This window comes from Panicum virgatum, chromosome 5N (genome assembly GCF_016808335.1).
Source record: "Panicum virgatum strain AP13 chromosome 5N, P.virgatum_v5, whole genome shotgun sequence".
Taxonomy (NCBI): Eukaryota; Viridiplantae; Streptophyta; class Magnoliopsida; order Poales; family Poaceae; genus Panicum; species Panicum virgatum.
This window is the reverse complement of record NC_053149.1, coordinates 61,956,149-62,025,290: the sequence shown is the minus strand read 5'-3', so window position 1 is coordinate 62,025,290 and position 69,142 is coordinate 61,956,149. Positions and strand designations below refer to the sequence as shown.

At 48.5% G+C, this 69,142-nt stretch overlaps 7 protein-coding genes and 2 long non-coding RNA genes across 9 annotated transcripts; 3 read left to right on the top strand and 6 right to left on the bottom strand.

Moving 5' to 3' along the window:
• Positions 1-10,874: 10,874 nt before the first annotated feature.
• LOC120675039 (E3 ubiquitin-protein ligase CIP8-like) lies at positions 10,875-11,333 on the bottom strand. Its single transcript, XM_039956129.1, has 2 exons — positions 11,265-11,333; positions 10,875-11,168 (listed from the first exon to the last, which is right to left on the bottom strand). Exons 1-2 carry the CDS (start codon positions 11,331-11,333, stop codon positions 10,875-10,877), a joined length of 363 nt encoding a protein of 120 aa, XP_039812063.1.
• A 1,045-nt stretch (positions 11,334-12,378) lies between these two features.
• On the top strand, positions 12,379-14,723 carry LOC120675933 (protein GRAVITROPIC IN THE LIGHT 1-like). Its single transcript, XM_039957137.1, has one exon. It carries the CDS (start codon positions 13,109-13,111, stop codon positions 14,408-14,410), a length of 1,302 nt encoding a protein of 433 aa, XP_039813071.1. The 5' UTR covers positions 12,379-13,108; the 3' UTR covers positions 14,411-14,723.
• On the bottom strand, positions 14,478-15,517 carry LOC120675934. The gene is made up of 3 exons (XM_039957138.1): positions 15,198-15,517; positions 15,030-15,093; positions 14,478-14,879 (listed from the first exon to the last, which is right to left on the bottom strand). Exons 1-3 carry the CDS (start codon positions 15,465-15,467, stop codon positions 14,710-14,712), a joined length of 504 nt encoding a protein of 167 aa, XP_039813072.1. The 5' UTR covers positions 15,468-15,517; the 3' UTR covers positions 14,478-14,709.
• Positions 15,518-23,099: 7,582 nt separating this feature from the next.
• Positions 23,100-25,261, top strand: LOC120674332 (transcription repressor OFP2-like). Its single transcript, XM_039955502.1, has one exon. The coding sequence runs from the start codon at positions 23,343-23,345 to the stop codon at positions 24,468-24,470; it is 1,128 nt and encodes a 375-aa protein (XP_039811436.1). The 5' UTR covers positions 23,100-23,342; the 3' UTR covers positions 24,471-25,261.
• A 4,427-nt stretch (positions 25,262-29,688) lies between these two features.
• Positions 29,689-30,445, bottom strand: LOC120674330. Its single transcript, XR_005675053.1, has 2 exons — positions 30,346-30,445; positions 29,689-29,913 (listed from the first exon to the last, which is right to left on the bottom strand). It is a non-coding gene; the product is annotated as an uncharacterized LOC120674330 (long non-coding RNA).
• Positions 30,446-34,476: 4,031 nt separating this feature from the next.
• Positions 34,477-37,188, bottom strand: LOC120674329. The gene is made up of 3 exons (XM_039955501.1): positions 36,648-37,188; positions 35,456-35,777; positions 34,477-35,233 (listed from the first exon to the last, which is right to left on the bottom strand). Exons 1-3 carry the CDS (start codon positions 37,160-37,162, stop codon positions 35,003-35,005), a joined length of 1,068 nt encoding a protein of 355 aa, XP_039811435.1. The 5' UTR covers positions 37,163-37,188; the 3' UTR covers positions 34,477-35,002.
• A 1,841-nt stretch (positions 37,189-39,029) lies between these two features.
• LOC120675976 lies at positions 39,030-43,165 on the bottom strand. The gene is made up of 3 exons (XR_005675559.1): positions 42,350-43,165; positions 42,152-42,239; positions 39,030-39,687 (listed from the first exon to the last, which is right to left on the bottom strand). It is a non-coding gene; the product is annotated as an uncharacterized LOC120675976 (long non-coding RNA).
• Positions 43,166-43,403: 238 nt separating this feature from the next.
• LOC120675038 (zinc finger MYM-type protein 1-like) lies at positions 43,404-60,712 on the top strand. Its single transcript, XM_039956127.1, has 4 exons — positions 43,404-43,511; positions 43,600-43,704; positions 59,197-60,055; positions 60,708-60,712. Exons 1-4 carry the CDS (start codon positions 43,404-43,406, stop codon positions 60,710-60,712), a joined length of 1,077 nt encoding a protein of 358 aa, XP_039812061.1.
• A 2,654-nt stretch (positions 60,713-63,366) lies between these two features.
• Positions 63,367-65,238, bottom strand: LOC120674543 (expansin-A2). The gene is made up of 3 exons (XM_039955708.1): positions 64,792-65,238; positions 64,393-64,705; positions 63,367-64,097 (listed from the first exon to the last, which is right to left on the bottom strand). Exons 1-3 carry the CDS (start codon positions 64,928-64,930, stop codon positions 63,794-63,796), a joined length of 756 nt encoding a protein of 251 aa, XP_039811642.1. The 5' UTR covers positions 64,931-65,238; the 3' UTR covers positions 63,367-63,793.
• Positions 65,239-69,142: the final 3,904 nt, after the last annotated feature.

Genomic DNA, 69,142 nt, shown 5'->3' with positions numbered 1-69,142 from the left:
AGTTGTACCTTACCCGCATCGTTTCTCTTCATGGTGTTCCCAAGAAAATTGTCTCTGATCGTGGTCCTCAATTCATTGCTCACTTTTGGAGAAGTCTACATGAAGCCATGGGAACTGAACTCACCTATAGTACTGCTTATCATCCTCAAACCGACGGTCAAGCTGAGAGAGTGAATCAAGTCTTAGAAGACATGCTTCGAGCCTGTGCTCTAATCTATGAGAAGAAATGGGTTACATGCTTACCATTCGCAGAGTTTTCTTATAACAATAGTTATCAAGCAAGTATCAAGATGTCTCCTTTTGAAGCCCTTTATGGAAGACGGTGCAGAACTCCGATCAACTGGTCCGAATCGGGAGAAAGGCCTTTCTATGGTCCAGACTTGGTGAAAGATGCCGAGGATCAGGTCAGGATTATTCGTGAGAATCTTCGCATTGCTCAATCTCGTCAAAAGACTTATGCTGATCGTCGTCGCCGAGAACTCCATCTCAAGATTGGTGATTATGTCTATCTCAAGGTTTCTCCATTTAAGGGCACTCGCCGTTTTCAAGTTAGAGGAAAATTAGCGCCACGCTATGTCGGACCTTTCCGGATCATCAAGAAAGTTGGAGCAGTGGCTTATCAATTGGAACTTCCTCAATCACTCTCCGCAGTTCATAATGTCTTTCATATCTCTCAATTGAAGCAGTGCCATCGTGTTCCAGCTGACGCTGTCGACATTGAGTCACTTGATCTTCAACCGGGCCTTACCTACGAGGAACACCCAATTGCCATTCTTGATCGAGATGAAAGAAAGGTAAAGCGTAACATGGTGAAGTTTATAAAGGTCCAATGGAGCAATCATTCCGAAGATGAAGCCACGTGGGAGCGTGAGGATCGGTTACGTCAAGAATATCCGGAATTCTTTTCCGATGAGTAAGTTTTCTCTCAATCACCCCCACTTTCTTGATAAAGTTTAGTTTCCTAGATACTGTTATATGTGGACACAATCACCATCAAGAAGACCCTAGGAATGTCTCACACCACATCATCCCTGCCTTTGTGCATTATCTCTTAGATGTTTATCTTGTCTAGGTGAATATGGCCTCAACCTAGTCCGAGTTTTATCCTTCCCCTCTTGTCTACCTAAATCTCGGGACGAGATTTTCTTAAGGGGGGGGAGAGTTGTCACAGCCCTGAAAAAAAAAAAGAAAAGAAAAGAAAATGAAAATTCCCCGCCGGGCCCACCTGTCAGCCCCTTCCCTCTCTCCTCTCTGTTTTCCGCTCGGCGCCGCGCCGCACACGTCGCCGCCGCCGTTCATCCTCGCGAGACGCGCCACGTGCCGGCCATCTTCGCGTCCCGTGCCGCGGTCGTCCTCCCCCACGCCCTTATCCGCGCCCGGTCGACCCCCGTTCCCTTCCAACCCAAACCCTAGCCCCCTCCTCCATTGACGCCGCCGCCCCGAGCTCCCTCCCCATCGCCGATTCACCGTCGCCGGTGAGCGCCGCCCCGATTCCTTGCGCTGGGAGCTTCATCTCCCTCCCCGTGATCAATTTCGCCCCTAACCCGGACCCCTCTCCCTCCCTGCTAGGCCGCCGCCGCTCGCCTCCATCCGCCGCCGCCCCTGCTCGTCGCGCCGCCGTCTCGCCGCCACTCCTCGCCCGCATCCCCACCGGTGAGGCTCGCCGCCATCCCGTCCACCTCGTGCGCGCCTCCCCTGCTTCGCTTCGGCTCCACTTCGCCGCGCCGCCTCGCGCCGCCGCCGCTCGCCGTCGCTGCGCGCGACGCGTGCGCGCGCACCGCGCGTCGCCCGCGACGCCGTGGCCGCGCCCACGCCGCGGTCAGGGCGCGTGCCCTGCCTTGACCCGGCTGGGTGGGCCGCTGGCCAACGGGCCCCACCCGTCAGCGCCTGTGGGCGTGGAAGCCGGGTGTTCCTAGCGTTTTTTTTAGGGTTTTATTTTCCTGCAAGCTTGCAAAATCCATAGAAAATCTTGTATAGCTCCAAAAATTGTGAGACTTGTTTTGTTAAGTTCCTCTAGCTGAGATCTACTCAATAAAAATATTGTTTTGCATGTTACTTTGTTGTAGATTTATCTATAGTTTTATCTTGCAAAAGTGAGTTTATTGCTTAGTTATTTGTGTGCTGCTCGAAAAATGTCAAACCAAATTTTGTTAGACTCCTTGTAAGGTTTAGTTTCCATTAGTGCAACTTACTCATGTGTTTCCTTGCTGTTGGTTAGGGTGTTATTTCGATTTCGTGCTTGCTGTCCAACATATGGTTTAGTATAGAACTTTTTGTTGGAAAGTGAGAAAATGGCGAAACCAGTTTTGTTAGCCTTATATTGCTGCCTAGTTTCAAAGATAATTTTCTTAGATTTGTTTAGTTCAGTTTGAATGCCTTTCCCGATTTATCTTGTTTAGAGTGGCTGAAAGCTAAAATATTTATGGTTATGTGTAGGAAAATGCTTTTGCTGCAAAACCAATTTTCATGAGTTCTTTGTTATGTGCTCTGCATGCTCAAATTATTTCATGGTTTATGCTAGTTGTTTGGTTCATTCTTTAATTCGTGCATCGCATTCATGCATTTTAGTGACCGGACCGTCGGAGAACGAACCCGTGGAACCCGCCGAGTCCGTGGAGCCTGAACCTGGAGTCCCGTTCGTGGTCGAGTCGGAAGTGAACCCAGGCAAGCAGCTAAGCATATTCCTTGCACCTTTCTAATCTAATTTAGTTTAGCTATTCCACTGGGTATTGTTGGGCTATAAATGTAGTATGTATGTATTGCATTTTGATACCTATCTTCATGCATAATCCATCCTTGATTTGTTATCCCTATTCTTGGCACTAGTTAGATAGTTAATTACTTAATCTGACTAGATGCTTAGCCCTGCTTAGAATACGTATATTGCTTGCTAGAAATGAACGGTTTGGAGTATCACACTTACCTGTTTATCCTTGATCGCACTTGAGCTGGGGCAAGTAGAAGTTGGTAGTATCGAGATTCGAGCGGAATGGTAGGGCCTAGAGAATGAAGTCACATGGGCATAGTCCGCTTGGATCGATTAAGGACCGAGTGGATGACGTTGGTTTTGAGCACCTTTCCGTGCTACCACATATCCAATATAATGGAACGGATAAGCCAATTACCTTCTTTGACTTGGTCATTGAGGCCCGGTCCCAGATGCGTGGCCATCGGGCTATGCAGGGAGGCTTAGCAGGTCCCCGAGTGGAACTATGTGTAGGAAAATTTAGAGATGTCCTCGGTGGAACTAAGTCTCCACGCGCAAGCTGGGCGTACCCTCAACGGTTGAGCCTGGTTGGGAACGGTTGACGTGAGTACCCCCTTGCCCGGCGTGATCGGTTGGGAGAGTCGCATGGTCCTCGCGTCGTGTGGGTAAAGTAGTACACCCTTGCAAGGTTATAATCAATTCGAATTGCCGCGCTCTCGGTTATGAGCACGCTCGTTAACCCATGAACTCCTCATAGATTATCGTTTATGCTGAGAATGGTTCGTGTTACAGCTATGAACAGTTATAGTTGTATTACTCTCTTAATCAATTAAAATTGTTTGGGTTTGGGCAAGATTAATTAATTCTGCTAGGTGATAGTGTAGAGAGCTAATGCTTATGCAATAATTACTTAACCTTAAAGCTTTTCCTTGAGCCTTTGCATGATCCTTGTTTATTTAATCGCGTAAGTCTTGCGGAGTACCTTTTGTACTCAGGGTGCTTTCTAAACCTAGTTGCAGGTGAGCCAGAAGTGGTGTTCGGCCATTTCTACCCCGCTGATCCTAATGCGGGGGAAGAGTAGGCTGTTGCTGCTGTGGTGATGTCCTTGAGCAAGGCATCATCATCTTAAGTAAGTTTTATCGTAGCTGAGCTTCGGGAGAGCATGTATTTTCAATAAGCTCTAAATCTCTGTTTAATATGACTTTCGTGAGCCCAAGGCTTGTAAGAGAAGCTTGAAACCCACCTATATTGAACTTGTAATATTAAGCTGTGAACTCTGATAATATAAAACTGCTCTTTGTGGATTGTTGGCTATGTATTCGATTGTATACGGTATGTGCATATGCTGATTCTGGGCGTATGTTGGAGCACATACCGGGACTACCGGATTTGGTATTATTTTGAATGAATGACGTGTCGGTTATTCGTGTCTCTAGATGTGGGATAACACATGGCACGCTCTACGGCAAGCACGTGTTAACTCTCATCTGGGTGATAATGACCGGCGGTTCGTTTAAAATAGTATCAAATTGGGCGGTTCTCACACTGCGGCCCTGCGGCCTGCGCGACTGGAACCAGGCTGACGGCCGATGATGATCGGGACCAGGAACCAGCCACCCTTCTCCCTCCGCCCATTGCTGGCGAGGAGGAGGAGATGGTTTCCACGGCACGGTACGGGATGCCCTGGTGCCCAACCGCCCCGCTACGCCAGGAACAGGTGCCGGATTGTTCCTCCGTTCCAGGCTTTCCCCCAACCGAGCCGCCGCCGGCTGCCGACCTGCCCATTGTTTTCTCGGATCGCGCGGCGTGTCTTTTGTGCGCGGGCGCCGGGGGGGGCTCGTCCTCGTCCTCCTGCAGCTCGCCGAGTTTGACCCGGCCATCTCGATCGAGCTCTGGGGCGCTTTCGTGTCCTTTTATAAGATGGTTCAAACTTTAAACCTTGAGTTTAGGCATATCTTTTCTGGCAAGCCCAGGAAAGCAAGCACGCCCCCTTGCTTCCCCGCGGAAAGCAAAGCTGACCTGAGGGATGCTGCTCCCTGTCCTGCTGCACGAAGCATTGCCTTTTCGTTTTCTCCCCATTTCTAACCGGTGTGGCGCTGTTCTGTCCGTTGTTCGCATCTCTTCACCCAGGCGACCGCAAAGGCGACGCGCCGGCTGCCGGCAGCGTTGCGGTTGCGGCAGCTTGTTTATGACTGCAAGCATGAGACCGCGGATCCGGCGTGTATTCCCGTGAAGTGAAGTCCACTATTGGAACCATTCCGAGAAACATGCCAGTTCACGCCGGCATTCCATGTTGACCTGCGCAGGGAAGCGATCGGCATCATGGATGATCTCACCGCAGAAATGTTAAGGGCTGACCTAGCTAAAACATACGCAACTGATTTCTTAAAGAAAGCATCTGTAACTGTAGCCCGGCGTCTAGAACAGAGTGCTAGTTGGCTTTCTATTTTCAAACGGGCGGCAGGACATCGTCCTTTACTCATTTTCCATTGAAAGAGTGCACAACAAGCAGATATAGACCGATTTGTGTCCTTAATGTTATTTTCAAAATTTTCACGGAAGTGGGAACTAACAGACTGAATAAAGTAGCTAAGACAGTCGTGAGTCCAACACAGACGGCTTTTATGCCGGGAAGGAATATCATGGAGGGAGTAGTTATTCTACATGAAACTATCCATGAGTTACATACCAAAAAAAGAAATGGTGTCATTTTCAAAATTGACTTTGAAAAGGCATATGATAAGGTTAAGTGGTCCTTTCTGCAGCAAACTTTACGAATGAAAGGTTTCTCCCCGAAGTGGTGCCGTTGGGTTCAAAATATGGTTACAGGAGGAAGTGTCGGAATCAAAGTCAATGATGACGTTGGTCCATTCTTCCAAACAAAACGTGGACTCAGGCAGGGGGATCCCATGTCGCCTATCTTATTTAACATCGTCGCTGATATGCTAGCTCTTCTTATTGATAGAGCAAAAGCGGATGGACAAATAAGAGGGGTTATCCCCCATCTAGTGGATGATGGTCTATCAATATTACAATTTGCAGATGACACCATTATCTTTCTGGACCATGAACCGGAGCAAGCAAAAAATCTCAAACTTTTGCTTTGCGCTTTTGAGCAATTATCGGGTCTTAAGATAAATTTCCACAAGAGTGAAATATTTTGCTATGGTACAACCAAAGAGATGGAACAATATTATACTACACTCTTTGGATGTAATGCAGGGGTTTATCCATTCAGATATTTAGGGATCCCAATGCACCATAGACAACTCCTGAATTCTGAATGGAGAAAAGTAGAAGAACGCTTTTAACAAAAGCTCTCTTGCTGGAAAGCTAAATACCTATCCTATGGGGGGAGACTTGTTCTGCTCAACTCTGTCTTAAGCAGTCTCCCAATGTTTATGATGTCCTTCTTCGAGATTCCAAAAGGAGTTCTCAAAAATCTCGATCACTTCAGATCAAGGTTTTTCTGGCAAGGGTCTACTGATAAACACAAATATAGACTTGCTAGGTGGGATATCCTTTGTCGCCCTAAGGATCAAGATGGTCTTGGCATCTTAGATTTACATCTACAAAACAAATGTTTATTGGCCAAATAGATAGTTAATCTTATGAATACCGATGGCACCTGGTAATCCTTGCTAAGGAATAAATATTTGAGATCCAAGACCCTAACCCAGGTATCAGCCAAACCCACAGACTCTCATTTTTGGAGAGGCCTCATGCATATTAAAGAGGAAGTACTCGCTAAAGGTTGTTTCATAATTAAAAATGGAACCAACACGAGGTTCTGGGACGATACTTCGGTCGGTGATAAGCCCCTCAAACACAGATACCCGAGCTTATATAATATAGCACGGGATCGTCATGTAACGGTTTCCAAAGTTATGTCCTCTAGACCTCTTAACATTTCCTTTAGGAGGTCTTTAGTGGATAATAACTTAATGGAGTGGCTTAACCTAATAGCTCAGGTCTTCAATGTTGTCTTGGTGGATGGTAAGGACTATTTTAAATGGCTTTTAACAAAATCTGGACTTTTCTCAGTCCGGTCTATGTATTTTGATGCTATAGATACAAATCCACCTTTCCAATATAGGAGGATCTGGAAATGGAAAATACCTCTAAAAATTAAAATCTTTCTCTGGTTTCTGCAAAGGGGTGTCATTCTGACAAAAGACAACCTTGCTAGGAAAAACTAGAAAGGGAGTGAGAAAGGCTTGTGTTGTAACATGAATGAAACAATACAACACCTCTTTTTTACTGTCCTTTTGCGAAAATAATTTGGAGGATTATTTTCTATGCTACTAACCTGAACCAACCTAGATCTATTGACCACATGTTCGGTACTTGGCTTAATAATCAACACAAAAAAATTAAGCCGTTGATTTGGGTTGGTTTGGCTGCCTTATGCTGGGCTATCTGGAGATGCCGGAATGACATAATTTTTAAAAGAATGAAATCTAACTCTATTATGCAGGTTATTTTCAGGGGAGCTTATTGGCTACGATTCTGGGCCCAGTTGCAGCGTGATGAGCAGGCCAAGGACACCCTCGTTGTGATGAGCAAGAAATTAGAGATGATTGCTTTAGAAATTACCAATAGAGGGTGGAAGCATTTTTTACGTTTGCTTTAGATCCCTTGTCTTTGTTAAAGACTATCGGCTTGCTGTTTATTTATTCGAACTTTGTATTAATTGGCTGTGTACATCCTCGAATGTAGAGGCCGGATTTTATTATCCATTATCTAAAAAAACAACAAGCAGAGAAGATGTAGAAATTCGGTTGATATAGTCAAAGCACTGAAATGGTGTTTATTGCCAAATGGTGAGCACTCGGCCGGCCTCTTGAACAGAAGCTGAACAGCAGGAGACGAGGAGACCAGTAGAATCTCAACAACGGAACCATCGTCCTCCCTAGCCTGCAAACTCACCTATCTCGTCGAGTCAAAAAAAGAGAAAGAACGATGTGATTCTGTGAAAGTACATGTCACCAGAGTAGACTGTAAATATCTGGATCTTTTTTCTTCCCGTTCCCCGCAAACGGCCATTTGGTCAGTATCACCATCACGGCATCACTTCAAGTAATGACTGCTCTCCTCTCCTAGTAGCATCTTCTTCTTTGCCCTTTTGGACCTGTCGCAGATTGCAACCTCCGCCGCTCGCGAGGAACCCGGCCGGTCTCGCAGCCGCAAAGCGGGAGGCGGCGTGGCCGGACGCTGCGCGGCCACTCAAACCCGGGCGCGTCCACAGAAAACGGCAACCCCCCGAGTTAAGGCCCGTTGAAATCCGGCTCGATGCGTTCGTTGCCTGCACATTTCAGTCGCTCTCGTGTTCCCCCGATGGCGATCGATCCCGGCGGCGCCGTTCGTCGAGACGATCGAGCCGCTGGTCCGCGGCCACGCCATCGGGCTGCAGGGTTGCTGGACGTGCAAGGAATGGAACTCGCCACACGTGCCCGGACCGGTCTGCTGGCTGCTGCTGCTGCTACTTGTTGCTGACAGCATCGCAACGTGGACTACGGAGAGTTCATGGAATTTTGCTTCTCGGAGGCGCCCAACTGCCCAAGATTTCAAAAGGCAGCTTGCTGGTTACTCCGTGCGATCGAGCCTGGCACGCTGACGACGACGTGTGGCACACTGGCGCAGCACAGGGATGAGTTCCAGTTCAAGACTTGCAGTCTTCTAGATGAACTAGGTTGTCCTCCTGCCCGGTGGTCAGTTACGTGCCTGAAGCTGTTCTGCAGTTGGGGTGGATGATCCAAGATTGAGCGAACGGCAACGAACACATCGGAGGAAATGGCTAACATCCGAGAAGCTGGAAGAACAAGCCTGGCCTGTGAAGACACATCAGATCGGCAGTCGTGTTGCATGTTCTCTTTTACCAGCGCGAGCCTTATCGATTTATCAACTTGTTTGGATTTCTTTTGGTGATTATCCTGACAGTAGCTTTCAGTCTCCGAGAGTGGTCTACATGTCGATTGTTAATTGCCAAAAATCTCGGATTTGTCAACTCGCATCTCTTTCACTGAAAACCCAGTGAACGTCGCCGTCTTATCCACCCCCCAAGCGATCAATACGAGCTTCCAGCTCCATTCAGAAAAGTGCGTCTGCTACTGCACTTGTATTGTACAGTTGCAGGTAAATGATGATGTGCAGTTTGCGGAATGCTACTGCACGTGTATTCTAAGATGCTGAACAGCAAAAATTTGGTTTGACTTCAAGTACATTCGGCATGTGATTCAGCTTAGCACATCACCAGGCCCAGGGTAGTTGATCTTCTTGGTTTTACAAGTGCTGACCAATAGGCAGCAGTGGACCAGCTAGCTTGTTCATTTTTATTTAGCTTACCTTGGAGTTTAAATAAGTTTTTGGGCGACTGAATGATCTAGCAAAGCGAAACTAGAATTCCTGCTTGGGCATGCCATCTGGCTGGCCTTTGATTTTTCAAAAAAGGGTATAGTTATTTTTGGGTTAGTGAGTGGCTTATGTCAAGCAGGTTTGACGTCCAATAGACAACCAACAACAATTGTGTTGCACAGTTTGCAGATGACTGGCGATGTGCAGTCTGTGGAATGCTACTGCACATATTTTCTTAGATGCTAGCACTGAAATTGAGTTTGACTTCAAGGACACTCAGCATGTTATTCAGGATCATGCATCATTAGGGGGCCAGGGGGGTTGATTTTTGCGGGCGTGCGCATGCCATCTGGTTTCCTGGCCTTTGGTTTCGGAAGAAAATAGTCATTTTCTGCGTTTCTGAATTGCTTGTATCATGCAGGTTTGCCGTCCAATATACAGCCAACAGTTGTACTATTAAAATTAAACGTCTCCCTCAAGGGGGAAAAAAATTAAAACCTGACATGTCAACCATCCACATACATCACTTGACCGAGGAGACTGGAGATAAAATAGACGGCAAAGAATTGTAGGTCAATAATGGCCAGTGGTGCAGCGGATTAATACCAAATCATTGTAGATTATGTAAGCAGGGGCAGTATTATATTGGAGTAGATATTTTAAGGACTATATCTCGAGGCAGCCCTCTGGTGTTCTACCGTCTGCTAGTTAATCATATTATACTGTATTATCACGCATTGCTGACAAAACGGATGTGATTTGCTCCGGATGGTTTGTCTAATTAAGGGCTTGTTTGGCAGGGCTCCAACTCCGGTTTCTTCGGTGGCTCCTGCTGGAGCCCTACCAAACACTTTGAAAATGGAGCGAGTCCATACTGTAGCATGTGAGAAGGTGGAGCAGCAGCTTTGCCTGCGAGAAGATGGAGCCACAAAAACCAGCTCCACCAGCTCCAGCTCTGGCTCCTTCCTTTTTGCAAAGAGCCGGAGCCCTCCCAAACAGGCCCTAATTCTACTCCTACCAGGGAGAATATCCAATACAAAGAGAGCCTGTCAAAAACAAAAATACATAATCTTTTAATTTCAATCACATCTTTTAATTTCAATCACAACCACGATTACTCCTACCATGACGTTGATAGAAGAGTGGAGAAAGATAGAACAAGGAAGATCCGGGCGAACTTCAATCCCGCAGGTTCGAACTTCAATCCCGCAATGAACCTGGATGCAATCCCAGTGTCGTTCTTTTAAGTTGTCCCCCCTCGTTTAAAATTCAGATGAGGGAGAAAGAGAAGAATCGATAAGGCTTGAGGCAGAAAAAGGGCCATGTGATTGTATCGGGGGCCCAATTTGGCCTGGCAAGGCGTAGACCCGGCCCGTTCGCTCAGGCGACCAAAAAAAGAAAATTCTAGACCTCATACTGGGTTTGCAACACCAGGAAGCCCAGCAGATAATTTGTATGCATCAGGGCCCAAAAGTGATTGTATTGTTGGACCATTAGGCTTGTGTTAATCGCAACAAAAAAGATTCCTTCGTGAACTGAGCTAAAACCGTACCACGGTTTTGTATATGTTAATTTGTTATTACTGACACATGCCCATGCCAACACATCTTTTGCAGGAGATAGAAAGAACGTGGCTGTACACGTGCCTATATGTACAAACAAACCTAATACGATCAGTTATAGGCTGAATTTGTGTCGCAATCACAAAGAGCCTGCCCCACACACGAGCATGTCAAAACAGCCCGCGTGCACCGCACCGTCCGTGTCGCGCCGCGCCCCGAGCGGACGCGCGCGCCGGGCGGGTCGCACCGACTCACACCATGGCGTCCATGATCTCGGTCGCCGAGATGAGGACGTCGGCCCGGCACACGGGGCAGGTCCACCTGCGCTGGAGCCAGAGGCTGATGCAGTCCGTGTGGTACACGTGCCCGCACGGCCGCAGCCGCCGGCGCCCGCCCCACCCCGCCTCCGCCTCCGCCAGCCGCGCCTTGCAGATGGCGCAGAGCTCCACGTCGCCGTCGCCCCCCGGGCCGGGGCCCGGGCCCCGCTGCTGCTCGCCGCCCCCTCCTCCCCCCGGCTGGGGCCCGACGGCGACGGCGACGTCGTCCTTGCTCTTGTTCAGCAGCCCTTCGTGCTTCCCCGTCGCGGACGCGCCGCCGCCGCCGCCCGGCTCCTTGGCGGCGGCGCAGCAGCAGCGCGCGGCCCAGATGACGGCGCCGAGCGCCCCGATGCACGCGAGGACGCCGAGAGGTATGGCGATGCTCAGTGCCATTGATGGTCGGAAGCTAGCGTCGTCGGCGCACGTCGTGGCATGTATAGGTTGCAATGCCGCGGCGCACGCGTTTGCTGCTGGTGCCTGCGCGGGGTGCGCGCTAATAGATGCGGCAAATTGGGAAGTAGAGGCTGCTGCTCGGCTCCAAATTAGATTCGGATAAGTACTTGGATTCCACTCCAAGTCAAAGGGCTCATCAGCAAATTCGATTCAGTTTTCGTTCCAAAACGAGCAGAAAACAAATTACAAATGCTTGTATTGCTGATGAAACAGGCACCGACGGGAGGTCGTATCCCAAAGCGGAACTTCTGATCTTTTGCCTGACCAGTCAGTATTCAATACGGAGCGCCATGACAGGCGAAGCATGGACCTAATGGCTAGTGGTGGCCTAATAAATGCGCCGTGTTAACCACGAGCGCCCGTTAACAAGAATAGATCACGAGCTTTGCAAGATTTACAGGTGGATGTTGCGTGGATGCCATTGCTTGGCACCTCTCAAGTGATGTGGCGGTTTGCAAAATACAGCAGCAGGGGCTTTTCCGCTTTATAAAGCTCGAAATCCTTTTGCTTTGAGTTTTAAATTTGGAAACAAAAGGAGCAGCTTTGAGCTGCTGCTTTCATATGGGCTACGCATTGTGAAATGCACATTAGTGCATCTTCTCCCAGTTTAGATGGTGAGCTTGTTTATTTATACCACTACTAGTTTACTACCACGACCAACATTGTTTAGGTGGGCAGAGAAAATTCAGTCGTTCATGGTCCACGATTGCTCCCCGGAATAGTTTTGTCTAGAGGGTGCCAGGTTATAATATTAAGTACACTCTAAATGACACTGAATACCTACCATTAGTTTTTGGGAGGGCACTGAAGACTGAACTTATTCGAGCGCCAGAGCCGGCTCAAGATCAGTTTTCACCGGTCATAATCATAAACCCTTTTTCTTAATTGCAACGTGACCACGTCCTCTCAACTTTGAAGGTCTGAATATTCCCCTTCCATCCCATGGTAAAGATCTGGAATAGAAGCTGAGAAGTCAGATCTGCAGTTACAGAGCCTAAAATAAAGAGATCATCAGTCGGTTACTGCCTTTTACTGGAGGCTGTAGAGAGCCGGTCAGAACAGGCGCCGAACACGGCGCCACTCGCCATTGCCCCAGCTGCTGCTAGGGTTTCCGAACCCCGCTTCCTTCGGTCGGCAGCATCCCTTGGCCTCTTGGGATTACAAAAGAAACGCACCGCACCTGGCTCCCACTCCCCTTTCTTTGTTCGAATCCATTGGAGCCCACGAGGTAGTTGCCTCCCAAAACCCTCTAGGCCTCTACCTCTGCTACTAATAAGTGAGTCCCATCACTTCCAGTTCCAGTCTTGGATCCTGGAAGATTCTGCGCGATCTCATCATCTCCTTCTCGATGGGGCCTATTCTTGGCAGGCTTTTCGCTTCCTGGATCCTCGCTGATGTGCAGGAATGGCAGTTCTAGGAGTTCCAGGACCCGCCAGATAAAAGGTAACACTCATTACAGGAATCCCGTCTGTTCTATTCTTGGATCGCCGGTTGTATTTGTTTCTTCGTCTGGATGGCAGCCGGGTAGACGCAAATTCTTTATCCATATATCGTGTTCTTGGCATTGATTTGATCTCAATAAACATCTTCGAAAGCCGCGATCTTTCTTCTTGGAATCTATGCACGTTTGACTTGTTGTCTCACGCAGACTGAAGAGCACGGACACTCGGAGTCGGACGCTGCTCGGCCTCGTCCTGGACGGAGGAATCTTGCAGATGGAGCCGGCAAAGGGGAAGATGAGGAGGACGTCCTCCAACCTGCTTCTGCGAATCACGGACATCTGCAAGGTGCATTCCGTCGGCGTCGCGGAGAACGTCGGCGGGAAGCCCAAGGCCGACAGCACCGGGGGGAGCAGTGAAGACGGTGCACACCTGAAAGTACACCCGCATCAAGTCTCTGACCATGAGAGTTGCTCCGGAAGCTCCACTGCCCGCTATGAGGAAGCGGTTGTCGAGAGGCTTCTTGAGGCAATCTCTTGTCTGAAGCTGGCTTATGTCAAGGTTCAGCAAGCACATGTGCCATATGATCCTGAAAAGATTGCGGTCGCTGGTGAACATTTCGCGTCCGAGCTTGAAGGGACCTCTGGGCTTAAAGATCTGTATGTTAGTGCCAACAAGTGGAGCAATCCAATGTATCAGTCTCATGTCAGCTCAAGAATTCATGAGCAGCAGAAGCTCGCTGTGGAGTTGCAGGCTGACATCTGCAAGAAAGATTCTGAACTTGTTCTGTTGCGAGCAGAGTTGGAAGCGCTGGAAAGGAGTAATATGGAACTGAAGGAGGAGGTTGATCGGAGAGCAATGCACAGGGAGAACAAAATTGGCATTGGCAAGGGGGAATCAATGGATATGTTCATCGAATTGTTTGAGAGTTCATCGAAGCATATTCACGATTTTACAAAACTCGTCGTCAGTTGGATGAGAGTTTCAGGATGGGACCTCGGCATCTCTAACTTTCCAACTGACAAATCTGTCGTATATGAGAAAAGGTCTCATAAGAAGTATGGTGTTGAGGCGTACTTTGCTCGTGCAATGCTTATGGGGACCAAAGAAGAGTATTTCTCCATGGATTCGTATGATCGTGTCATGAGTTTTAAGGATCCATTTGATGCTCTTATGGAGGCTCCAAATTCTGCTTTTGGAAGATTTTGCAGAGAAAAGTATCTGGTGGCTGTACCTAGGAGTATGGAGGATTCCTTCATGGGAAATTTGGATCACAGAGCATTTGTCGAGAGGGGCGGTCATCCAAGGACACAATTTTACCAGACATTTGCAAAAATGGCTCGATATGTTTGGGCATTGCTCACAGTTGCTCGCTACTTGAAACCAAGAGCTGAAATGTTCTTCGTAAAGACTGGTGTTCAGTTTCAAAAGAAGCACATGGAAAGTGTACCAGCCAAATTGACCACGGAGGAAGCAAACTTCAGTGTTGGCTTTACAGTAATGCCTGGCTTTAAGATTGGATGCACTATCATCAGGTGCAAGGTCTATCTGTCGATGCTGGATGCACGGCATTTCTAAACACATAATACTATAATTAAAGCATGAGGTAAGCAGAATGCAATAGTTTTATAGTAGTTCTATTAAATAAGCTTACGGTTGGAAGCTCCTCCTGTATTACGACGAGGAACATTAGCCAATATATATAACTGAAGAGCACTAACTTGCTGTAAAGTCTTATGCTACTATATGAAACATTTTCAGTGTTCTGATCTTCTCTGAGTCATGCCTTTGTTCCTACGGAAAATTGAACATCCCTATAACATTTTCTATATATCTAACCATGAGTGAAACAATGCTTCTGATGGTACAATAGAATTTCATCTGGCAAAAAGTTTGGTGAAGAAGTTTGCCGGTTTTGGGTTCTCCAAGCATGCCACATGCGCATATCTCCCTAGTTTGTCAACCTGCCTTGGCTCCCCCCTTGTGTCCTTCTTGCAGATCTTGCAGGTCTTATCGACCCAACCTTCCTCCACGTACTCCCCGTCGACTGTATTTGAAACCAATTTGGTTGGTCAGTATTCACTATTCAGTAACTTGATAGCCATTCTCTTGTTCAGAAACGAATAGCTAGCAATTCAGTCATGTAGTTTTTATGTGAATATAAGCAGACAGTACTCATGATACTGAGATACGGTACAATCGACATACGACTTGAAGAAATCATTGTAGGTGCCGCCAATCTTCCTCCTAAGTGCTCCGTACTTTATTGCAAACCCAAGCAGAAGTTAATCAGCATACAGGAAAGTTTAGAATTCAGATTGTTAACATCGTTGAGCCGCAGCTGGTTTGATCAGTGATCCCGTACCTGTTCCCTTGTCATCCTCCCTCCACCTTTGGTCTTCTCCCGGGCCTCGTACAGCAGCTCGGCGTCCTTCTCCGACCTGACCTGCGAGAAGTCCAGCGCCTCGGTGATGCTCCCAAACAGGGACTGCTTGTTGCCCTCCTCCTCATTTCCCTTCGCATAAGCTCTAACTGATCTGGGGCTACCACCGCTCGGCCTGAAGGGCGGGATGGTCTGGTGAGCTCCAAACGCGGAGCTCTTGGACGGGGTCAGCGGGAGAGCCCTCATGGCCATGGCTTCAGGAGTTTAGTTGCATCTGGTTTCTGCACAAGTACAGAGTTGCCAAGAGATCGGCGATTATATATGCAGGAGCATTTGGGGCGCGGCCAGGCTGCGGCAGCCGGCAGCACGGCGGCAGTTTTGTGGAGGGCACAGAGCTACGTGGTGAAAGGAAAGTCTGCTGAAACGAGGGGGAGATTGTGGCCCAGAACGACGTGGGTGCGTTCAGGCTTCAGACAACACGAAGGTGTCGAACGCTGCTGTGGCTGCAGCGTCGCGTGTGGCCCACGAAGGAGATTGCTTGTAGTTGCAGGAGCTGGGGACTCTGGCTGCGTGGCTTGTTTATCTGACGTGGCCTACAATAGTTTTAGTTGTGGAGCACAGAAACACTTTGCATGTTTGGATATAAATGGAAACAAAACTATTGTGGAAATGACAACAGTAAAACCAACAAATCTCAGGAATTCAGGTAATACAGCAATTAAGATTTTGTTGGCCTTAACGATTTTCTGGAGAGCACCTGAGGAATTAGCCTTCCTGTCCACGCATCTGATTCTCTGAAATGAGACATTTGTGGCTGGGAGTCTTTGCATTCATGGCATGGATCTCCCCGTTTCAAGTAGCTACTGTTCTAGGCTGAGCTTCACCAGACGACCTCGCATTAGCTTGAAATAAACACTCTGTTCGGCAGCTCCAGCAGCCTCCAGCCCAATAATATTTTCCTCTCACACCGCTCCAGCACCAGCTTCCAGCCACCAGCCAGCCAATAGTATTTTTCTCTCGTACCATTCCAGCCACCAGCTCCAGCTACAGCCCAGCGAACAGAGTGAAAGTGATTAACCATGTGCACCGTGCACGGTATCATCAGGACAGGACAGGACATCATCAATCCTAGACGTGATTGTTTATCTTCCTCGCTTGACTTGGCTCCTGATAAGTACAAGGTACAGCACCGGCATAGAGCCCCGAGCAGGCCTGACTTTAGCTCGGACTTGGATGAGTTGAGTTGGAGAAAGCAAGGTCTATCAGGATTTGGATGCTATTCTAATCCTAGGGTCTCCAATTACTCGTGCATAATGCCTGGATGCTTGGATGAGTTCAGTTGTACTAGAAAGCAAGGTCTACGAGAGTTTCAGATTAGGCAGTTTGACCCTTGAAGGTTAGCAGAAAACAGGGGTCACTTGGAAGAGAAGATTGGGCCAGCCACAGACGCCTTGACTGCTGCATGACCTCCTACCGCCCTTGCAGATCAGAAAACGCTGAGCTGAACGAAGCGCCCAGCTGGGTGGACTGATCGGTCGAGCTCGAGCAGCAAGGCGAGAGGCATGTGGACCTCAGGTGCCGCCATCTCCATGATTCCCCGGCCGTCACACCGTAGCACCATCCGGCAGCATCAATGGCGAATAAGTAAGGGGCTTTGGCATTCTTATCCCTGTTTTAAAGTGAAAAGGTGATTTTGCTCCTACTTTTTGAACTTGGTGAATTTACCCTTGCTTTTTGAAAACGAAGGAAGAGTTTGCCCCTATTCCGTGAAAACGACCTAACGGTGTTAAAATTGCTATGAAAAGACCAATTTGCCCTTGCAGATTTGCCCCTGCTATTATGCAAATTTGGTGATTTTACCCTTGTTTTGAATGGAAGAACTGGACAATATTTTGATAGGTATAAAATGAATTTTCTCAAGCAAATTAAAATCAGATTTTTATAATGTTAACATAATTTTGGTAGCAACATGACTATTCGCAACAGATCACATTTTATCGCCAATTGACTATAAGCATCTTAGGGACAGAAACAACGTTTCTCATGCAGATCCTCATTTTATTTCCATGCAAACTTGTACAACAAGATGCTAATTGCTAAATAATGTATCATCAGTATTATGGTGTGTCCTCTGCACCTATTACACTCATATATATTACCAATCACAACATCTATTTCTTGCATCGTCTTTTGTTTTGCATCACAACTGTTGATTTCTTCGAGCTCCTAATTTAGGATCCCCCAACTGCAGTAGCTTGCTTTGCTTCAAGCGATTTCTCATAATCCTCAATGGATTTGAACAGCTGTGACAAGTTTCCCTTGCCAAACCCGTCGCAGCCGCCCTTCTAGTACTCCCGCCCCTGCTCATCCTTCTCCATGCGCCCAATCCTTTGGATTATCTCTAAGAAAAATGTTGGCATGTATGGCATACCCGAGTTCTTGACACTCCTAGACCTGTTCCTCCGAGAGCACGTCCCCAGCGCTGCCTGGCCGCATAGGGGCCCGCCGCTGCCTGGCCGCAGCAGGCTGCACCGGCCGGCGCTGGTGCCCAAGTGAGCCGCCGTCCGCTCGTGGGTTGGCCATGCACCCGCGGCTGGGGCACCTCTTGTGGCCGCGCGCGGCCCCTCCCGCCGCTGCCCACGGAGACTCCGCGCGGGACCTCGCCCCCGGCGCCGGCCTGTGCAGGCGAGCCGCCGTCCGCCCCCCACCGCCGTCTGCGCGGAACATAGGTTTTGCGAGGGGTGCGATTGGATAAGGGTGTAGCAGGAGCCGGGAGAAAGAAAGAAGGGAGGGTAGTTCGGTCTTTTTCCATTGCTTTAAGGAGGGTTCTTATTCTTTTTATTTTTTTAATGCCTCTTCAACTAAAGAGTTAAAAGTAGGGGCAAACTGAGATTTTATTTTTTTTAAAGGAGAGATAAAATCGCAAAATCTAAAAACGGAGGGCAAAATCAAGAACACCAAATTCCCAATAAGTAAAATCATGGCGCCGTGCCACGCCCCTTTCGCGTGGCGCCGGCCGATCGACCGGATCAAAGCCACGCGGCACGAACAGTCGCTCCCGAACCCTTTCCATCATCATGATCGCGAGGACTTGACATTGGAGAGGGGGCTGGCCGTCTGCTTCAGTGCTCCCTCATGCACCCGAGAGGCGGTGAAGAAACGCATGCAGGCACTGCCTGCACTGCTGTAATTGGGGATTAGTGGCATGATTTGGCTTTAAGTTTTAAGCATGTACTGTATTGGAGCATTGGAATGGCAGAGAAGCCAACGACCACGGGGGGGGATTTGTGTGCTATGGATTCGCTGCTGCGGCGTCCTTGTCATTGAATAGCCTGGCCCGGGGACTGCGCTGCGCCTGTTCCTCTCGCCCGTCGCGTTGCCCGTCTCTTCCATCTACGTCGGCGTCGGCGTCGGCGCGTCGCCAGGGTTTTAAAAATCGGTCGATATTCAGATTTTTATCGTTACCGACACAGACTGAAATCGGTTTTTAGTTGAGTTTTCAAAAGAAATCAGTCTAAAATTTAAAATTTTAAAAAAAATTTATAAAAGTGAAGAAAAAATTCTATAAAAAACTATAGCTTCTCCATGGCCTAGAATGGTATCACTCCATGAAAATAGCCTCCATTTAATTAGTCAAAAAAATATTGTCAAGGTACAATGTACTTTTGGAAGTCATTTGATGTAACTGGTCACTCACAGGATGCTAATTTTATTGTCAAGGTATGTCAAAATTGTGCAAGTTCGATTTTTGTATTCCATTACTTGGAGCATGCTAATGGATTTTTACATAAATGCAGCTCATCGAAAAAATCATCAAAGATGTCAGCGCCGAGAATGTTGTCCAAATAGTGACAGATCACAAAGCATGTATTAATCTTATGCTCAAGGACATTGGAGAGTGGCCAGATCACAAAGCATGTATTAATCTTATGCTCAAGGACATTGGAGAGTGGCCAGATCACAAAGCATGTATTGAGAGTGCAAAGAGGATCTGCAGTTGGTTATACAACTCCAACTGTTTGCACCATATGATGAAAAAAGCTATTGGGGTGAATTTGTGAAGTGGAATGCAACAAGGTTTGTTACAAATTACATGTTCCTAGATCGTGAAGAGGAGTAGAATTTAGGAGCGACGACACAACACCTGAGCCTAGCGGTGATGATGGAGGCCGCGGCTTCGACGGCGACGATGATGATGAGGATGACACTCGAGGGAGTGATGATGGTGATACTGGAGGGAGTGGTTGGGTTAGAGTGAGTGGTGGTGCTGGAGGGAGTAGTGGTCAGGTGTCACCCCCTTCAGTTTACTGGGGAGACAAATTTCACCAATGCCACACAGGATCAAGATCATGGTGCACCCACCTCACAACGACAAACGAGAAGCGGTAGATGAGCTAGATCTACTCCAAAGTACGCACCGCATCTGCAACTCCCCCCACCGTATAGAGGAAGGTTGCCACCGCCACCGCTACCGCAACAACCTATTCATCTTATATTTTGGTTACCAAGTGCGTATGGATTGCAGGTGTGTATCTGTTTAAGTGTGTTTATTCAATCTTTTGTTCACCTCTCATATTCACTCCATCTAATAAATGTAGGAACAATATTATGAACACCATGAGCCAGATGATGAAGAATGAAAATTGCAATGTGTTCAGACTTCATGAATTTGTATGAATATGTAGGAAACTTTGCATGGAGTATCATGTATCCGCTTAATTAATGTACTCATATTTGTATGGACTCTCATTTTATTAATTTGTATGGATATATAGGAAACTTTGCATGGAATATCATGTATCTACTTAATTAATGTACTCATATTTGTATGGACCCCAAGTGCAAAATATTAATATCTAGTTTTCTTATTTTCCTCCGAAAAACATGTTTATCAGCACACATCACTGATTTATCGTCGGTTTTTGTCGATAATCACTGATAAATAATCGATAATCATTTTTTTGAATTCGGGCGTCCTTATCAGCTGATATTGACGATTTATCAACGATTATCAATCGATTATCGTTACCAATGGTGACTAATAAAGTGCTTATCAGTGAAAATGTAAACCCTGGCGTCGCCAGCTTGCCCCGGTCCGGCCTCCCGCGCGCTTTTATGGGCCTCGCACGTGCGTTGTCACGTCAGGTCAAAGGCCTGCCCCACTCCGCGCTCTTAATCCTGGCCTACGCTATACTGTACGTACGTGCGTGCCTAACAAATTACTACTAGCTAGTCTACTAGTAGTACTACGGTATACGTGTGCCGGTACATTTTGGCACGACGAGTATACGTGTGCTACCAGCCTATCGTACGTGACGGTGTGGTACCACGAGGTGTTGGTTCGTTCACGTTGCCAAGGCCGGTGTCCGGTCATGTCGCCGGCCGGGGACCAAGGTCGCGGCTCCGGCGGCCGGACGTATGGAATGGAATGCTCCAACGCCGGCACCGTCCTCCACCCACCCTCCGCGTACATTACTTTAATTAATTGGTCGCTGACGAATCGAGCGAGCAGGGCCGTGACAGGGCAGGCAGACAGGGGCCTTAATCTCAGCGACGCCCGCCGCCGCGGGCTCGTCCTCGTCCCCAGCCACTACCCATTTGTTGGTCACGCCTCGACGCCAACGGGTGACGTGGCCACCGGCCCGCCCGGCCCCCGTTGTCAACGGCGGCCGCCGGGCTGGGCACGGGGGGGGGGGGGCGCCGTGTCCCGGGCTCCTCGCGATTAGAGGAGAGCACCCCGGGAAAGATGGCGCGGCACGGGGGGTGCTTAAACTAATGGCGCTCGATGCGGCGGGGGGCAGGCGAGGGGAGCCGCCGAGCCGAGGATGACACAGGATCCCGGGCCTGCCGGTGCCCGGGCGCTGCGCCGCTGCTCGATTAACATATAGGATAAGATGGGCAGGATCAGGCGCGGTGGTGGTGAGGTGAGCCTATTCAGCAGTAGGTGCGCGATGCTGCCGGGGCGATCGCCGCAACGCCCGACAGGCCGGGTAAAATAATCCCGCGGGCTGCCGGGACACGTACGTGCTGCCCCCGCGGCGGCGACGGCCGGTCTCCCGGCTCTCCTAAGGCGACGCACCCGTGCGCGCCACGACGGGGAGGGAGTAGGACGAGGCGTCGGCGTCGCTGCCCACGCCATCGCCGCGTGACCCTGACCCCCCGTGCGGCGCGACGGTGGGGGGAAGGAAACGCGGGTCGCGCCGCTTTTTTTTTTCAGAGGAATATATTCCATCGCGGAATTGCAGATACCTTTGGTTTCGGGATTTGGATAGCATGATTGCAAACTCATCGCGATAGACCGTACAGCTCTTCTTCCCTTCAGAAAAACAAATGCTCCTCACTGACACGATGTCTGAAGTCTAAGGCAGCATTTAGTTTCAAAACTTTTTTTCACACTACCTGTCACATCAAGTTTTCGGACACATATATGAACCATTAAATACAGTTGAAAAAATAATTAATTACATAGTCTAACCGATTCATACGAGATGAATCTAATGATGTTAATTAATTAATAATTAAATATTAATTATCAAATAACAATAAAACGTACTACAGTACCCAAATCCAAACTTTTTCACCAACTAAACACTTGAGATAAGCCTGTCCAAACAGATGAAGTTGCGGCGACAGCGGTGGCGCTCGCCCTGACGAGGGAGAGACCTCGGCCAGACGGCCACTCTTGCGCGGTAAGGCAGACACACTCGGTCCACTTTTACAGGCTTCAGCACGGACATGTGTCCTCAACTCCTGTCCATAGCCCAGCATCCAAACAAGACTCGAAATCACGTCAGGAGCCCCTCGTGCGTTTCTTAGGTGACAAGCCAAGGAACAGAGATTGCATTGCACAGCAAGCTTTGACCAGTGCCCGTCCAGCTCCAAAAGCCGCGCTCCACAGGCTTAGATTTCGATCGCCAACGTGAACCACCCACCATCTCTAGGCGCCTCTCATCGGGCCAGAGCTCAACGCCTGCACCTGAACATGGATTAACTTGCCCATTTCAACGCGAGTCCATCTCCAAACAGACCGCGCGATCAGTGGCGGATGGACAGGGGGGGCTGACATCCTTCTTCCTCCTCCAGCCCCCCTCTCCTTTTTTCTTCTCTTCTTCTTCCTCTCATTCCTCCCCTATTTTTCCTTGATGTGCAAGCACGTAGGGGGGGCTGGCGCACCCCCAGCCCCCACGCTAGATCCGCCCCTGCGCGCGATGAAACGATTAAACACGGGCAACGACTCACGGACAAGAACGCTGTGGACGCATGATTGGAGTTGAAGTTGAAGGGGAGTGAAGAGGAAGAAGGCGGTCATTCCTCCTATCTATCTAGGATCTAGGATCTACCTTCCTACTACGTGCAGCAGGCCGGCCCATCTCCCTCCGACCAACACTCTGCGACACCCATCCCCCTATCCCTGGAATTTTTTTTAAAGGCCAGGCTTTCACATCTCACCAGAGGAACACAGTGCACGCGCTCTTTTTTCTTCTTTCTTCAGATTTAAAAACGAGCAACGAGCCAACAATGCGATCCGTAACAGTGGCACGGCGGTACAGTACAATGTGATTGGTCCCCCGTAGCTCGAGCGACGCCAACGAACGGGATGATTCCTTGGTGTGGTGCGCGCGTGGCGTGCCTGCCCGCGTCGCCGTCTCGGCCGGGCTTTCACCTGAGCGCGAGCCGGAGCCCCCTTCCCTTCCGAAACCTGCCGGAGCCTGAGACCCCCCCTGCGGTGGCTTTCCCGCGTCGGCCGTATCCGGTGTGGGGGCCCACGCCGCGGAGAGGGATGCGGGGTGGGGAGGGTTGGGTACGCGCGAGCGCGAGGACAAAAGGCGCCTCGCGTCCCGTCCTCTCCTCGACTCCTCCCGCCTCCGGCCTCCCCCCCCCCCCCCCCCCACTCTACTGCGCGCCATTTCCTGCGCTCCTCTGCTCGCTCGACCTCATCTTCCCCTGCGCCGCGCAGCGCCTCTGCTCCTCGTGCAGAGCAAGCTACGCGGAACAGCAACAAGCCACCAAAGAGAGAGAGAGAGGTAGCAGCGCAAGCGTGGCACAGTGCACGCGGAGGAGGCGGTCTCTGCTCTTGCTGCCGGCTGCCGCCATCCTTCATTCCTCTCCGTAAGCAAGGCTCGAGCCATGGGGCGGCACAAGTTCCGGCTGTCCGACATGATCCCGAACGCGTGGTTTTTCAAGCTCCGGGACATGCGCGCGCGGGGCGGCGGCGCGGCGGCGGCCAGCCCGCGCGTGGCGGCCGCGCACGCCGCGTCGCGCCCGCTCCCGAGCACGCCGAGGCACGGTGGCGGCGGCGCGTGGCTCCCGCACAGGGCGTCTCACTACTACACGCCGCGGGCGGGGGACATCGTCCTGGGATCATCGCCGCTCCACCCCAGGGCCTCCGACACGCGCTTCCCTCCGCTGCAGCTCTCGCCGCCGCGCCGGTCCTCCAGGCGGCGCCACCACCGGAGGCGCTCCGTCAAGCTGGCGGCGACCTCCTCGGTCAGCAGCAGCAGCGGCGTCGCGTCCTCGCCGGCCTCCGCCGCTGGGTGCCGCTTCGGGCGCCGGCCCGAGCTCGTGGCCGTCGAGGCGCCGGACACCCCGCCGTGCCGCCGGGACATGTTCGTCGGTTACAGCAGCGACGACGACGAAGAAGAGGACCTCAAGAAACCGACGCTTGCCGTCCGTGCCGACGACAAGCTCGACGGCAAGGTGTTCACCTCCGCCACGGAGATCATCATCGACCTGCGGACCAAGAGGAGGCCGGAAAGGACGCTCCCGCCGATCACGACCAAGCCGGCGAGGAAGGAGCCCGACGGCTGCCAGCTGGAGGACAAGCACATCAACATCCTGAAACACGCGCACGCGACCACCCAGCGAGCCTCCCCTGCTCCCGAGCAGAGCAAGCTCAAGCCGAGGCGATCCGTGTCGTCGGCGCGCCGCCTCAAGACGCGCGCCAACACCCCGCGCATCGCGTCGCCCAAGAAATGCAAGCCGCCACCCGCGGCGGCCCCGAGCTCGCCGGCGCCGGCGCGGACCACGCCACCGCCCCTGGCGGAGAGCTTCGCGGTGGTCAAGTCGTCGCGGGACCCGAGGCGGGACTTCCGGGAGTCCATGGAGGAGATGATCGCGGAGAACGGCATCCGCACCGCCGCCGACCTCGAGGACCTCCTCGCGTGCTACCTGGCCCTCAACGCCGCCGAGTACCACGACCTCATCGTCGAGGTGTTCGAGCACATCTGGGTCACGCTCACGGACGTCAGGATGTAGCAGAGCTCATGCAAAGATGCAACGCGCTCTTTGCATGGTGAATTCAACGACTCCCGTCGTGCCAAGAGTGGTGGCTGTAACTCGTAAGTAGAATCCTGTTACTGGTCCCAAATTAGCATGCATATATTTTCCCAATCCTGTGAAACTACGATGCTGTTCTTCCCTCTGCTTCGATGGCACTGTGGCAGTTGGTTGTGCCTAACACCTGTGCACTGTGAAGATGCTGAACCAGGTAAACAGTAAACTGTAACTAGACTGGGAATCAACTCTGGTGCATGCTATGCTACTACATAAAAAAAAAAACTCTGGCACATGCTACATGACTACATGAGCTTCAATGGTTAGAAGAAAAATCAACTTGACACTGTTAATTTTGGAGCTGGGGATGTGTCGTTGCATTGTACTCCTGTAACATGCAGGAGGCAAGCAGGGACTCTACTGGTCACATGTACCTGGTGGTGAAAAAGTGTATAACATTTTCATCAGTAGTTTGAAGAAATAAAGTTGGTTGAGCATCCGAGGCCGATGTGCTGAATGAATCAATTCGGACGCTTGACAGGCAACTAATTCTTGGTCTTTGCCTGTTGTTTCTTGAATGCGTCGGAGTGGTTTCGTCTCCTCCTTGCTCTGTATTGTAGGGGAGGAACTGTATACAACAGTAGCAGTGTAGACGTGTAGTATTGATGCAATAATGGCATGTCTTCCCTGTGTTATGTAGTACTCGAGTTCAGACGTTTTTGTATCAATTCCGTAATGGTATCCAATGAATACTATCCATCTACTCCGGTCCAGTGTCTTAGCTGATGTGTCCGACTTATCTGTTGGAAAATGTAGTCTATGGATTTATATGCTTTATCAGACACAAACTACTCAACAAAAGATACTAAAATTTTCCTGCCACGGCAGAACCAAAATAATCTCAAAACATCGTACTAAATTTAAATTTTTGCAGTTCAATTGCGTTTCAGCAAAAAAAAAGAATTGAACAGATAACAGTCCTATATAATTACTTCAGTGCAGGGATTTTTTGTGATAAAAAAGAATAGGTGCAAAATACTTAATCTCCATAGGGAAACTTTGCTTCTTCAAACACTGGACAAGTCAATTCAGTATGATTTTCTTTGTAACAAGTTCTTCTATTTCTTTTGTCCTTTTGTTTCTGTAATTTTAGGACCAATCAGTGTTTTACCGATACAGTTGTAAATTCCTTGTACTTACCTCTTAGACTGGTTGAGTCTGTTCCTCCTTTCGTTAAGAGCTTTTTGGAGCAGCTTGCATATTTTTGGTGCTTGCTCTTGAATGCTTGTTACACCTAGGAATCTCCTTGAGCCTCGCAGTTGTAGGCTGCAGAACTAGCTAGGGGACAACGGCGACACGAGTATTATAAAACTCCGAGCAAATGCTACTGCTGCGTCGAGCCTTCGACTTCGACATCTCTACTGATCTAGAAGCGAGGGACTGACAGTATCGTAGTCTGGACTCTGGAGAGTGGAGATTCCATCCCCAGCATCGAGCAGCGTTTGTGTGTGCAGATCACAAGGAAATAGTTCAGTTCCGAGAAGTTTGAGATACTTGTAGGCGTAGCGCCGTTCTTGATCAAACAAAACCGGTATAGTATAGGAACTATTGGAGGAGGGTTATATGGTACATTTTGACTGCGTATCTGTATGGAACTCCTATCTGTATTAATGAAACACTGTCGGCATCAAATGACAGATTTCTTCATGAGCCTAGGGATGAAAACGGACATGAACAGGCGGAAAAACCCTTCAACCATTTCCGTATTTTATTACGGAAAACGAGAGCGGCGGAAAGCATTATTGTTTAATCTCCATTCACCTTATATAACACTACACATTCCTTTGTGCAAGCTATTTTTTCAAAAAAAATATGATTAAGACTTGATGTTTCATATGTTTAAAGGTGAAGTGCACCGATTAATATTGTGGAACAAGAGAGGATACATTGTGTATACCTAATAAATCTTTTCCGGATTTTATAAATACGGGATCATCCTGTTTAAAAAAGGTATCCCGCAAATACGAGCGGGATACACCTCTTCTCGCTTCCTGTCTCATTTCTGTATTTGTCCGTACATACGAAAACTTGCGAAAAAAATATAGAAATACGGACAGGACGGGACGGGATTTTGTTCGTCCGTTTCATCCTTACATGAGCCACACAAACTATTAGTGAACAATGACAGTTTTAAATTAGAATGACAAAAACATCTTGTTTTTTGCTTAAAAAAATAGGCACAATCATATATATTCTCAAATCTAGCAGCTCCATTATATTAGGCAGGCCATTCGCCAATACGGTTAATATGCAATCAAGCTTGAGCTCAGTGGGCGCAGATAGTGGCACCCACACATCCAGGGCCCAGGGGCAAGAGGATCATCAGATAGATCATCCTAGGTCGTCTTCTTCTTCCTCCATCCACAATAACATGGGATACCCCCTTTAAATGGTTCTGGATGCTGTAGCAGCATTACGCTATTTGTCCCAGCGTGCAGTGCATGGCCCCATCTGCATGCCATGCATAACAAACAATACGGCATGATTGGAAACAACCACCGCCGGTTCACGTCACGGAACTATGAGAATGAGAGCAGCCGTTGAATCCGCAGCATAAGCCTGATGCGACGGAGAGACTGTTCTCATGTCCAGGTGACCCAAGGTTTTCTTTGAAGATCAGGTGAACCGTGAACCTAACTAGTGTAAAAGTTGCAAGAACTGACTGAACGATCCAGCTGAATTCAGTTGAAAGTTTAGATGAGAAGAAGAAGAAGAGGAAGAAGAAGAAATTCACTCCTTCCAAGTTCCGACAGCTACCAGAAACATTTATGTGGCCTTTTCAGTGTTCCGAATAGGTTCTTCGGCTCACGAATACACGCGAACAGTGTTCAACAAGCGATGGTAGTTCTCTCTGAACCACCTGAAACCACACGCAATGCGTACGGTACGGCGTGCCCAACTTGCATCCGTGTCTCCAGTACCGTGGTACTCGAGTCAACATGTATGCATGCCCACCAAGAGGTTGGTGCAGGAAGAAGCTTCCCTGTGCCGATCCTTCAGCCATCGATTGCCAAAGAAATCCATGGCTGTTACTGTTGGACGAAGCTTCGGCTGGGGCCACAAGTGGCAGGCTCCGATGTCCGAAGCCAATCAACGGTGATGGGCACGCCGCGGCCTGTCCCCGGATTTACGGCTCCGCCACTGTGGACACTGTTGCCGTGCGACCACTTGTCGCGCAAAAAACTGTCAACTGTTCATGGTATTTGCTGAAATTTGCTGGTTTCTCGCAACGATTTTGCTGATGGTTCAAATAAGCTCATGCCTGCCAACTGCCGGAAAGGCACTTTGCAGGATCGAGGTTCAGACATGCCAAATTGCCAATCCAATGTCAACACTGCTACAGCGTTCAAGGAGCAGATGTATACATTCCTCTTGTTTAGTTGCAAAGTTCAAAATTCCAATTTTTTTTCTTGACATCTGCATGAAGAATTAAATCTAGATAAAATAAAAAAACGCATTGCACAGTTTGTCTGTAAATCGCGAGACGAATCTAATGAACCTAATTAGGCCGTAATTAGACGCTAAATTGCTACAGTAATGCTATAGTAAACAACCTTTAATGATGGATTAATTAGGTCGCGATTTACAAACGAGTTCTGTAATTTATTTTATGATTAGTCTATGTTTAGTATTTTAAATATAAGAAGATGTTCTTTTCAAAAATTTTATACAGCGTTATAAAGGGCATTGTAAAGCGGTAGATGCAAGGCTGACAAAAGGCCCTGCAGCTACACAAATCGTGCATTTATTACTTCGGTTTCTTTGGAGGCCTGTAATCGCGCAGCGCCGCTCAGCGATTAGTCAGTGAGGGGCCTTAACTTCGAGACATCACATCCAGGAGCAGGAATCGGCAGGAGGGAGCAAAAACTGTGTTTTGATATGTAAAATAGTGGTAAAAAAAGTCACATCGGATACTGTAGTATACTGTAGTACTTTTCGTTTTTTTATAATTGTTGTCCTATCATGATCTAACTAGGGCACTAAGCTCAAAAGATTCGTCTCGTCGTGTACATTAAAACTATGCAATTAGTTTTTTTATTATCTATATTTAATGCTCCATACATGAGATAAAATATTTGATGTGATAGATGAATAGTAAAATTTGGAGAGAAAAATTTTGAAACTAACACAGCCAAAGGAAAACTTGCAGGCGATTACCTGTAGCAAGCTCAAAGGGTGAATGGACGGCGCAAAGATCAGTCCTGTCCAGGTGACTTGTTCATACCTCAAGAATCCAACTACAGTAATTATCCGATAATTATTGATTAATTATGGATTAATTAGCATTATTAGATTCGTCTCGCGGTTTACAACCCATCTATGCAAAAAGTTTTGTAAAAAGACTTCATTTAGTACTTCAAATTAGCAATATTCCAACGAAAAAGTTTTTGCGTTTCATCTAAACAGACCCTTAATGTCTGTGCACAAGCAATTCAATCGGGCAAGAAGAGGAGTGGGAGTGGCTTTGTTTTTACTGAAGTTCCAGTGAACGCCAAGCATGGCCGGATACTAGACAGTCGGCTTTACTCGGCAGTCACCAGTCACCACTCGGCCGGGCCACATCGGTGTAAAAGACCACTGTGAACTTGTTCCTTGCTTCGATAACGGCGTTACAGAGAACAGCAGAGGATTTAGGCCTTATTTAGATGCACTCAAAATTTTAAAATTTTATAAAATTTCTCATCACATCAAATCTTTAAACACATACATAAAATATTAAATGTAGATAAATAAAACAACTAATTATACAATTTGATTATAATTTGCGAGACGAATTTTTTGAGCCCAATTAACCTATGGCGGGACAATAATTATCAAATATAAAAAAAATAATACAATATTTTTCACCTAAAACTTTTCACATCTAAACCAAACCTTAACAAGGACGTGACAAACAGGAAAGGAAGGATGTGAGAGCAGACAAAGAAACAAAAGGGTATGAAGGAGCAAAGATGGCGCCAATGATTGCGATGATTAGCGAGAGGCAACACACAACAGACAGGATGCTAGGACGGTGGAGGTTGAGAGATTGGCATCCAGCCCGGTCCTGAGATTTAAGGGGACCGGGGCGAAATTTATAGTAGGGACCTTTTAATAATAATAATAATAATAATATATGAACAAAGAGTACCACTAAACATTTAAATTGTATGAAGAATATTGAAATCAAACAATCTATATATTACCTCAAAAGTTTTTTCTAACATTTTTAGATATGAAGTCGGTGACCACAGTATCAAGATTTTATCCAATAATTTCTTCTCGATGCATAAAATTGTCAAACTATTTAACCTTTCTTGAGACATTATGAACCTCAGATTATTACTCAATAGCTTCAACTTTGAAAATATCCTTTCAGCTGATGCTACAGTGATTGGCACAATAAATAAGATTCGATAAGCAATAGAAATATACTCAAGAGTTTGCTAATATATACTCCCTCCGTCCTAAAATATATGTTATTCTAGAGTTTTTAGGACAGATTATGGTTGTGTAGAAAAGACTCCCCTACCCCTAATTATTAAGCATTGGGAATGTGCTAATTAAACTAGCATGATTTTTTTCATGCATCTCCCCTACATGTACCTCCCCTTATATGGTTGCATACACATCTTTCTATTGGGAAAGACCTGAAAACGATGCACAATTAAGATGATTGGGTTCACTCTCAACCTAGAATGATATATATTTGATGACAAATTTCAAACCTTAGAATGACATACATTTCAGGACGGAGGGAGTACTCAAGAGTTTGCTAACATATACTAATGTCTCCATGAATTGATGAATATAATACCTGATAGCTTCTGAAGTCCTGATTTGCCAATTCCCGCAAGAGTTTGGATTAATTGAGTTGTTGGCTTATCCCTGTCCCTATCTACTCACTGATTGCTGCCCTATGTGGTAAAATTAAAAGAAAAAACATTACAAGATTGATCAGTGAGTAACCTAACTAGTTGATTCATAGGAGTTAGGAGAGAGATGGCTAATTGGTTATGGAATTAAAACCAATATGAATAGATGTCAGATGGATACGACTTGTTGACTTTGTAACGAACATGGCACCATTTATGCCATTTCGAGTGTTTTTTTGATCGAATGACAACGCAATCAATGGGACTAATAGTATTGTTAAGTGAACATTTCTAGATCTCAGGGATGAAGTAAAAAGACCATGCAAACCAAAACACGAAGAAAGAACTCAAAGAAACACTGAATTAGACGAGTTCTATTGAAATCAGTAGCACCGGAAGAACCGATGCTATAGGCATCGGTACATCCGATGGTTGTCGGATGATCCGACGGCCTGGCTATTGGCACAAGTCTGTGCGGCTCTGGACATCAAGTGAAGCACCGGATAAACTGATGGTGTCAAGAGAGGCATCGGTGTATTGGACGTACTGTGTTTCAGAGACGATGCAAGTCGCGCAAGAGCCAAGTCTTCAGCACTGGTTGAACCGGTGAAGCATCGGTGCATACCATCGGTGTAATGACGTCAGCTGCTAGGAGTTCAACGGCTACTTCGGGTTATGAGTGACCGGATGAACCGACGCTACCCCAGCCAGAGGCATCGGTTCATCCGATGTTACGCAGATTTTTGCTGACCGTTGGAGCAACGGCTCCACAACTTGGAGGCCTATAAATATGGCATCCCCCGGCCATTTGAACATTGCTGAAGTTTAAGGAAGTCACATACACACCAAAGAACCACTACAAGCCATCCAAGAGCTTAGTGTTCATATCCTTAGCCCTTAGCACACTTTGAGAGTGTTGTGTAAAGGATTAGCTCTTAGTGAGTGTGATTGCAAGGCCTTGAGCCTTTGTGCTGTGATTATTTAGTGAACCAAAACAAGAGCTTGGTGCGCCGGCACCTTGGAGCTTTGAAGCTCGCCGGCAACGTCATCGACCCTCCGACTTGGTATGGAGCGGCGACGACACTTTATGCGGGGGACGTGGAGACCCCCATCCTTTGTGGAGAAGCTCCTTAGTGGAACCCGGGGCAAGGTGACCGTGATTGTGTTCACGGAAGAGACTTGGTGGCCGAGTAGCAATACTCTTAGTGAGTACTACAACAACGTGGATGTAGGTGTGCCTTTGTGGCTAACCGAACCACGGGATAAACACCTGCGTCAAGAGTTTGCTATTCCAAGTCCCGCCCATTAAGCTTCCGCATTTCATACTAGCAATTTGTGTGCCTTTATTTTCATTGAATAATTTCTTGATAAAAAAGGCTATAGGTTGCTAAACTCTTTTGGGATAGAGGTTTCACACTAGAACAACCTAGTTGCACATCTAAATAACATGTTTTAGTTTAAGTTTTGTGCAATCTAGTTGGAGCCATAGGTTTAAATTTTTATTAGTGCCTAATTCACCCCTCCCCCTCCTAGACTAGAACATCCGGTCCTTTAGACTAGCACATCCGGTCTTTTCAAGCCTTCCGTGCTGGCGTGCTGCGTGCATCAGCATTAAGCAGTTCAGCACATGCGTCCAGCCAGGCCCTCGGGCTTGCCGTCGGGGCTAGGGATGTCAATGATTCGGTGTCCGGTCGGATATCCGCGAATTTCGGATTTTGCGGGTTCGGGTTCGGGGATAACTTTTTACCCACGGTTTTCGGGTTCGGGGCCCGAAAATTTTCGGGTTCGGGTTCGGGTTTGGTTTTTCATCTGTGGATACCTAATGGATAACTGTTTGGAATAAAAACTCATATTTTATAGTATACTTAGCAATAAATTTGTTTACTTAGACTACTAAATTTATTCTAAGTTGAGTTAGAAAATTATTTACTATTTATTGTCTCTTGTTTATACATGTAAATATTATATATATCTTGTATATGTTTATAAAAAATATTTATTTCTATTACTATGATGTCATATAAAACGGGTTTCGGGTATCCGCGGGTTTCGGTTTCGGGGATGGATTTTGATCCGAATCGGTCTTCGGGTCGGGTTCGGATTTTAAGTTCGGGTTTCGGTTTTGGGTGCCCAGACACTCCATCCGATGCGAACCCGACCCGTTGCCATCCTTAGTCGGGGCGTCCGGCACTCGAGTGTAGGGCGGTCGGCCGTCGGCAGCGTGCCTGCCTCGGCCCAGCGGCCGGCGCGGAACTGTGGAAGGCGGAAAGACGTTGCGATCGCGAGGACTTCGGCGGCACTCACGCGAGGCAAAAGAGATCGATTGGAATTCTGATTGTCCTAAGCCTAATACGTATACTATAAGTATACCTTGGGTGGGGCCCCTTGGAACGGGGGGCCCTGGGCGGCCGCCCCTCCCGCCCCCCTCCAGGGCCGGGCCTGTTGGCATCAGCTATCAAGCGAGAGTGAGGAGAGAGGCCCTGTGGGGCTCTCGCGCGGAAGGTTTCGCCTTGGCTCCGTGCAGATCGTTCATGAGATCGCCCGCATTGATGAGGGCCGCCCCCCAGATCCACGTTACAGGACACGGAGATGAACACGGCGCCGAGGGCGCGAGGACGGGTTGGTCGCACGTCCTTCTTCCACCTTCTTCAGGTACGCGCCCCGCGCCGACGCCCGGAACCGAGCACGTGAGAAAGGGCTCGCGAGGCACGCGGCGGAGGAGCAGCCGCCGCTCCACCGCCGGCGCGCCGTCCGGTCCGGTGGAACAAACGGCGGCGATCCGCCCGGGCAACGCACAGGTGCAGCCACGGCTCCGGCTACCCGGCTGCAGGATCGACCCGCGCGCGCAGCTGGTGCAGGCGGCGGGGGCCCTTGCCCGGCGTCGCACGGAGGCTCTCGGCGAGACAGGGACCTGCCCGGCTCGCACGCTCGTGTCGTGGCCCCGTGGCCGTGCCGGGCACCTGTGCGAAAGGGACCAGGGCCTTGGTTTTTGTTCCCGTGTTACTTTGGCTGCTAATTACGGTGTTAAACAAATCTAGTTTACAAAATCAATTTCAGAACTCCCGCGCTAGTGACCTTAAATAATTTAATGAAGTCTTTGACCGCGCAATTAGAGGATGGTTAATGTAGTATCACTGTAGCAAATCATCGATTAATTACCGCCATTAATGAAGTCTTTGACCGCGCAATCAGAGGATGGTTAATGTAGCATCACTGTAGCAAATCATCGATTAATTACCGCCATTAGATTCATCGCGAAAAGTTACACTCATTCTTAAAAAAATTTTGCAAATAAATTTCATTTAATACATCATACATGTGATTTATTTTTGGGAAATATGCACGCTAGAATCCTTGCGGAAGCAAACAAGCCGGCACCGGAGGAGGCTACGAGCGTTTGTCCGCAGCTGGAGGTGGGGAGACCTGCAGGTGGGCGTTCAATTCACATGGACCCCCGTTCCGTTCCGTCACGGGGCCACCGGCCGTGACACCCGTTTCAGTGTTTGTACACTTGCGGCAACACAAGCACCGTTCTTTCCGGGTGATTAGTCAGAATCGGACGTGCCGTTTTGTTGCTACTACCGGAAGAGCGCGATCAAATCCAAGGATGGTAGCGGCACGCTGTACTGCCGCAAGGACGTGACCAGGCAGGCAGGCAGGCAGTGCGCCGCTTGACTACGTGATCGGTGAGGTGCCAAACAGGCTATCTATCACCAAGAGTTCACGGTAACAAAACAGTGGCTGTGCTGTTTGCACCGCTTGGTCAGCAGTGGGGAAATTGTCACTTGCTGGACCGGCAACAGGGCAGACTTTAGGAAAAAAATAAATCTATGGCAGATAGAGATGTAAATGTTTGACCGTGCACCTCCAATTCTCTTTAGTTCAAATTTTTATACTAATTTTTCAAATTAAGATATGGTTTTGGAGATTTAGTACAAAATTTTAAATTAGAGAGGATTGGAGGGACACCTAATAGATACCAATTGGCACCTCTAATGGCAGACAACAGTCTAACATGGTCATCTCAGATGATGACAGGATAAAGCCAACGAAATGTAACGGGGAGAGCAAAATTGTAGTGTAAATGCATCCTTCTTTATTCACTAGAAAAATAATTACAAGCTTCCTTTCAGGTACACCCAAGACCCAACACATCTAATGGCTTTTACAAATTACATTACAAATTTGCAAACCCACAAGAGGAGACCCATATACTACCACTGCATCCATAGTTCAGTACAAAAGAGAACCAACCAAACTCTGCTCCTGATGTACCACCTCCATAGCAACATGCACCACCTCAATCGCAACGGCAACATCCTCAATAAAAAAAAAGCCAATCCCCTAACACTTCAAATGGGAGGAGCTAAAAAACAGTGTTAAAAATTTTATTGTGTGTATTTTATTCCTCAAGAAAAAAAAGGAATAAGAATCAACCAAAACATTCAAACCACCTGTGATCACCGCAACCCATGCGGTGTTTCCACAATCTCCACAATCAACCAATGGAGAAGGGCAGGTGGTTAGGGCCAAGAAAGCTGTTCTGTAAAAATAAGCTTATCTCGGGCATTTGCATTTTGCAACGGACGCCGGATGCACTCAGCGCCAGAAGAGGTAGAACGAAAACAGCAGGATCAGAGCAACCAGTATCTGGTCCCTAAAGGAGACGATCGTCGGATGGTCAAAGCACCTGGCCTGCCGGCCAGCCTCAGAAAGATGCAGGTCGTCTGGAGAGTACACGAGTTCCAGGGAGACGAAGGGGCCTGGTCCATCGGTCATCTCAAACAGTACCTCGCCAACAGCGGTCTTGAACTGCCCATTGGACCATTCCTGTGTTCAGAGAAAACACTGTCAATGTTTCAGACTTGGAACAGAACATCCGGCAGGCGCATCTGCTCATACATGGGCCGAACCGAGTTGCAGAGAAAACCAGGGACCATACTTCACAAAATACAACGGATCGTTAAGGCATCTGCTATGCGTTAATCTGATCAGCTTTGCAGTTTTCAGAATGGACATGAAGGAGTAATAGATATAGCAATAGCATGATACCTGAATCTGCTTGCCGATGGTGACGAGCATAGAGCCTGCAGGCAAACTGAAAACGCTCGAGCCGCCTTGGTTCCGGAGACAAATCTGTCGATCGCCTCCAGAGAGGTGGATGCTCAAAGCCTGTGAGTTACGAGGATCAGTGCTGCCAAACTCGTTCGGACTTGTGTTCGACTTGCTAGTATTGTACAGTGTCAGGCACAGGATTGACGAGGCTTCTCTGGACAGAGCAGAGTCTTTAGGAGTCTTGGCACTATCAGATAGAAGCCTGATCGAATTTTTCGCAACGTTCTCCATTTTTGACGCGACAGGGTCCATCTTCTCCCTAGCAACAGTTGCAAAACGAAAGCTCATGTGAGTATAGTGATTTGGTGAGTACGTTGTGGGCCACTGTGTTTCAGAACGATTTGGGTCGTATGCGTCTATATGGGCCTTGCCCACTCCTTGCATAGTTGGGCCTTTTCTCAAACATACGTAGGAATTGGTTCGTCTACCTGATTCTCTGTTGCTCGCAGTTCTTAGTGCTTACTAATATACTACTACTACCAGATCGGGTGATGGCCTGATGGGACGATATCTATTGCGACGAGTCATGAAAATGCCTCAACAAGTTTGGCCTCCCTGGTCGATCATCTAAAACAATCGCTAGTGCTACTCTGTACTGATCTGATCTCACATTCTTACCCCAGTTTAATGTAGCCTGCTTCTGATGGATTCAGATAAGTTTTTTTTACTGGAAATTCAGATAATAGTAGGACGAGTCGTCAAGTCCTGATGAAGACGATCGAATTTGGTTTTGAACTGAGCATTTTTCTAACGAAACTTGCACCTTGTTTAGATGCGAAAAGTTTTGGAAGTAAAGTACTGTAACGCTTTCGTTTGTATTTGGTAATTATTGTCCTATCATGAGTTAACTAGGTTCAAAAGATTTGTTTTGCAAATTATAATCAAACTATATAATTAGTTATTTTATTTAACTATATTTAATACTTCATACATGGGTTCAAAAATTCGATGTGATGGAGAATTTTGTAAAATTTTAAAATTTTAAGTGCATCTAAACAAGACCTTGCCTTCCGAAACTCTCTCCAAACCTGCACCTAGCTACTGCAGGGTAGCTCCGTAGTCGCCAGGGTGCCAACGAAAGGGACAAAACATGCTACATAGCGGGTTTAAATTGGCAGCACGCACGTACCTGAATACCCGATACGTGTAGCCGGGCAAGGCCGCGCCCAGCTCGCGATCCTCGTCGGCGCTCACCGGCCGGAACCAGCAGAACTCCTCAACGCCGGCCACCGGACCCCTCCTCCGGAACCACCTGCCCAGCTGCTCGCGCTTCACCTCATCCGCCGCCGCGAACACCGCCCCTGACGCCTCCACGGCCTCTCGCACCTCGCGGGCGTCGACCGCGCCGGCCACGGAGAACGCGCCGGACTCCGCCGCTAGCAGCGCCGCGCCCGCGTCGCCTGAGGCGAGGGCCTGCGAGGAGACCTCGCGCGGCGCCGGCGGCAGGGGCGCGGGCGCGGGCGCGAAGCTGAAGGGGCGCGGGCGCGGGCGCGAAGCTGAAGCGCTTCCGCGGCGGGGGCAGCGCGAGGTCGGGCACGCGGAGGGAGGCCTCGAGGAACTCAGCGAGGACGCGCTCGTCGGCGGCGGCGGCGGGCCGCGGGCGCGGAAGCGGGGGCGCCGCGGGGCCCTGGACGTCGCCGTCATGCCGCGCTGGGGTTGGTTGGGTGGGGAGACCTTCGGGCCGGGGGGGGGGGGGGGGGGGGGGGGGGGGGCGGCGATCGTGCTGCGCTGCGAGCTGGGTTGGTGGCGTGCCAGTTTCCCAGTCGCCAGCCACCTTTGCTGCGGTGGACTGGCATCCGTGGTTGCGTGGGTTTGAAGGAAGGCGGAGCAGCGGGGCCCGGAAGGGGTCGTGAGATGCCGGTGGGCCGTCGGATCAGGAGTGCGGACGGCTCGATCGGCGGCTGCCGGCAGCGAGCGATTCGATAAGATCTATTTTACATATTGATTAGATAACACCTACTAAATAACTCTCTTGCGTTTTCATCCTCGCTTCGCGCAAAAAATTCGAACCGGAGCTATTAGCTTCTTAGGGACCGGCTATTTAAATTGGTTCGGCTCTTTTTTCGTTTCCAGTCCGGGACTAAAGCAGCTGAGCCGCGGCGCTACAGTAGCCGTGCACTACGTTAACCCGCGCGGCCCAATCGGTCCGTGGGCCGTGACAGTGGCGCTGGCGGTGGGGTCGCGTGCTGGACGCGTAGCATGGCGCGGGTGTACGAACCACACCAGCCGCGCGACGACGAGCCCAGCACTTTTTGAACGTTAGTCCTATCTGAGGAACTTGATGCTTCGATTGCTCGGCCACCTCAACAACTCTCAACTTCCGGCGTTCCGGGCGCTGGGCCACCGGTTTGACCTCTCAGTGTCCTTCCTGGAGTCAGCGCTCAGCGTGTTCCTGGTCGTGGCCACCTGCATGCCGCTCGGTTAGGAGTTAGGACAAGGTGCTGCCCTTCGATCGTGAGGTACCTCAAGGACGCCGTCCTCGCCTTGCTCGCGGTGACCGTCGGCATGGAGTTTCTCGGCGGCGACACCGTGCTCGCGCTCTTCCGCAGATAACCGTAGCTGCCATGTACTATGCCGTGAACCTTTTCAGTGACGAGACACCGGAGCAGGGCCACCAGCGTGACGAGGAAAAAAAATCAGATGGACCCCGGGCGCACGGAGGCGCCCCTGCGCCCCCACGCCCGATCGTCGCCACCTGCACCCGCTTGGCATCCGAGGGCCTGCGCCCGCTCGGCTCGCCTTCCGCGCAGGACGCCCGCTCGGCTCGGCGTCTTCAAGCAGACAGATCGGCGCGGCTCGGCTTCTTCGTATAGGCACTGCCCGGCTCCGCCTCTTCGCGGTGATGGCAAACGCGGCGCTCAGAAATTCGGGGCCGCGGCGGCCGGCAGCGAGGCCTCGGGTGCTCGGCGGCGAGGGCTCCGGCGCGCGGGAGCTCCGCCGGGCAGAGTCAGCCGTGGGCGCCGAAGAGGGTGGCCGGCCGGGGGAGGGGGAGGCCGGCCCGGTGCAGCGGCAGGTGGTCGTGCGGCGACCAGCTCGCGGTGCAGGGGCGGGCGCAGGGGAATAGGAGATGCGGCGGCGTCTGGCGATGGGGATGAACATCAGGTGCCGAGCAACGTCGGTGGGGGCGTTCGCACAGACGCGTCGCGGCGAAGCCCTACTGGATCGCACCCACGCGGCGCGGTGAAGCCCTACTAGATCGCACGCACGCTGCTCCGCTGTAGTCGATTCTCAGGTAACTGCTGCTCGTCCTCATGATCGCTCCCTAATGTAGATTAACTAGGAAAGTTGGCGCGCTAACGCCGCGCCTGCATGTAATGTGCGTATATAATTGTGACATGGCAACTGTAGTTGTAGGCGTCGTCACTGGAGCAAGGTGATGGTAAATTTCCGTGAAGTTAAGTTCGACGTGTTCAAGGCCTGGTTTGTTATATGCAGGTGATTGGTTAAACTGGGCCCATGATTTATTATTTATGATAGGTAAGTGCCAAATTAAAAGACGGAGCTGTGTATATTTGTTGCACGACAGAAACCTGACTGCAATAGATCATACTCATAATTTTGAAGTCCAGCCCTATCACATATCCATATTTGATTCTTTTACAGCCTCTGGGATACCATATAACCGCAGACCTATGTTATTAGAAAAATTTATGAATGTCATGTCTCCCTATGACTGCTACTCTGAGAATATTTTAATTTGGTAGGTTGTCTACCATAACTTTCAGCCAAGCATGTAAATGACAATACAGTTCTATGATTATTAACAGCATAAAATGATTGCAGTAGAAACCAATTTAGAAAAAAAACCATTAATTACATGTTATGACACAGTTACCAATCTGATCCACTAATCAGAAGTCATGTAACTTTGGGTATCATAGAACATGTGTCATGTATTTCAAGTTAGGTTAAAAAATGCACCAACATGTTACACTTTGCTCTATGAATAAACTGGTAAGCCTAATCATGTATAATTTTAATTTGGAAATAAAGTTTTCTCTGCTAGTTTATTTACTGATATCTTCAGAAATATAGCTATGCATTTTGTACTTCTATTTGTTATGCAGAAGTATAGGAACCTATTTGTAATTGCAATGTCAGAAGGGAAATCAAATGTTCAAGTACTCTGCAGTTTGTAGTGGAAATATTTTATAATGGCAGATCTGATCCTGCAAATAAAAGAAAAAAAGGTACAATTAAAATAGGAGCAGAAGAAATGGATAAAAGATAGCAACAAAAGTCGCTATTTAAAATTACTGTCAGTGAATTTGATAAAGCTGGCTAATGCAGCCACACTCCACATACAGCTCTGAATATTAACTGCTGATTATAGCAATAATATCATGGGAACAAAGGCTCAAACGTTACTTGGCAAAAGAGGTATAATGAGCAAATTATTTCTCATGAAGACACAATGGAAAACCCAAGCATTATCTCAGTGCCTTATCACTCGGTTGGAAAGCTACATATTGTAATCCAAAATAGGCACCAATACTCAGCATGTTCTTTGATACATTATATTGAACAGAGAGGTTCATCCATGTTCTCAAATTTGTTGAATAGGAGGCTCATGGCCTCATGCAGAACGCATATCAGATATTAAGCAGCACAGACCTTATCAGGTCGCTACTAAAGTTCTCAGATGCAGTTTGAGCAAGGTTCATACAAAAACTGACAGTATATTAGATAGTAATAAGTAAGGACCTTAAGCAGCTTGTTTGATATGATCCCTACATCTAAGGGAAAGAACACCTCTCGCAAGACAATAGATGCTTGCAAAACGGCAAGATCCGTGCCCAAATTAATTTGCATACTAAAAAAAAAGAGTGTGCGGGAAAGATGTCTCAGCCAGAGAGAGAGAGAGAGAGAGGGTCTCCCAACTGTCGTCCTGCTTGCCTTATGCTGACGCCGCAAAAAAAATGGATTTGATGTCGATAAATGCGGCAGGCCGAATAGAGGGGAGGGCGACGGCATGGCCGCATGGGACTTGAGCTCAACGAAGGATGCTTTCTCAGAGTGGAGAGGTGAAAGGCGAGGGGAGGAGGAGGCGGCTTCAGGAAGGACGGGATCTGGGATGGGGCGTGCGGCTCAGTAGAGGGAGGAAGAAGCGCAGGCTCGCATTCAAGCGAGACTCTACAATCATGCTCTAGCATCTTTTTACCTCCGCTAGTTGTTGCGGTCGTGTTTGCGGTGGCGGTCTGCTTTCCTCATGGCGGGCAGAGGAAGTCGATCATGGGTTTGAGCCATAGCGTTGAGCAACGAAGGCCAGCAAGGCCAGCGACGGCGCAGAGAGACGATGGCACGAGAAGCAAGGTGAACCAGGTAAAGGCCATTTGTTTGACTGGCAACGACGACGCGTTGGCCTTGCTCCGGACTCCTCGATGGATTGTCCTTCAACGGTGCTTAGGACGGACGCAACCTACCGATGGGCGCCAGCACGACGCAGGAGCTACGTGCCGAGCTAGCATGCGCCAAACGATGGATGGCCACCCTTTCTTCGAGTGATATAGATTTACACAAGCACTCCGGTGCGGGATAATACGGTGCTCGCACCCCTTGCTGGACGTACGACCCCCTCGGCCAGAACCAGAATAAACCCTCGTGTCACCGTGTTAGCTCTTGCATCAACCATCGAGAGATAGGATACGCAGCGCATTCACTAGTTGGTGCTAGGCCGCCGGGTCTATACACCGACAAAATGTGCACATAGTTATATGTGGTTGATACCTTGTAGGTGCCTTGAGAAATAACACATATTCAATGCTTTAAAAAATAATTTGATACTGTCATGGGGCAACAGAATACTACAAAATATAAAAGAGGAAATGAGAAAAGAGTCAATCTGATTGTACCTTCCTATCCTATGAAATTTTAAAGGAAAAAAACATCTGAGTATGCTCAATCTAAACTGATTGTACTCCTATCCTATGAAATTCTAGTATACTAAAATACATACTAATTTGAGGTAGAGCAAATTAGAACACTGAGTATAGGCATGTAACTTAATTAGACATGTAATCTTTTTACTATCTTGGCTACTTCGGAACATTGAATACCACAAAGATCTGAAAGATAGAGTACCTTAGAACATTTAGTATATTCTGAAATGTTCTTTATTTTTTAATAAAGAAAAGAGTATATGGAATTTCTAATAAGTTAAAATCATTGCAGGGTCTACTGAACTACACACTGTAATTTTCTCTTGGGTAAATTGATTGTCCATGGCCCATGTGGCCAAACAGAGGTAAATAAAGCTACAGGGATGAAAGCAACATGATGGGGAATAAAATTTACAAACCTAATAACAGTGAACTAAATAGCTTCTGTAGGTAAACAATGTACCCTGTTTAGCATTAAGATGTAGCCAAAACTATCCAGATGATTTTTCAATATTGGCAGCAAAGTCAAAGATGATTTATATGAGGTGATATGAAAAGTATAAGAGTTGAGGTGCGCAGGTGCCAGATTTATGGTTGGTTTCAGAGTAGCAAAACTTGCCAAATACCTCCTTGGTTAATTAAAAAGAAACTGATTTGAGAATCTTAGAAAAGGAAGATGAACATATCTGTATCATGTTGGTAATAAGATACTATTCAACATTGGGAAAATGATGAAATAGTTGTAGGTTATCACCTTTCCTTTTGCTATTAAATGTATTCATCACCCACAGAGATGCCTCATTGGGAATAGCTGAATGGTCGAGCACATATGGTTGACAGACCTGCAGGAAAATCATGAGCACACAAAAGGCTGTAGGTAGGAATTGCAGATCAATCTGGGGAAACAAAAGGGTATACAGAAAGAATTTCATAGGATATGAAGATTGCTCACGAGCGGAGACGTAGCCGAGTAGCTGTTGCAAGAGGTTGCTCACGTGAAGGACCAGCCTCTAGCAGTCTAGCTAGCAGGGGAGCCGCGACGGGAATCCGCAACGACGGGATTGCTGCAGATGATTCATTTGCTGGAGACGGGCCCGCCACCGTGCAGAGCATGTAGAGGGCCGCGGCCGCTGCGGCCTGTTGGGGCGGAAGCGGAAGGAGGACCGCAGCTCCGACAGCTTCGTCGTGGCGCTCCGCCTTTTGCACGACCTACCTCTCTCTTCTCCGCGTCCGTCCGGCCGAACAGAGCCAGCTGCTGCCTGCTAGCGCCATAGGAGTAATTGCGTCTGATTTGGATAGAGATCCGCCCGCACCGCTGCCAGCCATGGACGCAACGGCGGAGAAGTAGCAAGCCGAGCCATCCCCTGCACGCCGCTCGCCTACGCCGGCCGCCCCGACCATGGACACGGGAGGAGCAGGCACAGACCACCGCTGCTGCTCCTCCTTCGCGCCCCGCTCCTCCTTGCCGCGGGCCTGATGCTGCCGCCGCCTCGCCTCCAGGCTGGACCGCCGCGGGAGAGGAGCTGCCGGCCGGCGAGGCGGATGAACCGAGGCGGGCCGCAGCTGCTCCCTCCGCGCGCTGCTGGGCAGGAGGAGGGGGTCGCGCCGCGTCCTCGACCTCCGCCACGAGCTTCGTGGTCCGCGCCACGGGGTGGAGCTCGAGGAGGGCAAGCCGGTGGCGGAAGAGTGGCGGCGTGGTGGGGGAAGGAAGAGGGAGAGAGAGAAGGGAGGGAGAGGGCGCAAAAAGATGAACCAGGCAAACACGATTAGCTCACCGGACAAGGAGGACTCCCGCGGCATGTTCCTCGCATCGCGTACGACCAACGCGAAGTACGGATGGCTGCCAGCGACGCATGGAGAACAGGTGTGCAGCAAGGACGCGCCGAGCGCCGGATGGGCTCCCTTTCTTCGAGCGATATAGATTTACATATTATATGCTCCATGTGTGAATGATTTAGTTGTTTGTTGTCTATGAAGAATATTAGCAGCCTCCGTGGCAAGCGTTCATGGAGGATCCACATTCACTACAAATTGATGCTGTTGGTGGCGATTGTGGAGAAGGGGAACAACAAATAACACATGTTGGATCAGTGGAAAATGAAGTATCTAATGAGGTAGAAAAATATAAGTAACAGATTTGACTGAATATATATAATTTTATCTTGTGATAGTACACCTTTAATTGACAATTGATATGTGCAGGAGGTGGTTGATAAATCTGGAAAAAATATGATCACACCTGAAGTTGGAATGAGTTTTGAATCCGAGGATAAGGCTTTTAAGATGTACAACACCTATGCCGGAAAGGTTGGCTTCAGCGTTAGAAAGAGCAAGACAAAGCGCCGCCTAGATGGTAGTTTACGTCAGAAACATCTAGTTTGCAGTAGCCAAGGATATCGAGAAAATGAGTCATCACAAAAGGATATTACAAGGACAGGTTGTGATGCTCACGCTCAGTTTAGTATCAGCAGAGAGGGGGTTTGGACAATGCAAAAGGTGGTGCTAGAGCACAACCATTATCTTGCTACTCCAAGTAAGTCACATAAGCTGAGGTCCCAACGAGAGGTTACAGAGGCAGACCGGAAATTAATTGGGCAAATACGGCAAGCAGGAATGAAGCCATCCCAAATTTTTGAGGTCATGAAGGAGTTTTATGAAGGGGAAGACAAAATGCCATTTTCTAAGATGGATTGCGAAAATGAGATTGGTCGTGAGCGTAGACATTACTTAGAAGCCAATGATGCGCAAACATTATCTGAATATATGAGAAATAAGCAGTTACAGGATCCTACATTTTTCTATGCCATTTAGGTGGACAAGGAAGATGGTCGTATAGCAAATTTCTTTTGTGCAGATGGTCAGTCTATCATGGATTACAAGTGCTTTGGTGATGCTGTGTCATTTGACACCACATTTCAAACTAATAAATTTGAAATGCCTTTTGCTCCGATTCTTGGCACCAACCATCACAAACAGACAATAATTTTTGGGTGTGCACTTCTATTTAATGAGACTATTGAATCATTTGTTTGGCTTTTTGAGACCTTTCTAACAGCAATGTCAGGAAAACACCCAAGCACAATTTTCACAGATCAATATGCGGCAATGACAGCAGCAATTGCTTTTGTATTCCCAGATACAAGGCACCGTCTTTGTTTGTGGCATATTTACTTAAATGCTGCTAAGTATCTTGCCCATGTAATTCATGCATCAGAGAACAAGTCGGATGACAAGTCGGAGGACAAATCAAATAACAAGTCGGAGGACAAGTCAGAAAACAAGTTTCTAGCAGATTTCAAAAGATGTATCTATGAAGACAGATCAGAGACTTACTTTATAGAGAAATGGAATGAATTGCTGGCTAAATATAACCTTGAGAATAACGCATGGATGTCAAACCTATATGCTTTGAGGGCAAAGTGGGCTAAGGTATGAATACTGTCTTCAAGAAAAGATTCCGTAGGAAATTAGGTCTTTCCGAGCTCCTTGCAGAATGTGAGAATGTTGCAGTTAGTCTAAGGTCAAATGAGTTGGATGCTGATTTTAAATCACGTCGAAAGACCCCAGTTTGCTACATTCCAAATCTACCTATGTTAAAAACTGCAGCAGAATCATATACAAGGAGAATGTATTCAGAGTTTGAGGAAGAATTTAAAAAATAATTTACATTGTCTTGTGAATTGTTGCAAGCTGCAGGGGCAACCTCTACATTCTTTGTTAAGTATATGGAATCTGATCGTGGAGCAACAGTTGTATTCAATTCTGAAGACTCGGCCATTACATGCTCTTGCCGGATGTTTGAATGCATAGGTATGTATACTATTATATTTACTTTTATACTTTGTATCCTATAATTTAGATTGTTTAAATTGTCAAGTACATCTTGTAGGTTTATTGTGCAAACATGCTCTTAGAGTCTACAATATGAATGGAGTTTATATTTTGCCATCACAATATATTCTGCCTAAGTTTGTCTAATTTGTCTTGGGGTACATTCATCTCATTGTGCATTCTCCAAACTACGAACAATGACAAAAGCCTAAGTTTGCACCCCCAATATGACCTAACACTGCATTAGTATTTTCTGAATCTTTAAATAAGCTTATATTTATATTTTAATGACCAATGCGAATTCAAAAGTAAAATGTATTTCTATAGGTAAACTTATCGAGCAGTTAGTGATATGGATTAAACACTCCGCCTTTCTTTCTTAATCTTGGTCTTGGTGTCCCGTACCTTAGTCTGAATCTATGTTTTCACACTGAAAGTTCTGAAGCTCTGTTGCCACGCCGAAAATAAAGAACACTTGTTACGACTGAACATATACCCAGACCATGAATATAATTGGCTTCTACTTTCAGACTACAAATCATCGCTGAGGTGACGAGCGGCCGCACAAACACTATTACCGTCCTGGGTGACGAGCGGGTGTCGGGTACTCAGATGCGCTGAGGTTGACGAACCAATCCCACCGGCGGCAAGCAAATCCGGCCACGGGGAGGGCAGCTTAGGCGCGCGGCGGCGGGGGGCACCGCCGGGAGCAGGGGACGCGGCACCTCCGGCGATGGGGATCTGCGGGTGCTCTGGCGATGGGGATCCACGGTGGCTTCACGACGAGATCCTCGGCGCGGCCTGGCGGGGAGGAGGCGGTAGTGGCCGGCGATGGGGAGGGTGGTCCGCAGATGGGGAAGCTGAGCCACTCGCGCGCCCTGGCGGGGAGGAGGTGGTAGTGGCCGGCGACGGGGAGGGTGCTCCGCAGATGGGGAAACTGAGCCACTCCGGATGATAAGGAGGTGAGCCGGGCGAGCCGAGCTGAGACGGAGCTGCAGCGCCATAGAGATTTCACACGGGGTACGTGGCGACGTTCGGCTTCAGCCCAATAGACAAAACCTGCAGCCCAATTCAATACTTCCTTTGTCTCAAAATAAATACAATTCTAAGACTGAACACGTAAATCAATGTATGATTAAAATTATAAAAATACTTTTTATCTTTTGAGAGAAAAATTCAGATACTATCTTATTTTTTTGGGTAAAAAGACTCCGAATACTCTTATCTTTTATGGTAGTTAGGTTAAAATAGCAATTTTTTGTTGGACAAATTTCAAACTCTAGATATGCAATTATTTTGGAACGGAGGGAGTACTATGCTCGAGGCGAAAGATAAACAGTGGATTTGTCGGCGACGAATGCTACGGAGGTTGTGTTTAGATCCCTAGAAAAGATGGAAGAAAAAGTCATATCGGACACTGTAGCACTTTTCGTTTGTTTGTGGTAAATATTGTCCCACCATGACCTAATTAGTCTCAAAAGATTCGTCTCGCAACGTACATCAAAACTATGCAATTAATTTTTTTATTTATCTACATTTAGTACTCCATGCATGAGTCATTTACTATATTTAATGTTTCGATGTGATGGAGATGTGATGGAAAGTTTGGAGTTTTTGTGGGATCTAAACACACCCGGAGCCTATTTCTCCTGTTTCTTGGCACTAGACTCGGCAAAAACGACATTGGCCCTGTCGGGTCTTTTAGCACGGGTTACTGTTCATAATTTTGACCACTAATTAAATATATTAAATAAAGATAGTTTAAAAGCCAACTCCATAACCCTTACGCTAATTCGTGAGACAAATTCAATGAGATCTTTGACCATATGATTAGAGGATACTTATTGTAGCATCACTGTAGCCAATTATGATGAAACTTGGTTCATTAGATTTGTCTCGAAAAGTTGTGCGTATATATGAAAAAAAATTACAAATAAATTTTATTTAGTACTTCATGTATGGAAGATTCCTTCGTGCTAAAGTTTAGCGCCGAGGAACCAAACATAACCATTGTGGAGTAGGGGAACACGACTCCAACGCCGTGCGTTGCGCCATGACCCGCGGAACGCGCTCGGCCATGACCACGACACGGTCATGGCGGCTTCCTCCGCACGGCGCGCGCCACACACACCAGACTTTCTAAGGCCCTGTTCAGTTCGCGATTTTGGGGTGAAAAGTTATTGCAGTACATTTCGTTGTTATTTGAAAAATAATGTCCAATCATGAACTAATTAGTCTTAAAAGATTTATCTCGTGCTAATCAGTTAGGCTCTATAATTAGTTATTTTTTCATCTAAATTTAATGTTTCATGCATGTGTCCGAAAATTCGATGTCACGGTTACTATAGCAAACTTTTTGCCAACCGAACGGGGCCTAAGACTTGATCACACGACGCACGCACCCTCGCCCGACGTCGCCGGCATCCTCCCTGCTGGCACACACATGCACGAACACGACGCGACGCACGCACGCACCGCACACGCCGCGGACACACACGCTGGGCGGCGCACAGAGAATCACAGAAACACACACCACCGTGAGCAAGCCATGGCGGATTTATTCCTAACAATCTCCCCTAAATACGACATGGCGGACTCGACCTTCACTGCTTCACAGCAGCGTGCTAGACTCGGCTCACCAAAACTAACAGCTAAAAAAAACAGCTGCCTGAAGTTTGGGCGGCTACACTGTTGGCTTGGATCACAGACCAAGCGCCATACCGCAATGCCCTGACTTCAGCTTTGGGCACTATTTGATCCTGAAATCAAGTGACACTAGAAATGGTCGCGACGTTACCGCGCATGGCCAGTGTGTGGTCTGCTTATGTGCAGATGGCCCTCACTTTTTTCTTATCTCGTTTGGTGAAATGAGGTAGTTATAGGTCCTTTTTATAAACCATTATAAATGGTGTGAGTTACGAGCATCTAAAATGATTTACCAGCTATCTGTCCCACACTATTGTAATGATCCACAATTGCTGGTATGTTTAACATACCAGCTATTTGTCCTACAGTGCTGGCTAGTTTGTCAGCATATATAACATCAGAGAGAAACTGCATTTATGCTATCTGCATGCAGACAGCATCAACCAGCTGTGAGCTTGCAAGCAAATATGGGAAGATAGCAGTTAGCCCCTTTCACAGAGATATTCTGGGAAGAATACTCTCTTGCAGCTGAAGCTAAAAATGTACTCGTATTGCATAAATAAATTGCTTGCTTCCAGGTTGCAAGAGCAATTAGCTGAATAGAAAACGCCTCCAAGTGCCTGGCAGCTTTGATCTTCAATTAGGTGGTTGATCAGTAAAACAAAAGCAAGTCAGTAGGTACTTAAATGCCACTTACAAATATTAATCTTTCTTCCTAAAAGATAGTAGGTATCTTGTAAGCTGTCATTTCAACATGTATAGTGTTGTATGGTTCTTACATATGTTCAGGGCTGTCGGAAGATTTTTTGTAATAAGTACTGAAATTGAAGCAATGGAAATTGCATAGCACCACATATAGAAATCTGACTGGTGGGCACTCATTAATAATCATAGTTGTGGGATCAAATACAAGGCCAGCAAATTTACCCATGTTTTTTTCTCTGTTTTTCTGATCAGCCTGTCAGAACATTAGCAAACTCCATATCTAAGTATTTAGTATTCTTAGGCTATAATTGGAGAAATTTTCCTTCGATGTGCAATGATACAAATCAGGTTTATATACATAAGTTAAGTGAAACTGAAATGAGAATACAGATAAATGCACCAATGATAAAATATTGTTTGGTCTTCCAATATGATTAATAATTGCGTGCTGCCGAGATTAACAATGCTAGCTAATTGACTCGTCGAGGAGAGAGCAGCTTAGGATGAACAGTGCGCTGCAGCATCAGAGGCTGCTCGGTGGGAGCCTGGGAGGAGCACGGCGCAATGTCTGGTGAGCAGCAGGGATTAGGCAGGGAGCAGCCGTGCGGCGACCCAAGCGGACAGACTTTTGAGCAGGTTGTGGGTGGCGGCGCGTGCCCGATGCAACGGCCGGGCACGCGAGCGGTGGGACGGAGCTGCCCGACGTACGCACCTGCTAGAGCAGTCAGTGGAGGGCATTGCCAGGCGGAGGGGCTCGCTGCCGTCGGCCGGCGGAGCCATCCCGGACCCCTGCGCCTGCCGGACTGTCGTTGCGGGCCGAGCAAGCGTGCCACCGGACGGAGCTGCCCGGCGCAGGTGGACCGTCGCGGTACCATCGGCCGGCGGAGCATCCAGGATGTGATGATTGGCCTCTTTGTTTGACGGGAGATTTCGTGAGCGCTCCGAATGCGACGGCGGCAGGGACGCGAAGAAGCAGCAGGAAGGCTTTAGAAGTGCCGGTATATACAAGCCACGTTGAAGCGTTCAATGACGTTAGTTTTCATCCAACACTAGAGATAAAAACAGATGACGTGGCCCTATAAAATGCCCCGGTTTGGTGCATAAATCGTAGATAGAGATATCAACAGCATAAGAACCCTTCAGCAAAATTTATTCAGCAAGCAATTCACCTTGCCAGCAGCCCAGCACTAGATTTCGCCAGCGACCTGCCCAATTCAGGTAGTAAAGGCCGTCCCAACGTGTTTACTGGGCCATGTTGATCGTGGGCTAAAAACGGCCTAGTTGGTTCTGTGGACTCGGCTCATGCTACACCAGTTCCGCCCATGGCGGCCCACACAAAAAAATTGTTGGGTCGAAACATTCTATAGCTGGCCCCGCGAGAACATCAGAACAATTCACCTTTGTGCAAAAGCGCTGTGCCTCGTAAAGCTTCTTGAAAAAGATAGGGAAATTCTTGACACCACACCACACCACACACATCGCTATCGTAAGTTGATAAGGCGGTGACAGATCGACGACAAAAGAAAGAGCAAGTGAAGATCAACAAAGCACAAAGCATACCATATATACTTTCGCAAAAAAAAAGCATACCATATATACTGCATGTACAGACCGGCCATAAACTAGCATTGAGCACGGTCTCAAAGGTGGCATCGATGATAGACAACCCAACCCATGTAACAACAAAAGTTACACGAATGTACACGACACCACACACTCCCCTGGAGCTTGCCCTACAATAATCGGCCCTGCAGATTCTTCTTTTTTAATCGACCCCCATAATCCAAGGCTACACAATCACTAGTCAAAAGTAAAGATGTAGCACTCGCCATTCCGGACCATTTGAGCCTGGTTTAGATGTAAAATTCAAAATTCCAAAACTATCATATTGAATATATGCGGCACATGCATGAAATATTAAATCTAGACGAAATAAAAAACTAATTGCATAGTTTGCTTGTAAATAAAAGACGAATCTAAGAACATATTAATATCCCAACATCAACTCAGTAAGAAAACATTGTTAGAATTTGATCTACTCCTGGAGTCATAGTGCAGGATAGAATCAAGGACTATTCTGACATTAATCACACAACTAGTAAGAATTAATGAGATATAGATCTCACATAATTCTTCAATTGTGTATCAAATTTCGGTACTCAAAGACTATTCTAACATTAAGGAGGCGTTTAGTTCCCAAAAAAGTTCCTACAGTATCCGTCACATCGAATTTTCAAACACATACATGGAACATTAAATGTAATTGAAAAAATAATTAATTATATAGTTTAACTAATTCATACGAGACGAATCTTTTGAGCCTAATTAGTTCATGATTGGACATTAATTGCCAAAAAACAACGAAATGTGTTACAGTACCAAAACCCAAACTTTTTCACCAACTAAACACCCTCTTAGAGTTGGGCAGATTCACAATATCCAGCCTATAGAGTTGGGCAGATTCACAATATCCAGCCTATAGAGTTGGGCAGATTCACAATATCCAGCCTATAAAGTTGGGCAGTACTCAAACACTAGTGTGACGTGTCTGCTTGCGTCATGCTTTTTGAATTGCAATCAAAAGAAACAAAAGTAAAAAAGGTAACTTGTCCTGCCTGTTGTTGCCTTTTATTTTTTTTGAACGAACCGTACAAGATAGTGCGAGTTTCTATTGATATAGTAGAAGAATACAAAACTACAGTCCTGGGAGACCATAGGCAGGAAAAAGAAAAGAAACGAAAAAAAGAAAATACACCCGATTGGATTGGGACGTCAACACGGGGAACTCCACAACTCGACTCTCCCGAGAAACACCACACCTCAACTCTCACCCGGTTGGATTGGAGCATCAACACAGGTGAACACTCAAAACTGCAGAGCCACGGCGGCCGAGTAAGTCAAGTTGCCACGACAACCAACCTCCTCCTACCTAGAAAGTCGCCGTCGAAACACGATCCCGCGTCGATAAGAAGTCAAGAAAAACATACCGCACCACGCCAAGAAGGCCACCGCTATGCAGGACCTGTCGCCATAGTGCCGCTGCCCCAGCAAACACCATCTGACAGAGTGAAAACCATCGAATCCGGACCTCTCGCAGGCTGTCTCGCCTTCACCACCGCGAAGACACAACGCACAGGGGCCTCGCCACACCTGCCGCTGGACCTCCTCCTCGCTCTCGTCGCCATGCAGAAGATACCGCACACGGGGGCCTCGTCACGTCCGCCACAGTACTCCATGTCGCGGATAAGTTCCTTAAGTCGCCATCAGGATGATAAATGGTGTTGCCCCGTATTTCAAGATCCCCATCAAACAGCTAAGCCGTGCCCGCCGAACGACTGCATCTCGTTGCGCCACCCACGCAAGAGCCTCCGCCGCCATACTAGCAAGCCAAGTTGTCGCTTGCGCCATCTTTCGACGATGTACCACACCGGAGTTGCCGAGCAAAGCTGAGCAACTCGCCACGGTCCGCTGCAAGCCAAGCTATCCCACGATGATGGTGCCGCAAGCGCCGTCTTCCGACGCCGTCCCACGCCGCACTGACAATTGCCTTTTATGAGTTCATATCTTGCAATGATTCACATGTGCGTCGCTGACAAAAGGCCGTGAAAGCAAATGCCATTTGTTACGACAGAAAATGAACGTTGGGATGAAACGGCCTTTCTGCAACAGCATGACTGAATCCTGTTTCCTAGTACATCTCCCTTTTTTACTGACTGAATTGTATGTGTAGGAGCAGTAAATCTATAACTCCAAACATGCTAGCAACATGATAAGATGTGAAATTTTGAATCTGAGAAGTGCAGGAGCCTGATACGCAACATGAGAAGATGAGAAATTTTGAATCCGTGGAATGCACCAGCAGCTGCAGATATAGTTGGCCAAATGGGCCAGGGCCGATGGGCTGGCACTGGCACGGACTGAAAAAACACGGCCCAAGAACGGTCTGGCCCGTCACTGATCGGGCTAGTGCCAGGCTTGTGCTAGGTCCAGTGCTGTGCTTGGGCCACAATCGTGGCACGCGGCTCGAGCACGGGCACAGCCCGCTTAATGGGCACAGCACTGCAACGCCGTCATGCCCCGGCGTGCCGTGCCTCGCCGTGCTAGGGCTGTGCCGTGCTCGAGCGGCCCATTTGGCCATGTATAGCTTCAAACAGCCGCGTGGTTCCGGAGGAGCCCGGCCGCGCACCAGCACAGGTGCGCACAGGGCCGGCGGGCACGGCGCACTCGCGGGCGGCCGCTGGAGGGCCTCCTGCCGCCGAGGCCCGCCGGGGGCTGTGACATGTGACACCCTGGTGCTAATTTTGTGCTTAATCCATTAATCATGAGCTTAAGAAAGTTGTTAGCACAGTTTTAATCTTCCTTGGTATGCTCCTTCTTAGCTAGTTGGTTCAAGTTTTCCTCCTTTAACTGAGCTTCAAATCAATTTTCGCCCAATAGCAAAGTTGTAGAATCAGTCTTCCTCTACAACTCTTATTTTGGTCAAATTTCAAGTTCTATTAGAAAAAATCGAGTTTTGGGCAGTGGAAGTTTGAATCAGAAAATGTTGGAGGTTGCTGGACGGGGACCGGTCTGACTGGCGGTGAGCTCCGGTCAGACCGGTGCACGGCGGCACCGCCGCCAGTGACGCCACGCGTCACCATGTCGTTGGGGCTGCCGCCGCTTAAGCACCGTCATCCCGTTCGAGCTAATCTCGTCCCCTTCTACCCCGTTTCTGTCCTCGAGCTCGCACGAAGCGGAGCTGCCAGTGCGCCGCCGCTCGCCGCGCCGGCCATCCTCCGTCGCCGTTCTTCATGCCCCAAACCGCCTGAGAGTTGATTCCCCTCACCCCGCACCTCCACAACCCCTTCTCGAGCCCGACCGACCCCTTCCCCGGCCGGAATCGAGTCCGCCGCCGCCAGCTGCCATTAGCCCTAGCACCGAGCTCCGCCCTTCTCGTTGATGTCCCTCCTCCGCCTTCTCCCGGCTCGAATCAAGGTCTCAATGAGCTTCCCCGTGCCCTACTCCATCTCCCCGATCTCTTTTCCTTCGAGTTTGTGCGCCGCAACTGCCGGGAACGCGGCTCACCGCCGCTGGCCCCCGCCCGCTCGTCGTCCTCTGTTCTGGGACGAGCTCCCACAACGCTGCCATGCGCATGGGTGCCGCCTGCCCCTGCTGGACGCATTCCAGGCTGCCGCTTGCCGCCGCTCCACCCTTGCCGGCGGGAACGCCGCCGCCGGGCAGTCGCAGTGAGCGGTGCTCTGTTTTGGCGAGCGCCGCCCAGGGGAGCGGTCTGGCCGCTCGTGGTAACCGGTGGGCTGTTCTTTTATGTGTGCTGAACTTTCAAAATTCATAGAAAATCGTAAGAAAATGCAAAAAAGGCAAAACCAGTTGCATTAGCTTCATAATTTCATGTTCTATTTGATTGAGCCATGTTTCAACTAGTTTCATCACTTTTGCTTGTTGGTTTTGCTTACTCTTGTATAATAGTTGCTGAGGTCTGGAACCACTCTTTTATACATGGAATTGAGCCTGAGGTAATCAAGGTGTCTCTAGTCTTCTTTGTGATGGAGACACTTCAGGCTAAAAGGCATTAGAAACCAAGAATCCATTTCAGCACTGAACCATCCCTTTGAACCATAGTTAAGGCTGCTCTTTATCGGTTTTGTCCATGCATTCTTGTATTAGTACTACATTGCATTGCATAGTGTCTTTTTATAAATCTCATGCATGGCATCATTCTTTTTCTGTAGACGCTGAACCCGAGGTCGCTTACGAGCTGATTGCCGAGCCGGTTCAGGAGCCTCCAGTAGAAGGTCGACAGCAGGGAGAAGCCGTTGAGCAAACTCCAGAAGAAGTCACTAACCCTACTGACTTGCAAGGCAAGCCCCGGAGCATATCCCTTACTTATAATTATGTCATGTTATATCTAAAGTATTGCGCATTTACGTTCAAGGAATTGATTGGGACCATAGATGCATAATCTCTTTTACCTGGTGTCTTACTAGTTTGTTGGATCGATAGAACTGCTATGCTTAATTAGGATCCGGTAGAAGACGGGTGATTTCCTGTCACCCGCGAGATATAGGGTTTGTTACTTCAAGGTTGTTTAAGAAAGAATCCTATGAGAATGAAAATGGAGACCAGGCGGAGAGGATTTGGACGTGATCATGACATTAAGAAAAACTAAACCTCCGCCTGTGTCGATTGAGGACCGTACTGTTGTTGTCCCTTTGACTGAGGATTGAACAGTACTAACCACATGCCGGAAGTAGGAGGTAGTCGAAACCGGTAAGCTAATTACCTAATTGCAACAAAATCTGACTCCCTACCCGCTACTCTGGTGTGGGGGTGAGGGGCGGATGATGTTGTTGTGCACGGGTTTACTGGGTGTTCGCACATGTGGGACTCATCATCCGAGTGTTTGCGGCCACGAGTCAGACTTTGAGGTAATTATGGGAACAGTTGCTCGATGTGACCCGACAGAGTTGCACTTGGTGTGTGAGTTAGGTCCCCCTTGCAAGGTTAAATCGGATCGATTCGCCATGACTCGCGGATATGAGAGCCTTGGTCGATGAGTCGCATCGTAGTAAAGATTAAAAGGACAGAAAGATTGAAGTTGGACTTATGAATGTGATAACTTATTATGTTCAATCATGTTTGCTCTAGAGAAATAGGCAAACCTAGCTTATAGCTACTAACTTAATTTGGGCTAAAATACTGAAAGTAAAGATCCAGTATTAGCATCTTTTCAGCAAAAGAGCTACAGAACCAAAGAGCCTTGCATATTAAGAGTCGGCTAAGTATATACCAATAGTCGGGTAAGCCTTGCTGAGTAGTAGAGTACTCAAGCTTGTTGTTGACGGCCATTATTTCCTATTTTGACCGTTAACTTCTCGGGAATAACATGAGCTTTACACCATGTTCCATACATATTTTGCTTATTTCTAACAAGTGCAACAAGTTTTGGATGAGTTGTGGTTGCAGGAACTAGTGTACCAAAAATCAGGAATAATGGACAAAATACCAGGCCGACCGGCCTACCCTAGGCCGGCCGGCTTGGCACCTCAGCATACCATGCCACGAAACTTTGCCAAAGTGATCATGAGCACAAATCCAAGCCAATCCAATTTGGTTTCGTCCAAATTCACAAACAAAGACCGAAAGGCTTGAGCAATGGAAGGTTGGGTCCACTTTTAGTGTCCAAAAGCAGTTTCAAGACCAAAACCGCTTTGAGCAAGAATGTGCAACCACTGATTGATGCATCGGTGAAACAGAGGGCCGAGAGGAGCCAAACCCAGGCCGGCCGGCCTACCAATCACGTGCTTTAGACCCAATCCTCTTCCACCGACCTCCAGGAGACAATCCAAGCCGTTCACAAAAAGTAGGTGGCCAGATGGCGGGATCCCCAGGCCGACTGGCCTAGGAGAGGCCGGCCGGCCCCACTTTGTGGCGTCTCAAGCTCAGTTTTGGTGTGGAAGTTAAGCACAACCGCCACAATTGTGTGCAACTGACGCTAGCCCGAATATCGACCTTGGAGCACTATAAATAGACAACACCCTCACTCTTAACACACACTAAAGGAGTTCTCTCTTCTCACTTTTAGTTTCTAGAATAGGTTAGGTAGTCTGGGAGTTAGAGTCGAGTCGAGCTTGTCTCGGGATTCTGGAGTCGTCACCGGAAGTCGGTATAAGCTCTTGTATCTTTTCCTTTGATATTTATCAATTTAAGTAATCTTCTTTATCTTTTCGAGTCAGCATTACTTTCCGCATTTATTTACCTTTCCAAGTTATCTTACTTGTGTGTGGAAGTAATTCTCTAGCTTAGGCTTTGTATCTATCTTGTTTATCGGGATCTTACCTTACGGATTTTCTCGCCCGGACTAGAGTATCTCAAGTTAGTGCTCTAGGTTGAGGGGGATTTCTCTTATTCGCGACAAGAGAAATCCTAACACCGAGTACGAACATGGTGTTTGGGCTTAGTGTTAACTAGAAAGTGTGTTCCACTAGGCCTATGTTCCACCCCACGGAACTGTTGTGGTAGTCGGTAGGTGATGACAGCCCTATCCGTCCTTTGTAGTCCACCACGTTCGGGTATTTTCATAGCAGTAGTTGCAGGTTGCCGTTGGACTCCCCTCTCATCCCTTTTTGAAGTCCTTCCTTTTCCAACCGCCGAAGTAAGCTCTAGGTTCCCGATAACTAGTTAGAAGTAAGGTTTAGTCTAGAGAGGCTAGCTCGATAGTTTAGAAGTGTTTTAGCAATCTTTCCCGCTCGTTGTCCTCCCAGCTGCTTACCTCTCTAAGGATTAGAGTCTCTTGTGTCAGACGGTCATCGTTGGCCATTATCTTATCCTATCATATCAGGCTTACCCCCACTAAGTTAGTCGGTTGATATCTTTAGTAAAGTTTGTCATTCGATTCTTCGATACTCTTTAACCATAGTGCTTTCCTGAGGAAATATATGATACTCTGGAATACTCCAAGGTGAAGTGCTACAGCGGTGATTCTGTGCGCTTGCGGAATCCATATTCTATTGAGCGTAAGAAACGCCAACACTTGTGGTTGTAACATTTTAAACAGACTGTGTTCCAGAGGACTTTGAAGAAATTTGCGCGTCATGGATTGGTCAACCTCTCCCTCCGGGCTGGACTGTCGAGTGGGTCCCGTCCTCTCCGTGAAGCTAGCGGGGTGACTTCACATCAGTGGGCTAGATGTGAAGCTCACCTTTTCTTCGTCATCGTTAGTTACTGTATTGTATTTGAAACTATGTTTTACTTCCCCTGTGTTTGAAACTCTGTGGTTTGAGTTGTAAACCTGGTTTGTAAACTCTTGTTGTAAATTAATTTAGTAATTTCTATTTTGAACTGCTGTTGTAAATCAAGTTGAAAATCCTTGTTTCTTGTAATCATCTGTGCTCGTCTTCGTGCGAGACTTCCAGTGTAGCCGATCTTGGTTATAGCAGGCTGTCCGGGTATGCCGTTTGAGTGCAATGAGCTATGGATTAAGTTTAAGATAATAATTATTGCACTTAAGCCGGTTTTATTTGGGCGGTTCTACGACTGGGGCACGGGTGCCGACCCGTGTAGCTGTATTTGATGAATGATGACTGATGAGTTTTTGGCATGCAGTCAGCAGTCGCAATGTGAACTCATGATGAGAGGGGGTGGCTGCATAGTATTCGCTTTTTCCACACTGGAGTACACGTGACAAGCGGCAACAAGTGCAGTACAGTATCGCATTATTCTGATATGCAATTAACTTTTTTTGTCGCTTAACATATTGTGCCCTCTCTATAAAACAAGCGAACGTTCGCCCCGACTCAGAGTGCGAGACTAATGGATGTGTGGAAGATCATGGTTTACGTTATTGTTGGGCTCTCATTTGTTCTCATGGTGGTGTTTTTCACAGTTTTCTTCATCCTCTGCTTTTCGTTCGACGAACCAGACGCCACCGCACCTCCTCCTCAGCCACCGGTGATCACCGCCGCCGCTCCTCCTCCTCCGCTCCCGGATCGCCTCCGCCGCTCCTCCTCCACTCAGTGGCGGAACTGGCAGGGGAGGGGAGCGCACCCCCCCCCCAACAAAATTTTTTTAGTACCCCCCAGGCCCAGCTCGACATCCCTAGCCCATGAAAATTGAAGCCCAGTAACCAGGGCTAGGTCAGGTCGATAGGCATTCAGTACTGGCGACATTTCGTTTGCAATAGGATTTCTGCCGCCTCTCCAACTCTCCAGCTCCTGTCTCCTGACCTCCCCGACGTCTCGCGTGGCGTGTGGCCGCATCCCGCATCCGGCCGACGGGACGCCAATGCCACTGCGCCACAGGCCGACGAGCGACGCTCGCGAGTCCGCGATGGGAAGCAGCCAAGGCGCCAAGCACTGAAGCACACAACCACGCAGCCGCCGGCTGTCGACGTCGAGCGCTAATGAAGGGAAACACAAACACTGAGCACCTTTCTCCTCCAACTGAAACTAATGTAAGTAAGATCCTCTAAATTATATTATCTCAAAATAGCATAGAATTTTTTGATGAAATCATGCGAAAAACCTTGTAGGAAAACAATGTGCCTTAAAAAATGTTACACTTTTTTCTTTCTACAAGAAGGCACATGTAGAAGAGCAAAATGATAATGATACGGTCCATCAAAATCCTCAATTAGTAGAAAATGAATTAGAAGAGGTAGAGGATCTAGCTCCAGCTCCACCCGAAGTTCAGAGATTAAATTCAGATGCTAGTGTTCTGATTGTAGAACGTGATCCTGGTTTATGCTGTCAAATTTGGGACTATCCTCTTGATGAACAAGATCAAGCTCGCAGAATATATATCATGCATGGCCTATTTCAATTTTTGAAGGATAAGTACCCATATTCTGGTCCCAAATCTAATCAACGGTGCTTTCAATTACATTGGTTCAAAGAGTTTCCTTGGTTAGAATACTCTCCTACAAAAGATGCGGTATTTTGCTTTCCTTGCTATTTATTTTCAAAGAAACCATCAGGAAAGGCAGGATCAGATGTGTTTACAGTGAAGGGTTTCAATAATTGGAAAAAGGTGAAAGGAAAGGATTGTGCATTCATATCTCACATGGGAAAAGATGCTAACTCTACTCATAGTCATAATGTTACATGCTATAATAATTTGAAGAATCAACCAAGTGGGCAGCTTAAAAGGATGGTCGTGAAGCAATCAACTGAAGATGTCAAGTGGAATAGGCTTCGACTAAGAGTGATAATAGACACTGTCCAGTGGTTACCATTCCAAGCTTGTGCTTTTTGTGGACATGATGAATCTGCAGATTCAAATAACCAAAGCAACTTTCTTGAGATGGTACAACTTCTAGCTGAATATGATGACAAGGTCAAGGCAGTTGTCCTAGGTAATGCAAAGTACACCTCACTGCTGATTCAAAAAGAAATCCTTGATATTATAGCTTCTAAAACCCAAAAGTTAATTCATGATGAGATTGGTGATGCAAAATTTTGCTTGATTGTTGATGAATCTAGAGATGAATATGCTAGAGAACAAATGACACTTGTTGTTCATTTTGTTGATAAAGAGGGATTCATTCGAGAACGCTTTCTTGATATTGCTCATGTTCATGATACAACATCTGCAACACTTAAGAAAGAGATATGCTCTTTATTAGCTAGCCATAAATTGGATGTTCAAAATATTCGAGGACAAGGGTATGATGGTGCTAGTAACATGCGTGGAGAGTGGAATGGGCTACAAGCAAAAATTCTTGCAGATTGTCCTTATGCATATTATGTCCATTGTTTTGCTCATCAATTACAATTAGCTCTTGTTGCTGCATCTAAGGAAATGCCAGAGGTTTCTATTTTTCTTTATCATCTTAGTTTTGTTGTCAACACTGTTGTGTCTTCTAGTAAGAGAAATGATGATTTGAGTGCCTATCAAATAGCTGAAATGGAAAATCTTATTGATCTTGGGGAGCTAGAAACTGGAAGTGGAGCTAACCGAATTGGAACTTTAAAGCAGGCAGGTGAGACTAGGCGGAGCTCTCATTATGACTCCATTTGCAGTCTTTTAAGGTTGTACAAACTTACATACTTTGTGCTCAAGGATATTGCTAATAATCTAGTTAATAGATTATTAGTGATGTGACATCTTTTTGTTTGAAACAAGGGATTGTTTGTCCAGATATGAAAGACTTATATGCAGATTTTATTAGATCTTGGGCACCCAATGAGACTACAGTTGGGCATCACTATAGATATGATATCTTCACTGTTGCTATAGATCATCAAGCACAAGAGTTGAATTGCAGATTCAGTGAACAAGCAACAGAGCTTCTCATTTTGTGTACATCTTTGGATCCAAGGGATTCATTCAGTTCATTCAACATTGATAAAGTGTGCTCTCTAGCTTAAAAGTTCTATCCTGCTGATTTCTTAGAACAAGAGAGAGCCAACTTGAGATGTCAACTACGCCATTATGAGCTTGATGTACCTACCAATCCAAAATTTCAAGATTTGACAAGTGTAGCTAATCTTTGTCGTCGACTTGTAGAAACTAAAAAAGCAGATGATTATCATTTGATTCACAGGTGTGCTCTTATTTTATATTATTGATACTTAGTTACTTAACTAGAAAATTATAACATCAATTAGTAATATCGCTTTTTTCATGTGTAGGTTGATTCGCCTTGTTCTTACTTTACCAGTTTCAACTGCAACTACAGAACGCGCATTTTCAGCAATGAAAATTAATAAGACTAGGCGATGAAACAAGATTGAAGATGAATTTTTAAGAAATTGCTTGGTACTCTATATTGAAAGAGAGGTTGCAATGAAGAATCGTGCTGTGAGATTATCGATGCTTTCAATATGGTGAAGAATCGTGCTGTGAGATTTAAATGAACAAGTAAGATATATTGATCACTTTTACAAATTATTTGCTTTTCTATATTGCCATTGCGTGATTTATTACTATAGTTTGCTAGCTAGTGTATGCTTGTGTGGATAATGAAAAATTGGGACAAATTACCAAATTTTGAACCACTTATATGTTTATCTGACCCCTCTTAATTTTGTCCCCAGTTCCGCCACTGCCTCCACTCCCCCGGGGGCGTAGGTGTCATCCTAGATTAGCTCTCTGCATGTAATGTAGGATCTCCCTTTATTTGTACCTCAGCCGACCATTATAGAACACATTATTACTAGTAGCGTGTCCACCCCCTTCCCTACCCTCCTCCAATCTCCTCCTCCTTCCCATCTCGTGCTACTCGAGGAGGTGACGGCAGGAGGGCGCAAGGGAGTGAGCGAGCGGGGCGGCGACGATGGTGGACATCTCGCGTGTGCAGAAGGCACTCACCGAGTGCAACCACTACCGAGAGGTCTCGGGCGTCTCCATCGCGCTGCACGACGGCGCCAACATCTCCCAGCTCACCAGCACCATTGCTGGGCCCGCTGACAGCCCCTACGAGGGCGGCACCTTCGTCATCGACATCCCCCCCTCGCCACCCACCCACACACCCTTCGGCCTCGCCCTCATGCGAGTGGAATTGCATATTCCACTCCCCCCGGGTGATTCGTGGGTGAGTGGATAGATTACCGCAACACGCGATTGCCTCTTCTGTGGTGGAGGGGGTTCATGGTCGATTAGGGTTTGTTGCCTGAGAACTCTGCGCGCTCCTTCGTTCGTTCGGATTCCGGGTTAGGGTATGGGTGGATTGGTGTTTGCATCAATGCTTGTGGATTCACCTCCGCTTCGCCGTGCAATGAAGCACCGCATCTGAACAGGTAGGCAGATGGGTCTGTTCCGAGTCCACACATGTTAACACGCACAACTTCAATGTGCATTTCAATTTTGTATTTGAGATATATGTGTGTGAAAGCCTAACTGATTTGCAACCTTACTCCCAGCTGTTTGTATCAAGGACTTCTCATTCTCCTTAAATGATGTTCCTACACATTTCCTCAGATCAGTGGTTGTACATGCTACTCTTCTGTACTGATAGACCTATCTGTGGCAGGGTGAGACAAGAAGATGAAGGACCAAGCACCCCACCAACACAGAAAAAGAAGACTCCTGCAAAGAAGAAGCTCAAGAAGGCTGCTGCTACCTAGTGTTGTCTGTAAACCATGTCAGTAAATTATGTAAGTTTGTGTTGTTTGTGAACCATGTCAGTAAATTATGTAAGTTTGTGTTGTGTGTGAACCATGTGACCTTCTGGTGTCTAGGAACAATTTAGCAAGTTTCATGTAATCCATCTTATCTGGTTGTGAAACTGGGTTTATGGCATGTCATGTTGCAATGGTTTGAAACTGTGTTTGAACCTCGAAAACTAATTTTGCGGTTGACCGGACGGACCGCTTCCAGCGGTCGACGCGCTGCACGTGGTGGGCTAGTGGGCCACGTACGACAGCTTTCTCCTTCCCTTATCCCTTCACGGCTCTCAGTTTAATCTTCACTTTTCCTTTCCTCTTTCTCCGATGGATCCAGCGCTTCAGCAGCACCAAGCACGGCCGGTTAAAAGAGCACATTGGCGAGCGCACGCCCTCTCCACCGCTGGCGCAGCAGGTGGGCAAGGGCTTCCAAGAGCAGCAGCAGCCTTCAGCTTCATCGTCGGCTGGAGCGACGACGCGTAACTCCCCAGCGTGGACAAGCACGACCAAGAGCAGCGACCTTCAGCTTCATCGTCGACGTCTGGGCATGGTCGAGAGCAGCGGCGTTCATCTCTCCCTCATCCCACGAGGGGCGCATGGTCGGCCGAGACTGCGCAACTATCTTTTTTTTCTATAATATTTCTTTTCTTTTTTGCATAATTTTTCTTTTTTTTGCTAACTTTCGTGTGTTATAATTTTTCTTCAACTTTTTTGTTTGTTCCATATGCATTGTTTCTTTGATTTTTTTATCAAATTTTTTTTGTTTCCTAACTTTTATCACCGAGATTTTTGTGCTCGGATTTTTTATCTGCCTTTTTTTTGTTCAAAAATTTTATAGACTTTTCTTTCAAAATAATTTATCACAAAATATTCCCTTCCATTTTTTGTGGAATCTTTCTGTTGAAATTTTTTTCTTTCAAAGCTTTGTTGCAAATTTTATATAAATCTGATTTAGATTGTTTGAGTGGAGTGTGGCTATATGGTAGTCCGACCAGATGACTGCGTACGTGAGAGCTGTGGGACGCTGGAAGACGAATGGATCCGAATGTCACGTGGTCGGAAAATGGAGGCAAACTTACGGGTGACCGTAAATTAGCCAGCCCCGAAATTCTTGACACCACATCACACACATCGCTATCGTAAGTTGATAAGGCGGCGACAGATCGACGACAAAAGAAAGAACAAGTGAAGATCAACAAAGCACAAAGCATACCATATATACTGCACGTTCAGACCGGCCATAAATAAGCATTGGGCACGGTCCCAAGGTGCCATCGGTGATAGATCACCCAACCCATGTAACAACAAAAGTTACACGAACACGACACCACACACTCCCCTGCAGCTTGCCCTACAATAATTGGCCCTGCAGGTTCTTTTTTTTAATCCCCATAATCCAAGGCTACACAATCACTGATACAGAAAAATAACTTAATCCTATCATCATCGTCGTCGTCGGAGAAGGAAAGGCCTAAGCGGGTGCTAATGATAAGCAGCCTCAGAATGGCCGGCGGGCTCTCTTCTTTACTACGGCGAAGAGGCCGGCCGGTTTTCCTTCTCCGAACGCCGACCGATGGATCCTCGTCGAACGGCGGCGGCGCGGGGCTGGGCCGCTAGAACTGGCCGCCCTCGAAGGTCTGGCCGAACTGCCAGCCGGCCGGCGCGGCGTTGTTGCTGGTGACGCAGCGGCCGTCGCTGGCGGTGACCTTGAAGGAGAGGGCCTGGCCGTCGAGGAGCGAGTTGCTCTGCCAGTTCTGGCCCCAGTTGCGGGACATGGCCTGCCACCCGGTGGCGGAGCCCTTGATGGACACGGACTGCACGTCGCCGGCGCCGGCCACGTTGGTCACCAGCACCAGGTTGAAGTAGGAGTGGCCGTTGATGGTGAACCGGATCCCGCCCTTCTTCACGCACGGCACCCTGCAGCAGCGCGCCCAGAGGTGATCGCCGATCGATCATCAGTAAAAAGAAAAAAAAACTGCAGTGAAAAAGTTCATGTAGCACACCACATGACATGACAGGCGAAGCGTTGCTATCGCCGACCGTCTGCGATGCTTTGCAAGTTGCAGAAATCACAATAAAATTGTAAGATGGCCCACGTAACGTGGCATGCAATGCAAGCCGGCCGTGGTGAGGTCCAGCCGGGTCCAGGCTCGGTTGATCCGAAGACCTGACACGCGCACAAGAAGCTTAAGTCTGGACCCGCGTAACGTACCTCCTGTAGGCGACGGGCACGATGCCGGCGCGGTACTGCGCGATCTGGAGGAATGCCGGCTCGGCCATGTCGAAGTGCGGGCGCGGCGGGTTGCACCAGCCGCCGTCGTCGTTGGGCAGGCCGTAGTTGGGCGGGCAGAAGTTGGTGGCCGTCACGGTGATGGTGCCCGGCAGGCACGACTGGCCGGCGTTGTCGCAGCGGAGCTCGAAGCACTGCCCGCACGAGGCGCCGTCGTTGAACAGCGCCGTGCTCAGCGCCGCCGTGTTGGTGCCGTACCCGGTGCTGTACAGGTTCCCGTACCCGCACGCCCCGCCTGCAAATACCAGTAGTCAGTGTCAGCTCAACGGCGCCGCCAGCCGGCCTAGCTCGATTGACCAGCGAAGAACCCCGACTACTCACCCATTGTGCCGGACGCGTCGCCGCCGCCGTAGAACGTGGCGTGGGCGCTCTGCCACCCGCCGTAGTCGCCGGCGGCCCGGCGGGCGAGGAAGCAGAAGGTTGAGCAGAGCAGGACGAGGAGGACATTGGCGGCCGCCATTGCTGCAAACACACGCGCTGCTTCTCAAGCTAAAGCGAGCTCGAGCTGCTGATTAGGGACGGGATCGAGAGTTGCTTGGCTGTGAAGGGAGCGGCGCGCCGAGGCCAGCTACTTATAGGCCCATCCCAACCAACGGCCCGTGCCCCCGGCAGTTGGAATCGTTAGCAAAGTTTCGTGGAGAGCCAGGGGAAACCGAGACAAAAGAGATAGAGTAGAGGCGGCCAGGGAGGTGGTGGGCGGAGCGGCCGCCGACCACGAGAGGCCCGGTGCACGACGGCGGTTAGCGCATACGAATCAGGCGCACATGCGAGTGCCCGTCGTCTCCGCGCGACCGCGCGCAACTAGTCGGCCGTGGCGGGACCAGCTGCTTGCTCGCTCGCTCGCTCACGTGCGCGCGCAGGACAGGCCGGGGGTTGCCCGGGCCCCGCGTGCTCGCGTGCCCACATGGATGGATGACTCCCGGCCGGTGTCAGATACGAAAAAAAATGGAAAACAACGAAACGTGTGGCGGATGGGTACGTCTATCCATCTCATGACGCTGCTCGGATCATGAATTGTTGGAGAGATCAGATCGTCGCACGTTCTCCTGGCCCCTGATTGCCCGGAGTCCCGGGCTCCCGGCTGCATGGCATCATGGCCTGTCTGGTGTGGATTCATGTGCAAGCCATGCGCGCACGTCAGTGCTCAGTGCAATGGATGCTGCTGCTCATGGTTTCTACGTGCAAGGCACCGCAGGTCGTATGTATGGCTAGGTCAAACGGTAAAAGAAACAGACTCGTGTTCATCGCATCAGCGTTCGCGGCCGTTCGGTTCAGCTATGGAATGCTCTTCGCCGCTGTCATGCGCCGCCGTTAGGCTTTCTTTATCACGCGACGCGCAATTTGCCCGGCGATGCTCGGTCAAGTTGCGTGTAGAGTAACGCTAGTAGGAGTAGCTAGCAGCGAAAAGACGGCGAACGCGAACCAACCAAGCCGTTGGCCGGAGCGCTGCACATGCTCAGGGATCGGATGCCTTCTTCCCTTTCTCAACGGCGGTGAAAGCTCCCTGAGATATTCCAAACTTGCGTTCTTCAGTTAAGCACCTTTAGTATTGGGTGGGCGAACTCAGTTAAGCACTTTCTAGCTGTTCTGTGCGAAATCTGCAAAAGCTGCTGATGGGCGGTCGATTTCTGAGAGGATTTAGCTGTTCACCTCCTAATAATGATCAAATGGGTTGTGATCTAGTATGATCTGTTTAAGGAAGCAGCAGTTAAACTGAACTGATTCGTCGACCTCCATAAAGTAATCTTCCTGATTGTTCCTGCTTGTCGAGTGTAGTAGTATGAACACTAGCAGCTACCAGCAGTGTCACAGCCGAAACGATCATCAGACTATAACCACCGGAATCTTCAGGAATCAGGAGGTAGGTGCATAAACAACTCCTGACTCCTGTTACTTACTACCAAATACTCAGTGCTAGTACGTGCGAAAACGTTGCTCATGCCAATGATTAGCAGTTGAGATTACAGTGTCGTTAACCCGGAGTCCCTCTGCTCGTCGTCGGCGCGTGAAGAGAGGCAGTCACATGCTCGCATGAGAGCGCCTCGACATGGCCACGTAGCTAGGGCGTAGGCGGGGCATGACCCAGGAGTTAGTTTACGCCCAAGTCTTGAGAGACAATTACAAACCTGCAGGTACACTGCATGCGCGGCGCGCGCAGGCTAAGTCCAAGATTTCGTCTGATCCGGCTGACGCCGAGGATCGGAGCAGATCGAGTCGCTTCAGCGATCCCCGCCATGTGGGCTGCGGCTCCCTGTAGGACAGGTGGCCGCAGCAGCGCATCTCTTGCTCCATCAGTCTGCCCCAGGAGACCTGCTCAGACATGATCCGAGCTGCCAGAAATAAACGAGAGCTCACCCAATGGCGCAGACATTTGCCATGTTTTCTGGCTGCTTTTAGTCCAAACTCATCTTTTTCTCCGGACACCAACCGAAAACGTGACTTGCTTAACGTTCATGTTTGTTCAGACGAAACGGTTGAAGCAGGCATCAAAATAAAATGCATACGGGAAGCATTTGAAGCTCAGACTTTAGAGAACGAAACAGCTGACAGATCATATTCTTGCCGGCCGGGAGAGCAGGCAGGCAGGCAATGAGGATTCAGACGTTTCGATCTCCTTTTTTTCAGAGCAAGGGAACAGTGGATGTTCAGCTGGTGGGATGCATCCGCGCATTCACGCGAGAGACAAGAAAGTTCACCGGGGTTAGCTTCCCTGTCATGCTCCGCGCCTTTAAAACGCGATATAAACATCGTAACATGCGCGGGGCGAGGTTGCTAAATGCTAATGCCAGCAGCTCCACGCTTTCGCAAAAGCAACAGCCTCTTCCGGGCCTGATGGACCATCCCTTTCGCGTCCCCACGCCATGTTAGTTGCACATGGCCAGTGGCCACCCGGAGATCACGGGCAGAGGCCCCTGTCATCAGCGCCGATTCTGAATTTGCCTGGTTCGCCTTCCCTTGGAAGCATTCTAATAAGCAGCATGCAGCCAGTCCCCGGCACCGTAAAAGCTGCGTTTTCTGAAAGGGAATTGCCTTCTAAACTAAAATTAGCTAAACTGCATGAGCAAATTAAGGGTGTATTTTGGTTTCCCTTTTTTTTCCAGCCTTAATAACTTCATAGTCCAAAGTAGCATGAACGGCGATATGTATTTAAACATCCATTTTATGTTATTTTTTTCCGATAAAAAAGATTGTTCCTGAAAAAGAAAAATGGTTCATCTTTGGCCGGAGATGAGAACAAAACCGGATGGAGGCGTCCACGTCCGGTAGCGGCGTTGTGATGGCTGCACGAGGGAGTGAGGGGGGAAGCCATGTGGGGAGCACACCAAAAATAGATCCCAGGATCGTCCCCTGACAGTGACCCGAGCTCCGAACCGAAACTCATCAGGTCACGCGCCCCGCCCGGCCCCACGCGAAAAGAGAGAGAGATCTCTGTAAATCCGGGGGAAGGCAACAACCTGCAGACTGTAGAGAGCATCCCGCAGCAGGACCGGCTAATGGTGTCGTGGATTCGCAGTAAGTACGTATGATACTGTACTCCATGACGCCAAACCCCTCGACGTTGGGTGAGAGATCATTGCTGCGGAAGGCCATCATGGGCTGCTGCTGCCATTATTAACGGTTGGCTGATCGCGTGCCCAGCTGAGCTGATGGCTGCTGTCTCCTCATGATGGCCGGAGGAGCAACGGAGAATCATGGTCGCTTCCGCGAGAGGCGTTAGGGTACCGAGTGCACGCAGGCGTCCTACCAACACTAATCAAACGCCTTCAACGAGAGAAGCCCCCGCCCAAAAAAAAAAGCGAGATCAGAGCCGGCCCAGTTGTGGATACCGACGGCGAGCCGGAGCCCGGAGGCAGGGAAAGCGCGATCGAACCGACAGCGACGGCGCGCGCGCCCCAGGCCATGTCACGCGCGCAAGGATGGGTGGTGGTGTGGGTCGCCGCGCGGCCGCGGGTAACGAACCGCCGGGCCGGCCTCCGATCCCGTTCGTTAATGGCGCGCGAGGCCCGGCCGCCCAACCGAACCGACGTGCGCGGCAGTGCCGCTCCCGCGTCGCTCTCCGGTGCGAAACCCTGCCTGCCGAGGCGCGTCCCGTCGCGCGCCAGTTCGGGCCCGTGCCGGTGCCGGTGGTTAGCTGCCGCCTGCACGCCACCCCCCGTCCCGTCGGCGGCCGGTCCTCCCGAATAGACTCTCTATCGGCCGGCCGCCCGAGGGGTCGCGGTTGCGCGGCTGTTGCGGCCATGTGCCCGCGGCGCGTGCCGAGGCGACACCGCCGTCGCCGTCGGGTCACGCATCGCTGGCTGCTGTAGAGGGCCGGTGGGGAGGGAGGCGTGCCGGCGTGCCCCGGGCCCGGCCCGTCTGGCCGTCTGGGTGGCGGTCCTACTACGTGCTGGGGGCCCGCTGCGGCGCCAGCGAGCGCCTCCCGGCGCTTCGACGCGTTCTCGCGCGGTTTTTTCTTTTTTATATTTAAAAAAATTAAAATTTCAAAAATATATGTCCGTTTTGGAAAATTTCAAAAATATACCCCGGTCGCCCTATGAGGGGCGACAGGGCTCAAATGTATTTTTTTTCTTCTTCAAATTTGCAACAAAATCTCTGGAGAAAAAAAAAGAGGGGTCTGTTGCCCACCCCAGGGGCGACCGACCAGGAGCGACCAACCAGGGGCGACCGACCA

Bases quoted from the DNA above. Each gene is read 5' to 3' on its own strand.
- LOC120675039 (XM_039956129.1), bottom strand. From the start codon at position 11,333: ATGGCACTGAGCATCGCCATACCTCTCGGCGTCCTCGCGTGCATCGGG. The intron at 11,169-11,264 runs GCCGCGCGCTGC...AACAAGAGCAAG, and splicing joins CGCTCGGCGCCGTCATCTGG to GACGACGTCGCCGTCGCCGT.
- LOC120675933 (XM_039957137.1), top strand. From the start codon at position 13,109: ATGGAGCCGGCAAAGGGGAAGATGAGGAGGACGTCCTCCAACCTGCTT.
- LOC120675934 (XM_039957138.1), bottom strand. From the start codon at position 15,467: ATGGCCATGAGGGCTCTCCCGCTGACCCCGTCCAAGAGCTCCGCGTTT. The intron at 15,094-15,197 runs GTACGGGATCAC...TTTGCAATAAAG, and splicing joins GGAGGATGACAAGGGAACAG to TACGGAGCACTTAGGAGGAA. The intron at 14,880-15,029 runs GTACCGTATCTC...TTTCAAATACAG, and splicing joins CTTCAAGTCGTATGTCGATT to TCGACGGGGAGTACGTGGAG.
- LOC120674332 (XM_039955502.1), top strand. From the start codon at position 23,343: ATGGGGCGGCACAAGTTCCGGCTGTCCGACATGATCCCGAACGCGTGG.
- LOC120674329 (XM_039955501.1), bottom strand. From the start codon at position 37,162: ATGACGGCGACGTCCAGGGCCCCGCGGCGCCCCCGCTTCCGCGCCCGC. The intron at 35,778-36,647 runs GTACGTGCGTGC...AACTGTTGCTAG, and splicing joins TACACGTATCGGGTATTCAG to GGAGAAGATGGACCCTGTCG. The intron at 35,234-35,455 runs GTATCATGCTAT...CTCTGAACACAG, and splicing joins CCATCGGCAAGCAGATTCAG to GAATGGTCCAATGGGCAGTT.
- LOC120675038 (XM_039956127.1), top strand. From the start codon at position 43,404: ATGGAGGATCCACATTCACTACAAATTGATGCTGTTGGTGGCGATTGT. The intron at 43,512-43,599 runs GTAGAAAAATAT...TGATATGTGCAG, and splicing joins AAAATGAAGTATCTAATGAG to GAGGTGGTTGATAAATCTGG. The intron at 43,705-59,196 runs GTTGGCTTCAGC...AATAATTTGAAG, and splicing joins ACAACACCTATGCCGGAAAG to AATCAACCAAGTGGGCAGCT.
- LOC120674543 (XM_039955708.1), bottom strand. From the start codon at position 64,930: ATGGCGGCCGCCAATGTCCTCCTCGTCCTGCTCTGCTCAACCTTCTGC. The intron at 64,706-64,791 runs GTGAGTAGTCGG...TGGTATTTGCAG, and splicing joins CGACGCGTCCGGCACAATGG to GCGGGGCGTGCGGGTACGGG. The intron at 64,098-64,392 runs GTACGTTACGCG...GCGCTGCTGCAG, and splicing joins GTGCCCGTCGCCTACAGGAG to GGTGCCGTGCGTGAAGAAGG.